Raw genomic sequence first — 71579 nt, 5'->3', positions numbered from 1 at the left:
CGGTGAGCAGAGTCCGTGGGTGACTCGGGCGGCGGTGAGCCAGGGTCCGTGGGTGACTCGGGGCGGCGGTGAGCCGGAGTCCGTGGGTCACTCGGGGGCGGGTGAGCCAGAGTCCGTGGGTCACTCGGGGCGGTGGTGAGCCGAGTCCGTGGGTGACTCGGGGCGTGGTGAGCCAGAGTCCGTGGGTGACTCGGGGGGTGGTGAGCCAGAGTCCGTGGGTGACTCGATGCGGTGGTGAGCCAGAGTCCATCGGTGACTCGGGGCGGCGGTGAGCCAGAGTCCGGGTGACTCGGGGCGGTAGTGAGCCGGTGAGAGTCCGTGGGTGACTCGGGGCGGCGGTGAGCCAGGGTCCGTGGGTGACTCGGGGCGCCGGTCGTGGGTGACTCGGGGCGGCGGTGAGCCGGAGCCCGTGGGTGACTCGGGGCGGCGGTGAACCAGAGTATGCTGACGAGGCGGAGTCGCCGGTTAGTGAGTCTGCCGGCGCAGGCAGCAGTGATGAGACGCAGCGGCTCCGATGAGCCGCGGTTCTGGCCGGGGGAGCCGGAGCCGGCGGAGGTGACCGGCTGAAGTCCTCCGGCAGGACGCTGGGGTACGCCAGGGCTGGTGGGACGGGCGACCCGCGGTGGGGCGGCTTATGCCTTGGCTTCCCGAAAACGTGCAATATGGAATCCGCTCGTTCTGTCCGACTGCGGCGAAGGTTGGTGGTTACACCACACCGGCGGATCGGTGACTGCGCGGCACCAAAGTGAGACCACAGATGCCCGAGATGTGGGCGTGTTGCAGGAAGCCTATTTCTTCCTCTTCACTTGATTTGGCGAGGTGCGCCAGCTCAGCTGATGCGGCGGGGACTGGGAGTGATCTGAACTGACGCTGACTGACACTGGCTGACACTGAGACTGATCCCAACAGTACTGGCAGGGGCCGGTGCGTGCGTGACAAATGAGAAGATGCTCAACATCTTTGCATTTAGCATGACAGACTACTTTTACGCTCGGACTATCATCAGAGGCGATCAGTCACCGGTACCGCTTCTGTGGCCTCACGCCGGCACAAAGGTCTCTCCCTGAATATTTTGTTTAACGATTTTTCATTCGCAATAGTGTACCAGTTTTTCGTGGCTGCTGCAGACCGGTGGTGGCAGAGCAGACAGACCAGACCAACCAGACCAGACCAGACCAGACCAGACTAGACTAGACTAGACTAGACTAGACTGGACCAGACGAAACTAGAATGTACTAGACTAGACCAGACCAGCCAGCCGGTCCAGACCAGACCAACCATACTGACACAGAGAAGAAAACCGGTTCTGATACCCCTGGCGGGAACAAGACCGGAACCTTAACCAGATAAAGTCGAACTCCGGAACGTAGACCAAGGCTCGAACCGACGCCAAGGCTGTGACATGGAGCCGGGACCACTGCCGAGGCCGTGAGTCGGCCTCGGCCTCGCACCGGGGACAGACCGACCCCGATAACGGGATGCTTGGGATGCGCTGGCCGCCAGCGGAGCTTACGCGCCTGCCGGTCGTCCTGGGCGGCACATAGATGGCGGTTGCTGTCGGCCACTCAGCAGGGACAGCGCCGACTGGTTTCGGTGACGTCACACGCCGTCACAAGCGCGGCCACTGGGCTGTTTGACAGGGGAGTGACATTATACCTGGTGACAGTTGTGTACATGGTCCGGGGTGCGAAGTCAGCCTTAGGGAGAGGTGGCGCTGGCGCAGCAGACACGGGCGGCGGTAAGGGCGCTGCCGGCGGGGTCGGCGCTGGTGCACAGCTTCAAAAGCGGCATTGGTGCGAGCCGGGCCGAGCTGGGTCGAGTTCGGTCGCGGCGTGTGTCGATCTTGCCCCTCGCAAGCGTAGCTTCCTGGCTATTGTCAGGGAAGAAGGAGGTCCAACTGCGTGTTTGTTGTTTTTTCACGATGGGGTGTCAAAACCCCGGGCCAGGAAGAGGAGTGTTCGTTGCTTGTTGCTTCGCCCGTTGCTTTGCGTGCCTGCGAAGGGGGGGGGGCGAGTCGGTGGACGGTGGACGGTGGACTGAGCGAGGTGCAGTCCTGCGGAGCTCTTCTGGCCGCTCCAGCAGTGGGTGGCCACTGGAGAGGCTCGGCCTCCATCCCCGCCTCCGGCGAGCGCGCCGGGCGGATAAATGACCGCGGACCACAGCAGGGAACAAAGACCGCTCAGCCTTGGCTCAGGCGTGCCTCTGGCCGCTGCAGGACGCGTGTCCGCAGTCCACCAGTGCGGTGTGTACGCCGGGCTGGCTGCTGGACGCACCTGACCTTGCCTCGTGTGAGCTGTGTCTCGAGTAGTCGTCAAGAGATCCGGTCTTGTCAGACACGGCCGGTGTTGATGTGGTGTGTGTGTGTGTGTGTATGTGTGGTTGGGGCTGAACGATGGCGGGGGCGACGGTGCCAAGTGATAGCAAGTCAAGAGATGGCTTGTCGAGATAGAGAGAGTGGCGGCGTAAATCGATAGCGTGTCCTGCGTGGCAAACTCGGCTCCAAGTGCCCAAGCGCGCGCCCGGCGGTGTGCATGCGCGCGGTATCTGTACATTCTGTATATATCATTCCGTTGCTGTGATACGATACGAGTTGTAATTTATATGTTACCAATGGGTATTTTTAACGATAATACATTTTCGATACTTGTGTTGCACCAGTTCATCGAAGCCCGGTGGTCGAACCAATGAAGGTGCGTAACATCTCGCAATCCGACAAGACCAGCCATGCGTTGGTTTCACGACGAAAGGATGGTCAAGTACAAGAGGCAGCCGCGCAAGAACCATCGATCTTACTCATCGACCTGGCTTTCTGTAAGTTGTGTTACCATCAGCTGTGTCCGGGGCGCTGACGTCACTGGTGCCGAGACTTCAGTGCGCAGCTGGGCACGATGCGCGTGGCGGAACACTGCGGGGCGGCCGCGACGTCGAACATCCTCGTGCAGGTTGAGGGCACGGTTGGACCGCCAGGACGATCGCGCATAATTTAACGACGAATAGGATGATGCGTTTTGCAGGCCTTTGCGGTCGACCATGACGCGGTGCGCGAGAAAGCTGAAGACGTTCATATGAGAACTGTTGCGGGTATGACGCTTAGGCCGCCCATAGGGTATTGTGTCCCTTTCCCTGGAAGAGCCTTGTAAAGGTCGCGAGCGTTGATTTCGTTAGTAACATACGGTTCACACCTTGAACACGCTTGGCGTAAGACTGATGCATTGCCAAGAATGCGTCGTGGGACCCCTAAATCTGCACATGGTTTTCTCGCGACGAGAAAATTTCAATTTTTAGTGGGATGGAACACGAGGTATATTTCAGTGGCTCGTCATAGTAATGGCGTGTTACTTTCAGATCATGTATAGAGTTTTAACTCTGCTGGCGACTATTTGGTTGTGGCCTGCCTCCCAGTTCGGGAGGTCCCCAAAGAAGTGGACAGTGTTGCAAGAGCCCTTTTACTCGGACCAGCTGATTCGGATTAGCCTAGACGCTAGTGCAACGCCAAAACCTCGCCCCTGGTGCAATTTGGACACCCAAAGTGTGGCGTAACGTGGACATCAGCTGATGCTGGAGGTGACATACGCGTGCCAGATCCTCGGCACGTGTGTGAACCAATAGTACCGAAACCACTTAAATAGCGAACCAAGTCGTACTGGAATATGTTAGATCGACACGCGACGAATCATAAAGTCACATTTGTGAGCTATCTGTTAACAACAACGTTAATAGTCTAATTCACAGTAGACAACAGACAGATGATATGTAAGCCAGTGCTTCCAAGAAAGAGATGCTAAGCACCACTGTTATCTGTCGTAAAAGAGCACCCAAGACGTCATTCCCTTGTTGCCCAGTTTAGTCAAGAATATATCTAAGTTAACAGATACGGTCGGCTTATATATCGTTAGGTGAAGGAATAAGGTCAAACACAACTAGAGAGGTTCACCTTCAGCGGTGCAAACCGCCAGCTTCTGCGTATTGCCGCATTGCCGAATCGAACCAGTAAACACAAGGTGACACGACTAAGCAACCGGGGCCTATCAACCCATGTGTCGGAATTAGGCGAATGTTATATTGTAGATCTTCGGTCGCAAAACTGCACCTACGCGATTTTACATAGCCCGATTAGTGAAATGGCTCGCTAACAATTCTGTTTAACGTTGTTTGCGCCCAGTGCACGCCCCCCCCCCCCCCCCTCCTCCTGCGCCTGCTCCTGGTACGCATGATCAGATATTGATGTGACGTGAATAGACCGACTTCATCGCCACTCCACGCCTCGCCACGGCAGCCATGCGAGTGCGCAGCGACCGGGTTGGGGCTCAAAATGAGAAGCACCTGGCGTTTCGCAGCACGCCACCAGAAAACCCCATTCTCCGCTCCGTGCGCGGTTGGAGACCTCCCCGAAATACGTCTTCCGGGCGGCAGCCGGGCCCGCCCCAGCGGGAGGTCGCCCCCGCAGCGCCGGCAGCCAGAAGTGGTGCACCCCGGCACTGTGCCGGTCTGGGCAGCCGTCCAGGCGCCCCCCGCCGAGAGTGGCGGTGGGCTAGACCGCTCTCCAGGGCCGTCCCAGGGCCCGCAGTCGGCGGCGAGAAGGGAGGCAGACGCGACGCGGCCGTCGGTAGGCGCTGTTCGGTGCGCTGTCCGGGTGCGTCTTCGAAGCTGGGCGGGCTGTCGCTGAACGTCTCCGACGCACCGTTGGCGGGACTCGTCCGTCGGACTGGCCGGCCAGAGCCGGACTGGGAAGTGCCAGAGCTGGAACGTGGGCTTTCAGAGCCGGCACCGCGCGGAGTCATCTGTTTGACTCGTCCGTGAAGAGCTACTATAGTCTGACGGCTGTCATTCCGCGCCTGACGGCTGTCATACCGTGCCAGGCGCCTGTCATAATACGCCAGGCTTTTGGCCATCAGTGAACCCCTGTGAACAGTCCAGACTGTGAGTGGGCTCTGTGAGCTATGTGTGGATTGCCAGAGATGCAAGTAAGGCATCAGAAGCTGTAGGAGCAGCCAGTGCGTCCAAGAGTCCTCTTCTAGGCCACAGTACGGTCGCGGTCACCCACGCAGGCAGTCACGATGCTGAAATACCTGATGGGATTCTTCTGTGTCTTCGTCTCCTGCTGCGGCTTCCTTCTGTAGCTGACGCCGCTCCTGACTTCACCCAACTGGGGCCAGGCGGCAAGTGGGAGCGGCTCCCACCTGACAAGAGCTGCGTACTTCAGTCCAACTGGCGTTCTAATCACACTTATACGTTCGCCACGGTTGATCAGGCTCGGTACACGTGACTCTTTCATCGACAAGTCTGGGTTGCGCAAAGAAAAGAGGACTGTTGACGGAGGATCGCGCCGCTGAGGAGACCGCTGGCGCCGTCTCCGTCTGACTGGTGACGTCAGCTGACTGGTGACGTCACTGACTGGTGACGTCATGCCCCGCCGAGGCGACGCTCCGCCATCGCTAGGAAAGCTGCCTCGGCTGATTCTGCTAGCCTGCATGAGGGCCCTCAAGCTGTCCCCGCCCAGCTGCGTGCTGTACGCACTCATGCTGCTAGCAGGCCGCGTCACTGGGGTCAGGATGAACCCCGCCGGTCACTGATCGGGTCACCATGGTCAGGATGAACCCTGCGGTCACCGATCGGGTCACCAGGGTCAGGATGGATCCCGCCGGTCACTGACCGGCAGGGTTCATCGCCTGTCCGTCAACAAACGCCGGTCTCCGACCGAGTCATCAGGATCAGCACGCACTCCGCCGGACACTGACCAGGTCACCAGCGTCAGGAAGACCTCTGCCAGTCACCTGTCACATCAGCTGAGTCAGACTGAACTCCGACCATCACTGACTGGAACACCGGGTGAATGATCGGGTCCCATGGGTCACCAGAGTGGATCCGGACAATCGCTTGACGTGGTGACGGCAAGGCGCACTCGGTGTGAAGCGAGACGATACTGTCCGTAACTAGATCATCAAAGTCACTGACGGTGACCTCGGCCAGCAAGACTGATGCGAACAAGCTGCAGCTGCTGCTTTCTAGGCCACACACAGCTAAATTATCTGGCGTGCTGACCTCATAACAAATTCTCCTGGCGGATGCACTGCTCGGTCGGTTGTCCGCAGGCTGTTCGGTCACACCCACGGGAACTGTGTGGATGTTTGATGGAGTGCTCTACTTCGCTGTTATGGCGTGACTTACGGAAAAAATGACAAGACGGATCTCATCAGGGATGAATGTGTCAAGTGTGCCGTGTGCGGCGGTGTAGGGTGCACCATGTGCGATGATGTGCTGACTTCGGCACAGGCAAACATGACCGATGTGTGTCTTTCAGTTAACTGTGTAATGACGTGTACTTTAAACATCAATACAGTTTGCCCTTATGCTCAGAATAGCACCGCATTGCGATTAGCTCTCCGCCAAAAGCGTCACTTTGGTGAGATCTGTCGATATTCGATGACTCCATGCAAGAATACATGCACCCGCACATTCTTAGGGTGCTTGAAGTCTATCGTTATTTAAATGGTGAGCTTCAGTTTGCGTGATGAGCATATGATTAGAGCTCTATGTGATGGGTAATATTCAACGTTCAATCACCAAATACGGGCATTTCCTCCCAAATAACAGCAGAAGAGATGAATACAGCAGAGGGTTGCAATTTTCCCCTTTCGCTGCTTTGGATCAATGGGCAAAGCCTTTCATTGCTTTAGTCCAACAGTTCTTTTCCGGAATATCACTGTCACTGCTTATAAGCATAAGCAGCATGCACTTGCACGTGAGGGAAGGTGCACGCGGAAAAAATGTCAGTTCTGCTCCGATCAGCTTTCATTTCCTTGCTCTTCCACATCGTTACCGTTGACGACGGCTGTTGCAGCAAAACTAGATAAAAGCTATTCTTTTATTGCACACTGGACATTCCCCGTCTGCTTAAAAGTCATGAACTTTTTTAAAGTTTAATGCGAACCTTTTGAATGATGGATTGCTATGATCATCCCTCACGCTAACAGTGCTTGCTGTGTGAGCTCTGACCTCTGCCATGATCGTGCAATTGCAGGTCGGTGGCGGAATTTAGAGGCAAGAAGTTAAATTCCGCGATGCCCTGCACTCTGACGCCACCTGACCTTTAGCGCAACCGCTGCCACCGGTCGCAGCCATACCTGGCAAGAGACGATAGCAATGCCTAAAGTGACTCGAAGCTACCTCGCCACGGGCGGGTGGATCGGAAGAGAGGCGCTCTAACCAAATGAGCTGTCGGGAAGAGGAAATCGTTTAGCGATCAGTTAATGCCACCATATTTATTCTCATAGGCACCAGCGTGACGACACATAGTTACGGAAGGTGTAGGCGTACTGGTGTCCGAGGCTGTCGAGAGAAGTCTCTTGAATGTGATTAGAAATCGGAAAACACATCACACCGTGTCTCACATTATCAAGCCACAAGTGCCCAAGTCTAGCGACTTCAAACGCGAATAAGGGATCGCCTATATAATATGAAATCGATGCAAAAGACTCAACCTTCTCGACACGAAACTCGGACAAATTCAGCCAATCTCCGATATATACAAAGAAACACTCGCTCATCAGCCTCATTATCTTTGCGAGCCGAGCGAAAGAACACTGTTGGCCCTTCACGAATGCGAAGGATATGTAGTCCACCTGCGTCCCGTGGGTCCGTCATTCGCTCGGAATTTCCAGATCATTATAGTACTGTCCGGGTTCCCGTTCGCCCTCGCAGATGGGCGAGAGTGCGTGCTCCTGCGGCGCCAGCTCGGTGATGAGCGGTGTGTCCACCACGTCCACCGGTGAAGGCGCAGAGTTGCGCCGGCTTGTTCTTCCACAGCCACGAGCGGCAGTCCTTCTTGAAGCTGCCGACCATTTCGGTCCGGTCGTGGAAGCGTCCCTGAAACCACTGCAGTGACATGGGGGATATACTTGACCTCGATTCGATTCGGGATCGTCTGGTCCCAGCCGTCGTAGACCAGCGCTGGTCGGTCCTGCTCGTACTCGGTGCCGTCCGGCGCCTCTGTTGGTGGATTGGGAAGCTGAGTTTCATCCGGGCCCACACAGATGTCGTGGCAGTGGGTCGTGGTGATGATCACTTCCGAGAAATTGCGCGGCGGAGTCGACACAAGGGCCCTCTGCTGCGGGGCCGGGATGGTGATCGAGTCCTCTTGGTCGACATGGTTGGGGCTCGTCGAATTCGGCAGAGAGTGCAGGAACGACGGGGAACTGAACCGATTCAGCGAGTGGCGCAGCTCCTTGCTGAGGTCCTCCCACGAATCACCAGAAGAGGCGACGGTTCTGTCACGAAAAGTCCACGTTTCGATATGGATGCAATGCTGAATAATCATTGCGTGAAACGAAATGTCCCTGTGCTGACTGCATGAGAACCGCATGTCGTTCGAGCCCGGTTTCATCCCTGCTTGTCGTAACTAGTGCCGTCTAAGCTACAACGACCTTTGGAACCACGAAGTCGAAAACATGGCGGTTTCAACATTTCCATGTGCAAGATAGGCCTTCTGCCTAGCATTTGCAGCTGGGGCTCGACACGTGACGTTTGACGCAACTTGACGGAAACTCGCACGGTACGCCAAAACATATTTTTGATCACGATCTCATAAATACTATACTATACTGCACGGAAACGGCAGAGATGTACCAAATTTCAACTTCTTCACTGTCTACGTAAGATCCGTCAATCGTCATAAGTGATGCGCTCGAGCACGCTTACACATAAACAGGATTTCGCTAAATGCCACTGATTGATCCGGCCATGTACTGTTTACATACGTCGAAAAACGGACATGGAAACAACGCATAAACGTGAAATTTGTGTGCTTATAAAAAATTGGTAAAAATACTTACACATTTTGTGTCACTTGAACTGCGCAATTTATCACTCATATTGAGACAACCCTGTGCAATTTTAAAGGCACCTTACACGTCGTAAAGGTCAATGCTTATGCTATACTTATTCTTGTTTTTATGCAAACTCTTGCATAGCTTGCAACGAGCACTTTCGATTTAGGGGTGCTAGTTGCCGAGTGAAAAGGGCATGAGCGAACATTTGGAGAAAAATCATTAAGTACTGTCGTACCCTTCTGCATGGACGTGACTTTGCAGAACGGATGTGACCCAATGAATGCTTCTAGTTCAAACTGCATGGTATCCGCCGGTCCCAGTCTTACCAAGAGTGCCAAGTGTTGACTTGTCGTATAGGGCATTATTTTGTGCTAGACCAAAAGAAGCCTCAGTCTAGTCAAAGCCACAGCCGACGCATCAGTGTCTTCAACCAATACCTACCTTTTGGCCTCATTAGAAAGACACTTATTCAGACAACTTTTTAGTAGCTACTTTTGAAACTATGGTCAGTTATGCTTTGGGTTTGTTGAAAATACGGCATTAAGCAGCCTTATGAGGCAGCAGAGCACAGCAAATGCAAAAAATTCGGATATATGCTATGGTTCAAACAGCACTATCTCCTGCCGAATCTTGTGTACAGTTGTGATTGTTCATGCTGTTGCTGGACAGCACTGTCCATCCGTTAGCCTGCCGCTGCTGTCCGACAGATTTCAGGAAAACATGGCAGACATCGGAGCTTATGTAGCCTGTTTGACCCTGTCGCTGCCCTGTGAAGCATGCGGCCACCCACCGCTTGGACTTCACATGCGTGCGATATATAGTGTCGAACGCAACACAAAACCGCCACAATTGAGCTACATAGTACACGTGTTTTCAAGCATAGCGTTACCAGAAGCCGTCAAATTTTGAACACAAAAATCAAGTATCTTGAAGGGAGTGGTCCACACTCAGTAGCGGAGGCGGGGGGGGGGGGGGGGGGGAGCACAGGGGCACATGCCTCCCTTAAATTCCGGAGAACCCTCGGACATTTGATTACCGGCCCCATCATCACTGACCCGATACCGCTCGCTCGTTTGTCGAACCGAGAACTTACGCCACAATCGAGAGGCCTCACTCGGGGTTCCGGGCGTCTTTTTTCGCGGAAAAGAAGGGATATTTTCATATCACGTGTCCACACAACTGGGGATCAGAGATATATGCACTTTTCTGCGTATTTGGGATGTAAGTGCTGCTTTTCTTCGTAGCCATGGTGCGTGCCAAATTTTAACGCCTTATGATACAGGCAGCCCTGGTGGTTTCATTGAGTGATAATTTGCCCTGATAGCCCTGAAAAGCTGCATCCGAAACTTTTGAACTGCATACATCTCTGGGGTGGGCGTCGACGCTAAGAAGCGCCTGTTGCGTGAGCCATGACCGCACCATCCGATAGCAAATTCAGGTTAACAACACATTTATGGTGAGACCTTAACGTGCCGCAATGCTCGGATCGGTCAACAATGCCCCTCTGACGTCACCCGACCGCTGGCGCGGCCGCTGCCACGGGTGGCGGGCTGTCCCGGTCAGGGTCAAATAACGAGCGCTTGAAGCGACTCGAACCCACCCCACCACCAGTGGGAGAATCGGAACGGAGACGCTCTAACGAACTGAGCTGTCGAGAGGGGCTAGATTTCAGGCTAGGTAGGCTTCGGGACGGAATTATTTAAATTCGGTTCACCGGTATATTTTCCACCTAGTGTACTACATCAAGGTTGTGAGGAGTGGAAGTAACACACTTTGTGCGGTGTACTCCGGGGTTGAAAAAACTATTGAGGCGGTGTTCATCTATTTTTGCAAATAAATCTACCGGTAAGCATAGGCTCAAATCGTCGGGTTTCCTCATCATATCCAATACCCTCTTGATAACATCGCTCCTCACTCCTAGGACCATGAAGGTCGATCATTTTCAACATGAGAACTCCAAACTCATAACGCCAAGACACGGAGAGAACATGACCTTTTATCCATATGTCAACTTTCTACATACGTCGAAGCGCTGGTCGCGCTATTCTGCACGTATATTCATTATACACGAATACACGCTATTATAGCACGTATTCTACGCGCTATTCGCTGGTAACCCGCCCGGCCACTAGCCTCTACCTACCTTGTCCTTCCAGTGATCGACCTGTCTACTGAGAATAGTGTGCAAGTTCAGTTTGTCAAAATAGGTACATCCTGACCGCTCTGAGTCATTACACCACAACGTGCAGATCGTTGCACTGTGACTCGTCTCACTATCGCTTGCTGTTTCCACCGCGGCGGGAAGCGCGCCCACAGGCAACAGCTGGACGTCTGCTCCGGCTGCTCTGCAGACACCAGAATAACTGGCGTGATGTACCGTCTTGTGATGTACCGTGTTGAGCAAGGTACGATGACGTAATCGAACCGTGACGCATCGAGCAGCTTGTTTGCTAAGCAGAAATATGTATTGTCTAGAGCAGTCTTTTCTCCTTAAAAAGCATGCCAATGGTTATAAGTGAGCTTGTTTCATCATATCTGATGCTTGCTTCAGTATCTCCAAATGTGAAACATTCCTTTTAAATGGTGCAGCCAGAATTTCGCCCTGAACGAGGCTAACATGAGCCATGGCCTATGGTGGTTGTTACGGACAAAATAGCTGTCCATCATGTATCTTAACGTCTCAGCAGGTCACTTTGCTGTACTCTTTGTCTTTTCGTCTGCCATTTAAAGACTGAGCTTTCGCCCTTCAAGGTCAAGGTCAAGGTGACCAAATGCCTAATAGATTGCTCCCATTTTGCCAATCGAATAAGAGCCAAGATTACGTATGAGAGTGGGTCTCTGGCTCGCTTCTTTTCAAGAGTTGATGAACATAAATGAAACAGTGGTGCTATTATGAGCCATGCTGTCGAGTTTAATCTTTTTTTCCTGGAACGCATCAGCTACTGATTTTCCGAAACGGATTAAGATACCAAAATTTAACTATGCATATTTGAGTTGTTCAGTGCATTTGTGAGTAGCATTATTCACATATATAAGACAGCAGTAATAAACTGATTCCTCGGGGAAAAACCAGGAGAACCAGTCTATTTCTCCACTCTCTCGGTTTTTGTGCGAGGAATAAGGCTATTACTACTGACATATATATGCATATTTGACACCGAAACGTAATTTCGTAAGCCGGCCTCTTCGCCCACTGAAATGGCTTGAACACAACAACATATGTTTTGCGTTGTGCGCGCGACAATTTGCTGCACATTCTCCTCTTTTCCAAGGAATCTCTCATTTTCCGAAGTTCTCTGTATTCCGTCCATGTTGCCTATAGCTTGAAGTTAAATGGGATAACGGTCGCATTCTCAAAGTATTGTCGATAGCAGTAGCACTCTTGAATATCTAGCATAGCGGTGCGTTAAATATGATCGCACAGCGAGGACAGCTGTCCGTCCCGCTCTAGAAAAACTTAAAGTTCACTCGTGCTTAGGAACAGGATGTCTGGGGGGGAGGGGGGGGCGTCCAATATTTGAGGCGAGTAGCTTCTTCTTTATCTGAACTCCCAAACTTTTTGGCTCGAGCAAATCAGCACAAAACAATCAAGAAGCACAAGTACGTTTGGTAGTGTTCAATTTTGTACACCCTCCTTGACATAACTTCTATGAGCATTGGAACTTTGGATTTGACATAGGCTGCTTCCCTCGGAGTTAAAGTTCTCACTTCCCAACTTAACACGAGGGCATGGAACATAAGCACTGTCGCCACGTAATCTCGCATTGGCAACTGATTCATGAAGGACGTCACGAGATGTGTGGTTAGTATATCTCCGGCTACTGGTTGGCTGTCCCTGGAATATCCACGTTGCGGGACAGCTGGGAGGTTCATGGAAGCGGCGCATGCCAATGGTGCAGTCTGCTCCAGACAGTGGGAGAGGCAGTGTCTCACGCGGCCGGACCAGCTCCAGACGCGCGCGAGAGGGAATGCGCGTTCTGCCGGCAGTCCGGTGGTGGCCGGCCTTCTCGGCGCTGGTCTGCCTCGCAGGCTGCGGTGGTGACCTCTACACGGCCGGTACCCTGCGGCAGTACCTCAAGGAGGTGGTCAACGAGGCGCTGAATGTTTACTGCGAGAGTCTGAAGCAGTCAGGGGGTGGATCCAGTGCCTTTCAGTGCAGCTGCCCTGCCGGCTTCAAGTGGTGCGCTGGACACTGCTACAAACTGCAAGAGGCGTTCATGACGCATGACCAAGCTGATGCCAGCTGTGTACAGATCAACTCACACCTGGCGGTGCCACGCAGTCGTGAAGAGAACCTGTGCGTCGCCGTTATAGCCAGTGAAGAGGACACGTGGCTGGGCATCAACGATCGGTATAGCTGAAGGCTTATTTGTCGATTGGGAAGGTCGTCCACTGACGGGAGAGCACTTCAAGGCATGGGCCCGTGGCCAGCCCGACGACGCATCCGATGAAGAAGATTGTGTGGAGATGTGGGGATCGAAATCCACTGAACATATTATATACGCCGAGTGGAACGACAGACGATGCACCGTCAACAATCCTTCAGTGTGCCAACTGGCGTAGGCAAGACATCCAATGCGACCGACAGAAGTCTGAAAAGGTTTTTGGTTTGATGTACTTACTCCCGTATTCGCTTCTCTAACCGATCGAGTCGACCTATTTACGTGCTGCCACTGAAATAAAAGCAGATACAACATGCGACCACCTGATGCTTTTGTTGTACAACCGAGATCGTTGGAGCAAAACCCAAAGATTGTTCAAAACCGAACATTCTCCACGCAAAATCTGCGCAGAACTCAAAGGGGTCTCTGGCACGATGTGTCAAAAAAACGGAGAATTTTCTTGTCAGTTGCACAGAATGATTGAGTCGAGGTGCTCCTAGGCTCACTCTCCGTTTCACGCACTCGGAGGACCCCGAGTCTGTACTCTCAGCATGGGTCTGCAGTTCACGATGTCGACCGTGCACCTCTGACCGCGTTACGTACCACTCCATTGAGGCAAGACTGCAGGTGAGAGAGCTTTTCTGCTTCGCTCAGACCCCGATGCTCGTGCACCAGTGTATTTAACAGTGAGCTCCAACGAGGTCACTGCAGTGGCGAGCCGTCAAAGCTTTCGAACTTGAGCTACGGCCGCCGAGCCGAGTTATGCGCCGAGTCATGTGCCGAGCCATGCGCCGAGCCATGTACCGAGCCATGTGCTGAGCCATGTGCCGAGCCATGTGCCGAGTCATGCGCCGAGCCATGTGTTGGGCCATGTGCCGAGACTATGTGTCGAGCCATGTGCTGTGCGGACGGTTCGATCGTTTCGGTAGGTTCTGAGAACTGAGTTGTCTGTAAGCAAGAATTTCGGACATAGGGTCAACACATTTTTAACTGCAAGGGGGAATCAGGTTTTGGCAGCATCCAAAAGTAAAGTTTCAAAGCTGTCGGTGCTGTAGGCTTGAAATCTAAGTGGTCTGCTATTGCATGTAATTTTCTCTTCGCGTTTTTGAGGTGTTTGGCCTCAGGTCAAGTCTCGCCAGTGCAATCTCATGATTCACCACATTGCATGCAATCGATTGGTGAAGGTTTCAAAGCAATCGGACGAGCCATTTCGGAAAACGAGCGTGTCAACTCCATGTGCCGGTTTCTTTAGACCCTGTCACGACTGGGAGCCCCTTGGACAATTGGCCGGTACCAAGCGTGTGATCGCACGGGTCATGTGTTACACGTCCACATGCTGGCAAGATGTTTCGATGGTTTCCATGTTTTGTGTCAGATGTCGGCACCTAGGACACGGAGCGATCTGGAAGTAGCGTGCTTCGATGAGAAATCGAACGGACATTCACTAGTACAAATTGTGGTATCGCACCTGCCCGTGTCACAAGAACACAAGCTACCAAGGCGAATGGTTGCAATTTTGACGGTTTTTCACGTTATGCGCCATACCCCGGCGCCCAGGATAGCTAGAGTGGCGAATCCAACTGCAAAGCCTACACCAAACCATTATCCATGCTTGAGGATAAGCGTAGCGAAGCAAGCGTGCAAAACGCTTGTACGAACCAAATGAAGTGAAATCTCACGAAGACACGGTTAGGACGGGTGGTCGACCGTTTCCCAACGGCTTCCTCCGACCACTGCGCGGCACGTTCTTGGACGGGGACAGACCGCCACCAGGAGACGCAGGATGTCAGCCCGGCGTCGTTCGCGCCGGGACGGCGTCCGAGAAGGAGACGCAGCGTCGACAGAGCCGTGTCAGCGTCAGCGACGGGACGGCGTCCGAGAAGGAAACGCAGCGCCGACAGAGCCGTGTCCAGCGTCAGCGACGGGACGGCGTCCGAGAAGGAGACGCAGCGTCGACAGAGCCGCGTCAGCGTCAGCGACGGGACGGCGTCCGAGAAGGAGACGCAGCGTCGACAGAGCCGCGTCAGCGTCAGCGACGGGGACGGCGTCCGCGAAGGAGACGCAGCGTCGACAGAGCCGTGTCAGCGTCAGCGACGAGACGGCGTCCGAGAAGGAGACGCAGCGTCGACAGAGCCGTGTCAGCGTCAGCGACGAGACGGCGTCCGAGAAGAGACGCAGCGTCGACAGAGCCGTGTCAGCGTCAGCGACGGGACGGCGTCCGAGAAGGAGACGCAGCGTCGACAGAGCCGTTGTCCAGCGTCAGCGACGGGACGGCGTCCGAGAAGGAAACGCAGCGTCGACAGAGTCTTGTCAGCGTCAGCGACGGGACGGCGTCCGCGAAGGAGACGCAGCGCCGACAGGTGTCGTGCCAGCGTCAGCGACAGGACGGCGTCCGCGAAGGAGACGCAGCGCCGACAGAGTCATGTCCAGCGTCAGCGACGGGACGGCCGTCCGAGAAGGAGACGCAGCGTCGACAGAGCCGTGTCAGCGTCAGCGACGGGACGCAGCGGACAGAGCAAGAGCTACGACGATGCCTGGCTCTGGCGGTTCGTGACAGAAACCAGTACCGAAAGAGAAGTTTAACGCGCCCTCGGGTGGGGGTCAAATTGACTCTCTGAAGGTTTTCAGAATGCTTTCCGAACGGTGCGGGGTAGTCGTGCCAACTTTTCTTGATTTGATTTGGGGTTTTAGGGACGCATCGACTGCTGTAGGTCATGCAGCGCCCATGCGCCAACTTTTCATAGCTGTAGGTAATTATATAGTGGTGATGTAAAAAGCTAGATGTACCTTGCAATGTCACTGGCCTTTGACAGGTCAACATCAGCTTATGGATGTCAGCAAAGGGCATTTATGAGCAATCATCCAACGTGATGCGAAACCGGGGTGTTAGGCAAAGCAATACACATCTGAAATAATTTATGAGACAGTAAACCAAGTGAATTCATCATTGCCAACCCATTCCATTGATCAGTGGTAAGATGTGAAGGTCAGACCGAGGTCAAAACTAATATGTTTTTTATTCGAGAGCTTGGTGTATGGGGCAGTTTCTGGTGCTCATTTCGAATTTATTGATGACAGGGATCGCAACAGACATGTACCATTGACTTTTGAAAGGTCAGAGTCGATCGCTGACCTAAAATGACCCAGGCCAACATTTTGTTTTCACGAACATACTGCAGTATGTCCCCGTCCAAGAACGTGCCGCGCAGTGGTCGGAAGAAGCCGTTGGGAAACGGTCGACCACCCGTCCTAACCGTATCTTCGTGAGATTTCACTTCATTTGGTTCGTACGAGCGTTTGCACGCTTGCTTCGCTACGCTTATCCTCAAGCATGGATAATGGTTTGGTGTAGGCTTTTGCAGTTGGATTCGCCACTCTAGCTATCCTGGGCGCCGGGATATGGCGCATAACGTGAAAAAGCATCACAATTGCAACAGTTCGCCTTGGTAGCTTGCGGTCTTGTGACACGGGCACGTGCGATACCACAATTTGTACCAGTGATTGTCCGTTCGATTTCTCAGCGAAGCACGCTGCTTCCAGATCGCTCCGTGTCCTAGGTGCCGACATCTGACACAAAAACATGGAAACCATCGAAACATCTTGCCGAGCATGTGGACGTGTAACACATGACCCGTGCGATCACACGCTTGGTAGCGGCCAATTGTCCAAGGGGCTCCCAGTCGTGACAGGGTCTAAAGAAACCGGCACATGGAGTTGACACGCTCGTTTTCCGAAATGGCTCGTCCGATTGCTTTTAAACCTTCACCAATCGATTTCATGCAATGAGGAGAATCATGAGATCGCAATGGCGAGACTTGACCTGAGGTCAAACACCTCAAAAGCCCGAAGAGAAAATTCCATGCAATAGCAGACCGCTTAGATTTCAAAGCCTACAGCGCCGACAGCTGTGAAACCTTCACTTTTGAATGCGCCAAACCTGATTCCCTCTTGCAGTTGAAAATGTGTGGACCCTAAGTCCGAAATTCTTGCTTACAGACAACTCAGTTCTCAGAACCTACCGAAACGATCGAATCGTCCGCATAGCCCATGGCTCGGGCGCATAACTCGGCACATGGCTCGGCACATGGCTCGGCACATGGCTCGGCACATGTCCCGGCACATGGCTCGGCACATGTCCCGGCACATGGCTCGGTACATGGCTCGGCAAATGGCTCGGCGCATGGCTCGGCACATGGCTCGGCATATGGCCCGGCACATGTCCCGGCACATGGCTCGGCATATGACCCGGCACATGTCCCGGCACATGGCTCGGCACATTTCCCGGCACATGGCTCGGCACATGGCTCGGCGCATGGCTCGGCTCGGCGGCCGAAGCTCAAGCTCGAAAACTTTGACGGCTCGCCACTGCGGTGACCTCGTTGGCGCTCGCTGTTAAATGCAGTGGTGCACGAGCATCGGGGTCTGAGCGAAGCAGAAAAGCTCTCTCACCTGCCGTCTTGCCTCTCACTGGAGTGGCACGTGACGCGGTCAGAGGTGTACGGTCAACACCGTGAATTGCAGACCCATGCTGAGATTTCGTACTCGGGGTCCTCCGAGTGCGTGAAACGGAGAGTGAGCCTAGGAGCACCTCGACTCAATCATTCTGTGCAACTGACAAGAAAAATCCGTTTTTTGACACATCATGCCAGAAGACCCCTTCGAGTTCTGAACGGATTTTGCATGGAGAATGTTCGGTTTTGAACAATCTTTGGGTTCTGCTCCAACAATCTCGGTTGTACAACAAAAACATCAGTTGGTCGTATTTTATATCTGCTTTTATTACAGTGGCAGCGCGTAAATAGGTCGACTGGATCGGCTAAAGGAGCAAAGACGGAAGTAAGTACATGAAACCACAAACCTTTCCAGACTTCAATCGGCCGCATTGAATGCTTTGCCTACGCCAGTTGGCACACTGAAGGATTGTTGTCGGTGCATTTTCTGTCGTTCCACTTGCCGTATATGAGGTGTTCACTCGACTTCGATCCCAAAATCTCCACACAATCTTCTTCATCGGATGCGTCATCGGGCTGGCCACGGGCCCATGCCTTGAAGTGCTCTCCCGTCAGTGGACGACCTTCCCAATCGACAAATAAGCCTTCGCTATACCGATCGTTGATGCCCAGCCACTTGTTCTCTTCACTGGCCATGACGGCGACGCACAGGTTCTCTTCACGACTGCGTGGCACCGCCAGGTGTGAGTTGATCTGTACACAGCTGGCCTCAGCTTGGTCGTGCGTCATGAACGCCTCTTGCAGTTTGTAGCAGTGTCCAGCGCACCACTTGAAACCCTCAGGGCAGCCGCACTGAGAGACACTGGGTTTACTCTCCGGCTGCTTCAGACTCCCGCAGTGAAACTCCAGCGCCTCGTTGACCACCTCCTTGAGGTACTGCCGCAGGGTGCCGGCCGTGTAGCGGTCGCCACCGCAGCCTGCGAGGCAGACCAGCGCCGAGAAAGCCGGCCACCACCGGATGCCGGCAGAACGCGGCATTCCTCTCGCGCGCGTCTAGAGCTGGCTCAGCCGCGTGAGACACTGCCTCTCCCAGTGTCTGGAGCAGACTGCACCACTGGCACGCGCCGTTCCATGGGCTTCTCAGCTGTTATGCAACGTCGAGTTTCCAAGTACAGCCAACCAGTAGCCGGGGGGTCCCATAGTCGTTAAGCACACGTCACGTCTAATCCTGGCTGTATCAGTTGCCAGTGACAGGTCACGTGACGACAGACCTTACGTGCCATGTTCATAAGGAAACTAAAAAATTACCGCCGTGAGATGCTGCGCTTGTAAGGTTCGCCGTAACCCCGCTGTTTCAGTGTGCCGAGGACTCGTACACATTCAAACACCCCCGTGTGTAGAAGGTCCTGCTGTAACATTAATGTCCACCACCACAGGCACACGGGGCTCCATGAACCTCCCAGCTGTCCCGCAACGTGGATATTCCAGGGACAGCCAACCAGTAGCCGGAGATATACTAACCACACATCCCGTGACATCCTTCATGAATCAGTTGCCAGTGCCAGATTACGTGGCGACGGTGCTTATGTTCCATGCCCTTGTGTGAAGTTGAGAGGTGAGAACTTAAACTCCGAGAGAAGCAGCCTATCTCAAAACCAAAGTTCCAATGCTCATAGAAGTTGTGTCAAGGAGGGTGTACAAGTTTAAACACTACAAAACGTACAATTTGGCTTGGGGTTCCTGTTTTTTAAAGATATGACGCGTCACTCTCATAACGTTTACAAACCTTTGCAAATCTGCTGCAAATGTATTCATAACATGGCTGATGGTCCTTAGATCATAATACTATGGCAGGATTGTGGGGTGCCGGGGCAATTCAACTTCGTGAAAAGACAGATTTCAGGACGCATCGGTACGGAAAATCCATGAGAGACGCCCCTACCGATTTTGCGCGCGATGCCTCAGCCCGCAAATTGTCTCCAACAGCCAAACAGCGAGGAGGACTGCGGTGTCTGAACGTCACGCCAGTCTGTCAAAGCCGTGTCTGCTTGTCCGCATATCACACAAGCCCAATAGATTGTCTTCCCTCAACCCCGGCACTGGACGTCCTTTTGGTCAACATGGGCTGGGCTGGGGCTGGTCGAATTGGGGGCTTTGGGGCTGGTCGAATTCGGCAGAGAGTGCAGGCAAGACTAGGAACTGAGCCCGTTCAGCGAGGGGCGCAATCACTTGCTGAGATCCACCCATAAATCGCCAGAGAGGCGACGGTTCTGACACGAAAAGATGATAAAATAGTGATATCTGACAGATATCATTATCATTATATTACGCTTCGATATGAATCCTGCTGAATCGTTGCGTTGAACGAAATGTTCCTGTGCTGATTACTGTGGCCGCCGAAGCTACATTAGAAGCGCAAACGTGGTTCAGGCGTGGCTTCATCCCCGCCTTATCATAACTGGTACCGCCTCAACTACGAAGACACTTACACCCACCAAATCGAGAAGATGGTGGCTCAACATTTCCACGTGCGATGTGGGTATTTTGCGTGGCATTTGCGGCTGGGGCAACCTGACGGAGTCGCGCGCGATACGCCAGCGCAGGTCATCGATCGCGGTATTGTATACACGGCACAATACGGCACGGAAATGACGGAGATATACTAAAGGTCAAGCTTATCCGCTGTCTACAGAGGACCTATCAATCCTCACTAGTGTCACACTCCAGCGTGCATACACATAAGCCGGATGTCGGTTAATGCCACTGACTGATCTGGTCACGCGCTGTTCACATACGTCCTTGCACGGACGTAAAAACAACGCATAGATGTCTGTAGCGAATGATGTGCAGTGATGTGTAGTGATGTGTAGTGATGTGTAGTGAGCGATGTAGTAAGCGATGTAATGAAATGATGTCTGCGCGTTAACAAAACATTGGAAAAAATACTCCCACATGTCGTGTTCCTTGAATTGTGAATCTATCGCTCATATAGAGACAGCCCTATGCAATTGCAAACGCACCTTACACGTTTTAAAAGCTAATGGTCATGTTGAACTGGTTCCTGTTTTTAATATAAAAGCTTTTACATGAGTTGTAAGGAGCATCTTCAATTCAAGGGCTCCAGTTACCGAACAAAGACATGAGCAAACGTTTGGAAGGGACTCAGTGAATGCTGTCGGACTCTTCCGCACCAGTGCGACTGCGGAAAACAGATGCGACCCAATATATGCTCCTAATTCGAACTGCATGATATTAGAAAAGGTCAGTCTCAGTCTTCTCAAGAGTGGTAAGTTCACAGCCCACACGTCAGTATTTGCCACCGGTGTCTACCTTGTAGCTTCTTGCAAAGGCGCAAAAGTCGGGCAAGTGTTTGGAAGCTGCGTTTCAAGCCACTGTCAGTTACACTTTGTCTTTGTTGAAAACATGTCATTACGCAGCCTTATGTGGCAGCGTAACACAACAACAATGCAATTATTTGAATGAGTGCTGTTGTTCAAGCGGGCGCTATCATCTTCTGCAATCTTGCTCGCAACGTTGGTTGTTCATGCTGTTGTAAGACAGCACTTCCCATCCGTTAGCCTGCCGCTGCTGTCCGCCAGATTTCAGGAGAAAACACGGCATACGTCGGAGCTAATGTCACTTGTTTCACTCTGCCGTTTCTCTGTGAAGCATCCAACCGCCCACCATTTGTACATCCGCGCACACACGTTAAAAGCACGGCCTTTAAGAGGAAAAAACACTACAATTTCGCTCCAGTGCACATTTTTGTTCCAGCATAACGTTGTCCGAATCGGCAAAGTACGAACACGAAATCAAGCATCTTAAAGCTACCGCTGGATCGTGATTACACACAAGCAGGTACATACGCTCCATTTCAACCTTTGGTTATGGTGGGGAATATATTTATGAGGACTTCCTCTCGAACAGTAGCATACAGTTTTCAAGAGAGTACCATGTAGACGCGCATAATTGACATGCCGAAAGTTTGGCAATGTTATATTCATTCAAATACATCCCCCTGCTCTGTGCTCGCGGGCAGTTCATGCAGCGGTTAGAAGCGTTGTTTATTTCGAATAAACGGGGGATCTAGGACGTCAGTGCTCAGTTCCATTCATCTCACCTCTTGAGTTAAAGACATTTGGTTGGTATCATGTTGATATGGTGCTATCTAAACGCCACAGTACTTGCAACCAAAACCGGGCCATGTGAACGCTGGGTTGGCTCTTTTGTTTATTTACACAACACACTGTTGACGCGTTAGCCGCAAAAAGATACGAAACAGGGCGCGACCGCTCTCACCTGCGCTCCAACATTCACTGCCGCCGCTCCGGAAGCGCTTGCTAACGTGTAAAGACCAGTAAATATCACATTGTTCACGGCAATTACACAAAGCACACATAACGGCTGCGTTCAACACGATAATATTCAAATACCCAGCCAGCAGTGGACAGCCCGGTGCAGCGATGTGCCCGGCACCTCACTCTCCCAGTAACAGGGCGAACCATGCACCCGTGGCGGCGGCGACCCTCATCTCTCAACTCACCACTCGGCCTCAAAGCTCTATCGCATGACAGTCAGCCATGCGGTCAGGATATGCATTCGGAAGATAAGTAGCTTGTTGTAATGAATCGCCCACTCGTGAAATCACACCTACACCCAGCGGTAGCCACGGACCTCGGATGTAGCATGCACCCGACAGCATTGTCTGGGTCATAACTTCCACCAACGGTGGGGGAGGGGGCAATCTACGCAGCTACGCAGCTACGCACTCAGCAGCTCTGCGTTGAACTGTTCTCTGCTGGGCAGCGAAAAAGCCAGCGGAATCGGACGCCCACAGCCACCTGAAACGGATAAAATGTTCTTAACACAGTTCGCAAATTCAGCTCACTGGTAATCTGAGCGATATGTGAGATTTACACCCACTTTATAGTTTTCGTGTGGAATAGTTGGTGACAGTACAAGTCCGCTGGCATACTTTGCACGCACAGCTGTATATTGTTTTCTTATAAGTCAACCATAACCATTCATTCTCGCACGTATCTTTCAGGATTTGTTTCCAACCTTTTGAATGAATGGATTTCTGGGATGAGAGCTCACGCTAGACACTGCTTGCTGTGTGAACCTTGACAACTGCAATCTGATCGTGCAGTTCCAGGTCAGGGGCAGAATTTAGCGGCAAAATTTCAACATGCCACAATATCCGGCACGATGCGTCGTGTCCTCTGACGTCATCTGAGCTTTAGCGCGGCCGCTGCCATCGGCCACAAGCCACATCCGTCGAGGTCATAAAGCGAGAACCCAAAGCGACTCGATCCCACTCCACCACGGATGGGTGGATCGAAAGGTAGGTGCTCTAACCAACTGCACTATCGGGGCAGAAATACTTACCTCTTGTAGTCGACTTATATTTATGTATATCAACACATCCTATCCAGTCCAACCCAACTGCATCTGGGGCAAGCTATACGACCCAGATCTGAACTGGCACAGTGCACCCGAAGCTGCCTTATCGTTGACCAACCGACAGCAAATCGATTTCAGGGTAAGGGAGCATCTTGCAGGGTACCCAAGCTAGAGAAGAGATACCCTGCTCTATTATCTTTGCATCGGGACCTTGCGCTTTTTGCTCTTTGTCCTGCCCCACTCTCCGTTGAACTCCATTTTTTACTTCAGTGTCGCACGCGCCTGAATACATGATGGAAGCGTTGTACGCGTCTAAATACATGATGGGAGCGTCGTGCGCGTATGAATACATGATGGAAGCGACGTACGCATATCAGTACGTGATGGAAGCAGTTACATGTGATCCCAGCACTACAGTTCGTCTACCAATATCCCTCGCAAACCCGGCTGCTTGTTTGGCCCCGTGCCAGCCGGCGGCCAGCGCCAGCTCGGCGCCCCTGCCGCTGGCGTCGGTGCTGGGCTGACCTTCGGGCGCTGGGGAGTCGCTGGCGAGCTGAGAGGCCGTCACCGAGCGCGTCTGCAGCGTGCTGCTTCGGGCCAGGTTGGTGCCCTGCAGGCAGACACCGGACCGTCAACTCGGGACGCTCGGACGGCCTTGCGTTGGCCCACACATACTCACATCACTTTCACATCACATCACATCACGTTCTTCACAGCTGCGCGGATTGCCGTCTGCAATCGTCCTGGCGCCGTGCAAATGCATTGTGATGACGTGCGTGCGTGACGAGATGCGCTGAGGCTTGACGGCGCGGAGGACTTTTTCCGTGTTTGTAAGAAGTCAACTCACAAAACCGTGCGTCCCCAAAACGACATAATCCGGTCTCCACCTCATCAACAATTGGCTGGTCTTTTCTGCTTTAGCGTGAGTGCGTAATAGTCCTTTTCACGCAAACCTTTTGGGACTAAAACCTTCTTTGGTACCAAATTTGCAATCTCGAAAATATGACAAGCGGGAATGATATCCATGGTTCATCGTCAAACTTGCCAAAATAGACATAACGGTTTGCTCCAGAGGCGCTTTTGTTTCATCATCAAGCACTTATTTGTTAAGTCATAGTTGCAGTACTTAATGATTTGGTCCCATGCAACCAAATGCACAAACGTAAAATGGCGAGTAGGTACATGACGATGAAACAAAAACGCTTCCAGAGTCAGGTTTACCGGCTATTTTGATTTACCTGACGACAAACAAAAAGTTTTAATCGTGACTATCCCACTTTCCGTGTATTTCGGAACTAGGTGCATTTGGAATACTGCGGGGCAAATTAGGGTAGCAGTGATGCGTGAAAGGTAAAAAGGCCTAATGTCTGAGTGATGCACATGTGGATACCACGTGCAAAATGTGACCTAATACCCAAACCAAACATGTCTGTACAAATTGTTCTATCAGACGAGGAAGGTGCCAGAAGACGCACGCATTCACTGGTACAAAGGCACCAAGATAACACAGAGGCGAAGTTGGCTCCTGTTACTTAGAAACAACTCAGAGAGACTATGCCAGCCGTCACTGGCCCAGGGTACCGTCGAACCGGGCACATCACCGACCATTCCTGTCCAACGTCCCGCGCCAGCACCAGCCCGTTCCGGCCGCCCCCTCCCTTACTCTGTCAGCCCCAGCCCGTCCCGACTGCTCCCATCCCATACCCTCTCAGCCCCAGCCCGTCCCCACCGCTCCATTCGCCGTGTCCCGTCAGCCCCAGCCCGTCCTGACCGCTCCTCTCCCTTACCCCCTTAGCCCCAGCCCGTCCCGACCGCTCCCCTCCGCCGTACCCCGTCAGCCCCACCCCTTCCTGATCGCTCCCATACACCATAACACGTCAGCCCCAGCCCATCCCGACCGCCCCCTCCGCCGTACCCCCGTCAGCACCAGCCCGTCCCGACCGCTCCCATACACCATAACACGTCAGCCCCAGCCCGTCCCAGTCGCTCCTCTCCCTTACCCCCCTCAGCCCCAGTCCATCCCGACCGCCCCCTCCGCCGTACCCCCGTCAGCCCTAGCCTGTCCCGGCCACCCCGTCCCTTACCCCGTTCAGCAGGCGCCGTAGCTTGCTCAGCCGTTGCCCCAGCTGCCGGTTGTGCTCGTCCAGCTCCTGCATCCTGGTCTGCAGGGGGGCCTCGCCCTCGGGTCGGCCGCCGTCGGGCTCCTCCGCCGCCGGAGGAGGTGCGTTCTCCCCGGAGGAGGCCACCGGAGGCGGGGCCTCCTCCTCTTCCTCCTCCTTCGACGACTCTCGACCCAGCTCCGGCGGGGGTGAGGCGGGCAGAGCCGGGGGCGGGTCGGCGTCGTCGCCGGCGCGCGGCGCCTCCGGCTCGGCGTTGGTAGGCGGACCGGCGGCGGCTGCCGGCAGGCCGGCCGGGGCGGCGGGGCCGGCGCGTGCCAGCCGCTGGTACTCGGCCTGGAGGGCGCGGTTCTCCTGCTCCAGCTGGCGGATGACGGCGCGCAGCTGCTCGTCGCGCGTCTCGTCCGACACGCCCTCGGACGAGAGGCTCATGCAGTACTGCGTGATCAGCTGCAGCTCGTCCTCACTGCACAGACATGGGACGCCGGATGGGTTACTGTACGCTCGGCAGTGCTTCGCTTCCGTGGAGCAAGTAACGGCCACGCTGCGGAACGAAATCTGTGACAAAGGCCTATGGCGTGTAACTGCCCAGAGTTGCAATATGTCCACGGTTCTAAGTGGCTGAAAGCAAACAGTTTCTTCTGAAAATCGCTCTGTAGGTCAAACAAGCAGGAAAATGACGAAAAAATAGTAATTCGCTGCAGAGCTGAATATGCTTCCGTTTCATTTTCAATTTTTGTCGTTCGGAGCATTTCGAAATATAAATTTTTCATAAACAAAATGTCATTTAACACTAAAACATTCCACAAATGCCGAAGGCCTTTGAGAAAAGAGCGCATGAAAGCGAGCGTGCACAAATACATAAAATCCCCATACTGCAAAGTCAGCCAAATTGACCTTTCAATTACATGAAGATGGGCTCCGAGAACGAACGACACGAGTACAGCTGATGTGGCAAGGATGACACTACTGACACTCATACACAGTGACACCCTGTAAAAAAACAATCAGGCGGCATCTTTTTTCAGAAGTGCCATGATACACTAGTCTATCAAACGTGTTAAATCCCCATGCAGTTGAGTCCTCAAACAGCACAACCCCAATCATGTTTCAGACTGCCCGGACCGCCGCATCGCCCGACCCAGCACGAAACGTACCTCTCCGGACTGGAGAAGCTGTGAGCGTCCACTTCGGAGGTTGCGTGTCCGTTCGTGCGCGCGCCCTGGTCCAGTGAGCAGGTGCGCAGATGATCGGCGGAGGCGGCCAAAGTGACGCCCTGAGACGACACAACCGTGTGACGTCACGGCATTCGGCAAACAACGGCGCTCATAACTACCAGGCCATGATGTGTTTGGAAATGAACGACCGCAAAAACATGACATGAAGACGCGTTGTTTAAAATAACTTACTTAAAATGACTTGACCGCTTAGGACGGAATTCAACGGACGACAGCGCTCGTAACTACGAGGTCGTAATGTGTTTGGAAGCGAACGGCCGGGCAAAACAGGACATGCATACGTATTGTTCGACATGATGCTTCGAAAAGTCGGGTATATCAATCGATTCTGGCAGAAACGAACTGAGTTTCGTTGAAAGGGAAAGGGTGACAGGGGAACGTCATGATGTGTTTTGGAAATGAACAACCAGCAAAACATGGCACGAAGGCGTGTTGTTGAACATGACGCTTAGAGAAGTCGTTGGCCATATCGAACTATTCTAGCAGAGACGAACTGATTATAGTTGAAAGGGAAACTGTATAAGGGAAATATTAAAACAGCAGACCGAACCCCAGCAGCCCTGAATGATGTGGCGCAGGTCCATGAGGCCGAAACCAAGGTATAGCTCCTGTGCTTCGTAACGGCAGCACTGATGCCGGCACCGCTAAAACATCGATGTTTAGGGACAACGAACCGGACGATTTATTGGCCAATACCTCAGCCATGGGCTGGACAGGGAGGTAGCCCAGCTTGGTATGCTTGCGGAAGTAGTGCTTCGACTTGAAACCGGTTTCGTATCGACCTGGTGAAGTCCTTGATGTCATCGCTTGACGAACTCTGGAACACAGCCATAACGGTAACAAGGCCCAACGCGAATCCCGAAAAGACAGCAATAGCAAAAACAAAGTTTTGTTTGCGAAACAGCGTGGTGCAAGACCAATCACGCAGCATCAATGGCACATGACATTCCCGAATAGAAAATGACTTATGAGCCAACCACCACTCAGCTTGATGATCAGCTTGAGAAATGCTTGTGCAACAATCATGTGCTCAGCGTCGCCCTTTACAACTCATCCCGCATTGCCGTTCAGCTTTGACGAACATGGTTCACAGAGGGGTGGGGAAGTAAAACAGTTGTATAAAATGAGCTTATTCAAATTGGCGGCACGCAACTCGGAGCGTGTGCTGAGGCTCTTTCGCCGAGGGAGGTAGTGATCTGGTCCAATGCATGCATCGCAGGCTATTTAAGACTATATTTCTTCCCTCCAGAGCATCTCAGCTGATGTTCGCTTACCTCTGTGCAATATTCGTGCATGGGATGACTGAGTTTGTGACTTTTGGCGACACGTCCGGTGAAGAAGCATTGCTGACACATATCGAAGTTGAAGCATTTCAGACACCGGTATCTGTAACGCAGGTACAACTGGATCAACTCAAGAGGATTGGAAACTGCGTGATGCGCGTGACTGGTTTCATAAAACCATAATTACGAGCAAGACAGTCCTAGTTACAAGGAAGCAATGCAGCCCTCACACGGCGTTTAACAACTTTTAAGCTGTAAAGCTGACATATGCCACTTAATAATACGCTCCCTAACATCCTCAACACCGCATCACATTTTGATACCTAGCACATTAAAACCCGATATAATGCGAACACATATTCGATGCAAGATATGGAATTGAAAAACACGTAAAAGCACCAAAAGAAATGAGCAGATTGGTCACCAAACTTTTGGTTTCGGTTCGATACCCAACCAAGCTCACGGAAATTTTATAGAATGCTTACTTTCAGAACGCGGACCATTTCCACTACAAAGAAGCATGTGACAACGCAATTTACCTTACTTTTTTACGTGTATTTCTGTAACGCCCTTTGCAAGTCGGGCACTGGGAAAAAATCACCAACACTCAAGTAATGTAAACCTCCGTGTCGCACTACGCATGCTTTCAGACATGCACGCTGCCTCTGCCGGCTCGAACCTGAAACCGACGATGGGGTACTCCTTGCAGCCATTGCAGCGGGCATGATGTCGGGACTTCTCGGCGCCCGCCACCCGGTGCAGCACCGGCAGCCACACCAGGCTCTGCGGCTCGGCGCGCAGCCAGTCCAGGACCTCAGCTTCGCACAAGGTCGTTTCTTCCTGCTCCCCCTCCTTTTCGTCCTCTTCGTCACCGTCGGCCGCGGCGGCTGCGGCGGCGGCGCGGAAGCAGCTGGTGACAGACGGTTGCACGGCCGCGGGGCCGAAGGCGACCTCCTCGCCCATCTGACCAGGTAGCTGTAGCAGTTGGCTCAGTAGCCGACCCAGCTGCTTCTCGTTCAGCCGCTGTCGGTTGTCGGCGCCCAACTGGAACATGTCTGGGAGGAGGGAGCACCAGGTGAAAGTCTGTCGCTGGCGGAGCCGGACCAGCGATGGCTTTGTGCACAGGGCCCCTTCTAACGAGTGATAGTGGTGAAACTGGACAGGCATGAAAACGCGTTTGTTCTATCGTATTGCAGTATACTGTTTTGATCTTTTGGTACACAGTCACACACCGAGACATCATCCGCATCGCTTGATCCGATCCTTTCCCTCTTGTGCGCAGCCAGGCGTATCCCCGGGACACCTCCCGCACAGTCTTCCGTGGGCTTTCCGGTTCATTCCTCTGATCGTTTACTGACCCGAGAAGTCCTCGACCCCTTGCAGCTGCTATTGATCAACTTTTCAAGGTCATTCACTGCAGTTCACAGTCATGCCCTTTGTAAGACTGTGCATCCTGTCGCCTGTAAGCTAGGTGCACGCAAACATGTGCAGATTATTTCACGCCGCCTAATTCGAAGTTGCCCAAAGATGCATGCCGTCATCAAAGCACCACAAAAACTTCCTTCTCCAAGGCCATATTGTTGTTCAAGGTCCAGAAAGATATGGCCATTAACTTATTCGTGTCTGAAGTACGCCAGCACGCATCGTCTCGTCAGCGGACAGCAATTAGCTGTCAACTAGCTTCACGTCTTGAACGCGAGTCTCTGTCACGAATGGCATGTTTTTAATACATAATACAGGCATCAGAGTAGTAACTACCAGTTATGACTAACTTGATGTTGGGAATCAAATCAGCATGAAAAGCGCCGCCACCGAGAATGCAAATGCGCCTAAAAAAACATGCCATCACGGAAAAATATGAAAGAGCACCACGACAAAGCGCCAAAACACGTGCACATAAAGATCGACATCTTGACACACACCTAAATTAACAAGCCACCTTGCGGCGAATACAGTCCTATAAGTGGGTCGGCCCGTCCGCTGCACTGGCAATGCTGCACTTACAGTGTCAGTTTGGCATCGATTCTGACATTAATTATACGTGAGCCCTTTCCATCTCATCTGATACCTGCCTAAATATCTTCAAATGTGGGACATTCCTTTAAGCCCTACACCGATATCCACATGTAGACAGCAGAATACGCACGGGGTGTACCGCTGAGCCTGCTCGATGGATGGTGTTCATTCCCTCTGGTGACCCAACCTGATCTCCCTGGGACCAGACATTCCGCTCGGAAGCGGTACGCCTAGCTGGTCCGTCGACTGCAAATACTACTTACGGCCTACGCCGACATCTGACCCGGCTCAACGGTGCACATCGACCATGAATAATGAGCACTTAGCTCTGTATGTGTGGTGCACGATGCGAGCGGCCGCAGCGTTTGACCTCACTTCCATTTCGCGTCGGAACTCCGTACTCACAGCGATATTTCTCCTCCAGATGTGCCTTGCAGAGGGTGATGATGGCCAGTTTAAAGGAGCTGACAGGAATGCGACCAGTCCGACGGCTGCAACGAAGGTGTGATGTCATACTGGATGCCAGAAAACCACGCATGACATCACAGCGGGGCTGAAATACAGCGGACTAAGGAGTTAACGTGCCAAGTGCCTTGATAGTGCACAATATTCCGTGGTTCTTTTTGACATTTGCACGCCAGATGCAAAGTCAATTGCATGCCCACGATTCCAGCTCGCATGATACAACTCACTCCGAACAGCACACTACATTAGGCATCATCATTTGAGCGAAGGGGCAGCAAACCAAGCGATGCCTCGCTCACCCCACTGCGTATCCTCGCACGTCGTAGTCACCGCGCGGCAGTCGAGGCAGTTCCGATTCTCACTTGTAAACGCTAAGCAGCCAGCTGAGGAGGAGGTCTATTCTCAGCGCCAGGTCCGCCGTCACTCATTTGTAACGCTGAGCAGCCAGCTGAGAGGAGGTCTATCCTCAGCGCCAGGTCCGTCGTCACTCACTTGTCGTAAACGCTGAGCAGCCAGTTGAGACAGAGGTCCATCCTCAGCGCCAGGTCCGCCGTCACTCACTTGTCGTAAACGCTGAGCAGCCAGTTGAGACAGAGGTCCATCCTCAGCGCCAGGGCCGCCGTTACTCACTTGTAAATGCTGAGCAGCCAGTTGGGACAGAGGTCCATCCTCAGCGCCAGGTTCGCCGTCACTCACTTGTAAACGCTGAGCAGCCAGCTGAGAGGATGTCTATCCTCAGCGCCAGGTCCGCCGTCACTCATTTGTAAACGCTGAGCAGCCAGCTGAGAAGAGGTCTATCCTCAGCGCCAGGGCCGCCGTTACTCACTTGTCGTAAACGCTGAGCAGCCAGTTGAGACAGAGGTCCATCCTCAGCGCCAGGTCCGTCGTCACTCACTTGTCGTAAACACTGAGCAGCCAGTTGAGACAGAGGTCCATCCTCAGCGCCAGGGCCGCCGTTACTCTCACTTGTCGTAGACGCTGAGCAGCCAGTTGAGACAGAGGTCCCTTCCTCAGCGCCAGGGCCGCCGTTACTCACTTGTCGTAAACGCTGAGCAGCCAGTTGAGACAGAGGTCCATCCTCAGCGCCAGGTCCGTCGTCACCGGAGGGTCCATCCCCCCGTACAGCGCCACCAGCACGGCCACCACGTCGGGCACGGCCACGAGACCGGTCGCTGGAAGGCGCCACGCCTGCGCCTCAAACGCCTGCGCAGCCTCGGCCAGCGGCAGGCGGTGCAGCAGCAGGGCGCGTTGCAGGCGCCGCAGCTTCAGCGCGGTCCTGGCGGCACGGGGTGAGATGAGATGCATGACGTGCTGAGGAAGACGGAGGTGAGGCGAAAGTCTGACGTGCTAATGGAGACGGGGTAAGGTGAGACGATTAATGTGCCGACAAAGATGGGGGAAATGCGAGAGCCTCGCGTGCTGAGTGAGACGGGGGTAAGGGTGAGAGTTTGGCGTGCTGAGGGAGATAGAGGCAAGCTGAGATAACTGACGTGAAGGAGACGGGGTAAGGTGAGAGTCTGACGTGCTAATGGAGACGGGAGTTAGGTGAGACGATTAACGTGCTGGCGAAGCCGGGGGCAATGCGAGAGTCTCGCGTGCCGAGGGAGACGTGGGTAAGGTGAGAGCCTGACGTGGCGAAGGAGACGGAGTAAGGTGAGAACCTGACGTGCAGAGGGGGACGGGGGTAAGGTAAGATGTTTGACGTGCCGAGGGGGACGAGGATAAGATGAGAGTTTTGGTGTACTGAGGGAGACGGGAGTGAGCTGAGATAACTGGCGCGAGAGAGAGGAGGATAAGGTGAGAGTCGGACGTCCTACGGGGAAGGGATGGGGTGAGGCCGATGATGCCCTGCCGCCGCGAGGGGAACGAAGCTGGATTAGACAGCCGCGGCTCTACCATGATGAGGAGGACAGAGGCGGGTGAGACAGCTGAAGCCCTATCATTCTGACGAATAGGGACGTAATTTCGCAGGTAATTTGAGGTACTGCCGTCCCCCAACTCACGATGGGGTCGGGGGTCAGTCCCCAAGTCACGACTTGGTCAGCATCGATTGAGGGGGTTGAACGGTGAAAAATAACGTAACCCACTCTCAAAATACGCCGAATATCGGATTGCTGATCGAATTTCGCTGGAGACCACGTTGGTACGTGGCCGGAGCCCCCACCCCCCTAACTGAGAAGAAAAACGTGACTCCTGCTGACGGAAAGAGGTTGAGGCCCTGGCCAGTGTAAGGTCCAGAGGGCACAGCGGAGGGTCTCCTTGTCACAGCCAGTCGTTCAGCAATCCATATATCCGAACAAAGGGGAAGAAGAAGCTACAAGGAAGAAGCGGACGGCTTACCGACCATGACTGGCAGCCCACCGTTCACAGCAGCCCTGCCGGCTCACCTGTACGGCCGAGAACCGGACGGCGTCGAGCTGCGGCAGGCCGCGCATGAGCTGGTCGAGCCGCGGGTGGGTCCCACTGGGTGCGTCGCTCGCCGTGGTGCAGGTAGTACGGCACGCCGTGCTCGGTCTGGGAACGCTCCCAGGGCGGCTCCACCGAGCGGCCCAGGTCGGGCGGCGCCGGCGGCCCGCCGTAGGCCGCCGAGACGGTCGACGCCACCGAGTGCAGCCGGCCGTTGAGGGCGGCCAGCCGAGCGGCGTGCTCCGGGGAGAGTGGCACGCTGCACCGCACAGGCACCGGGTCAGACCGGGTCAGACCGGGTCAAACGGGGTCAGAGGCCCACCGACCGTTGGGTGGCGGCCAGCCGAGCGGCGTGCTCCGGGGGAGAGTAGCACACTGCGCCGGGTAAGACGGGGTCATACGGGGTCATACGGGTCGGCTAGACAGGATCAGACGGGGGTCAGGGGTCAGGGTCGGTTAGACAGGAATCAGACGGGGTCAGAGGACCGCCTGTTGCAAGCCCAACAACGGCGGGAACAACTGAGACAGATGTCAGACGTCACAGCGCAGCGCTGGGAGTCGCTGGGTTGAACAGTGCGCGATTAAGCCAAGGAGCAATTCAAAGCCAGACGTTGATGCATAGTCTCTATGTTGACTTCGCAACTAAAATAGGCATCGATGTAAAGCCAGACGTGGTTCAGCTAACGCGAGTTGAATGACTTCGACCGGGCTGTAGTCAACTTGACGTGAATCATTTCTAGTGCTTATCGGATTCTTCACCAAAGAGCGAATCTTTTCTCGTCGATCATCGACATCAATTACGCCCTAACAGCCCGTCGAACCTGCGCGCATCATATGCAATCACGCCATCATATACCGAGGCAGATCGCATTTACCACAGCCGATAAGCCACAAGCGTACAATCCGAGTCCGGCGAGCAGATCAGCAGCGCCGACTGCCGCACTCACTTGTTCTCTGCCAGCCGGCTGGCCTGGGCATTGACGTCATCCAGGCTTCGTTGCACCTCCAGCAGGCGGTCCTCTGCGACGTCACCGTTGGTGACCACGTCAGGCTGGGTCTGTTCGATGTCGTTCAGCCGCTGCTCGACCTCGTTCATGCACCGCTCCAGCACGTGCCTCTTCTGTGAAACAGGCGTGCGGGGAGTAGAGTTTGAATAGCGATTGAAACGCCCAAGCCTTCTCGACGTAACCACACGAACGGTTGCAAGTTAATGGCAGTTTTCTTGCCCAAACGAATAGCAGCAGAATCAACTTTTTTCTGTTGGGAGGACGAACGTTGTGATGCCCTTCCAAGGAAATAGAGAGATGTGTGCTGATGCTCACAGGATAACCGATGCACTGAGAAGGAAAGGCGAGAAATGCTCATGTGACAGAGTTAAGTAGGCAATGATACACTTCAGGGGCAAAATGCCAAAAGCAGACTATTAAACGTAGGAGTTAGCGTGACCACTGCCATAGTTCCCACTCAATTATACTCCTTCAAGTCAAAAGGTGCTCGTGGCGTTTTTTCTATATCGAGCAGGGTTGACAAAATACCCCCATTTTATTTTCTGTAACAATAAGGCATCTGTAGCTATCAATCAACCGTTTCGCTCAAAGACCATACAAACTCTGGACGTGGCTTACGGAGTGAATCTAGTTTTATAACTATTGTGTGATTTTAGGAAAAAATGTGCAGCGTCGGTAGCTGGGCACGCAATTTACGACATGCGATGGGAAATTTGACAAATCTTTAACACGCTTAACACACACTTAATCGTCATTCTCCTTATCATGGCGCCAACCATCCAGCGATAATCGAGCACGAGCACGCACACAATATTTCGCCAGGAGACGACATCGTTTTGACCAGGACAGAACGGTGCCTGAAGTCTCCGTAAAATGTGTGTCCGCCGGTCTCCCTCTACATAGCCGCTGGCTATAAACACGTTGGCTGTTGGCCCTGCCTCGTTTGCCAGCAAAGCCAAGTCACAAATCTCACAGCGGACAGCGGAAGACGATTGGCCTGATCGGCGGCGTCGTCACCGGAACCGCAAACACCACCCACATCGCTCTCCAAACATTTGTGCACGCTGCGCTGCTATCTACGCCCAGGGTTCTGAGCTTTGGCAGATATATAGTGACGTAAACAAGGTGGCTGTGGTGTTTGCGGGTGTTGAACGGCCTGGTCTCTGGAGCATCGTTTTCTAGCACACGGAACCATGAGTCACTATGAAAATGATGCGGCCGTCGGCCACACCCGTCCCACTGACATGCAGTCGTTGAAAACTTGAACATTCAGTTAGGCACGAATGCCGGGGGCCAGTCGAGATCAAATTTCGGCGCACAAACAGCACCAAAAGCCGAACAGCAAGCTTGCGTGCATGACTTAACATCCCATTTTCCCGCACGCCTCCACGAGCGTGCTGTGGCATGCCACAGCGTGCCACACGCCACATGCCACACGCCTTCACGGCGAGTGGCAAGCTCGCCAGCTGCTGAGTTTGTAATTCAAATCGACATGCATTAGTGGACCACGACAGCGAGCAAAACATGGCGGCGAGGTTCTCTCGATGAGGGACCGCCATTGGTGGATAACCCGGTATGCCGGGTGCCGCAGTGACGACACCACCTTCGGTGGAAACTGCGCAGTTTCACATGCCAGGGAAAAGGCTGGAGGAAAAGGCTTCCATGGAAAGGTCGCTGTGCTGGAAATGCCTTTACGGCATTCTCCATCCCTGGTGATCACGTTTCCATAAGCTTCCTTGCGCGGAGGACCAACTTACTTCACGCAAAATTTTATCACGTGAGCCATTTCCTGCATGCAAACATGCGTCAAAACCACACAAAGCCAGGATTGGGCCTGGACTCACTGTTGGACCAGGACTCATATACATGACTCATTCCACAGGTGGACGGTGCTCAAATGCAGACTCATCAGTTCAAGACCAATGATCTTGAAATCACATTCCGCCGCAAAATCATAGTTCTCCATCCATAAAGAGCATAGGGCAGAGAGCGCTGGATGCAATGCGATGCACATGAATAGAAAGCAGCGTGCCGAGTAGATGAGAAAGCAGGGTGCCGAATACGTAAGAAAGCGGCGTGCCGAGTAAATAAGAAAGCAGCGTGCCGAATAAATAAGAAAGTAGGCACGATGCGAAGACAAAGCACCAAGGAGTGCCAATGAAAACCACGCGCTGACAAACTTCCCGTCGTCGCTCTGCCTTTGATACAATCTGCGCCTTACCCCCGGGGCCGCACTCAAGCCACCAGGAAGACAAAAGAAACCTCTCATTAAAAATCCGATCCTCTGCGAAGAATGGGAGACCACCATCCCGCGCGAGCCGCGCGCCTCCAACGCCAGTGTTTAGGAACCGCCGGGTTTCCGTCCGTGGTCGTCCATTCACGGCGTGTTTTTTCAACCGAGTCATCAAGTCAACGGCATGTTTTTGGAGGCGGCCGGCGACATCTGTTTGCTTTTGGTCGGCGAGGCGGCGCCATATATCAGGGGCCGTCTCATCACCGCGGCTCCGGTGCACCACATGGCGCCGGAGAGCGCCGCGCACCGTCGCTTCACGGCGCCGGCGTCTCTCGTGGAATGGGGCCGCACGCGCCACCGTCACCACCGTCCGCGCCGATAGCAACGCAGGCCACCCGCGCACACCGGCAGCAATCAGAGGTGGCGGAGCCCATCAGACCTCTGACGGCGACAAGACTGGAGCGATCCTTGCACGCGTCGAGGGTGAGGGTCAGGGTGGGTGTGGGGGTGGGATCGAGGGAGGGGAAAGAGGGGCGCGGCCTTGTTGCCCCGATAGTGGGGTGTCAATATGTCCGGTTCGACCAGCGGTCCAGCTCGGCATAAACCAAACAAATTGGGCGGGTCAGACCGCCGGCTCCGAGGCCGGCACCGAGTGATGGACAGCAGCCAGATCCGTCTGCAGATGGTCTGCGACGGCGAGGGGAAGCCGGCCAGACAGCTCGGACAGCGCGGGGGACCCGGGCAGAGGCGGCCGGACAGCGCGGGGGACCCGGCCAGAGGCGGCCCGGACGGCGCGAGGCGCGCGTGGGACCCGGTCAGAGGTGGGCCGGACAGCGCGGGGGACCCGGCCAGAGGCGGCGGACGCTGGTGCTTTGTATGGATGTTGGACACAATTTTTGGTTGGACAAAACGGCATGCTCATCGCATTTACATGAAGCAAAAATGCGCTTTCGCTGCGCTGTCAACAGGTACGGCGAGGTTCTTTCCCTCGCGGACACCAGAACTGACGTCTCATAACAATGACCGATACGTAACCTTTCTTCATATATATGTGCTCCCACAACCGGTGGCCTGTGGAGGGGTCCCGCAGCCTGAGTCGTGTCACCGAATTTAACATCACCCCCCGTGCGTGTGTGGATGTCAAACATTAAACGCGCGATGAACAGACTGATTGGGCGGACAGACGGCTGCCTCCTCTGGATCTCGCACGCAGGAGCAACGGGCATATTGCAGCACACATCATTCATCACTGAGTCGGTGACAGGTCTCACCGTCCGGCGGGCCGGCCGTCCGAGCGGCTCGCCCCACGCACCTCCGTCAGCCAGATGGCGTCAACGTCCCTACGGGGGGCGGGGGACACGGCACCGGCAGCCGCACGCCAGGGCGGCGGCGGCGGTCGGCCGGGGGGTCCCGAGAGCCGACGTCGCGGCAGCAGCAGCGGCGAGCGCGCCGCCCGCCGCTCGCAGCACAGCTCGGCGTAGCCGGAGACGGCGTCCGGCGGCGGCGGCGGCGGCGGGGTCAGCCGCGGCGGCTCAGAGACCGGGCGCAGCGCCGCCGGCGGCGTCCAGGTGATCGGGCGGACCGGCCGCGCTGCCATGGCAACGCCGGCTCTGTCACGTGACCACGCTCACACCCGCACCACGCCACAAACGTCGCGAGGCCACGAGCTCCCGCGGCGACGCGTGGCACCGTCGCCGGCGGCGTACTCGGAGTCGCAACCGCGCGCGCGCGGGTCAAAGGTGACGCTCGCCGCCTGCCCGGAGGCGGTGCGCGCGCCGGCCGCGCGTCGTTCGGCGACTGAGGCGCCGCCGGCGCGAGGCGTCGGCCCGGTGGAGGACCGCATAGCCAGCTGTGCTGCCGCTGCAGTACGGCCGCGCTTTTTCAAGGCCCCGCAGATGCGAACAGATAACAGCAGTGCGATTTTCCAGGCCAGATGACAGCAACAGCAATGGCGGTCGCAGGCCGTACTGCTCAGATGCGGCAAGTTGTTAGCCCAGCTTCCTGCTTTGTTATTACATGTCAGTACAAATTCTCAGACATGGCGACTCCAAGACGTCGTCCCACATGCGTAAGTGCAACATGGGGGCCAACGCAAACAAGCCGTGGCCATCTCCCAGCCCCGTCCGCAGGGCCATCACCGCCACTGAAATCAAACGCCAAGTTTCTGGCCACCGAATCCTGCACCAAACATTGGCGCACACATGGCTCACCGCCCCCGCCCTCGTTTCCGGAACATGACCGCTGGCTGGTGGTGATACCCCTACGGCCCAGTGCAGGTCTCCTTGCGTGAGTGCTTGGTTGCCAGCTGAGCACCGCCTGCGCTGCGTTCGCCAGATCCTGAGCACCGTCTTCAGCTCCGTTCTCCGCCCCAGGGGACACTCCCATCGCCAGGAGTTCGCTGCGTTCACCAGATCCTGAGCACCGTCTTCAGCTCCGTTCTCCGCCCCAGTGGACACTCCCATCGTCAGGATTTCGCGTTCCCCGGATCCTGAGCACCGTCTTCAGCTCCGTTCTCCGCCCCAGTGGACACTCCCATCGTCAGGAATTCGCGTTCACCAGATCCTGAGCACCGTCTTCAGCTCCGACACTCCCATCGTCAGGAGTTCGCGTTCACCAGATCCTGAGCACCGTCTTCAGCTCCGTTCTCCGCCCCAGGGGACACTCCCATCGTCAGGAGTTCGCGTTCACCAGATCCTGAGCACCGTCTTCAGCTCCGTTCTCCGCCCCAGGGGACACTCCCATCGTCAGGAGTGTATTTCCTGTTCAGTTGTGGCAGGGGTGTGTTTTCACAAACAAGATTAGGGATAAGCGGGAGAAATAGCAACACCCTGCCCTCAAAATGCAAAAAAGACGTTACAGGACTGGACTTCAGCATTCACATTTTGGAAATAAAGTGAGCCATGTCTGTGGATAAATACGGTTTTGACTACTCTGGGGTAGACTAAGGCATTTTGTCTTGCTCAGTAGCTCCAACTAAATTTGCAAAACTACGCCTTTGGCCGTAGCGGTTCGTGGGTTGTTGAGCCAGACCAGGACATAGCAGCGGCGCAAGAAATATCATTAGAAAATAAACCGATGATGAGTCTGCAATGCCACTTGTGGCGCAATTTTCTCGTTTCTTTTGCAGCAGTGTTACCCATGTGTGATTCGAAGTCGCCTCGACCTACTTGCTCCATGTTCAGTAGGATACATTCAACAACACACACACACACACACACACACACACATATATATATATATATATATATATATATATATATATATATATTTAAGCTAACACGCACCAGTTTTCGGAAACATGCTTACTGGCACAGTGCAGCTTCTTTGCGGACCATATGCCGCTGGGCAAGCGGCAGACAGTGGCAAACGAACGCCTCGAACAAATACCAACAAGGGACAAATCGTGATAAGAAGGGGCAAACAAACGCCTAGAACAAACCCCAAAAACGGGTGCCAACGCATGCGCGCGCGGCTGACGACGAGCGCTTCTGAGGGCAGATGATTTCGGAGGAGCGGTGGAGTAGCCTACAAAACATTAGCAACCTCGTCAACGCCGGCACAGTCCACAATCTGCCGGGCCGTGAAGCTACTCGGGTACTCGCATGTGTGCTGTGAATGGGTGCTGCACTGCTTCCGACAAGAGCAGAAGAATGCACGCGCAGAGGCTGCGCAGGAGTGCTTGATCAGTACGAAGCTGGCTACAAACAGGTTCCGGACTTAACAGTCACTTCTGATGAGACGCGGGCGCATTTCTGCGGCCCGCTGGCCGAAAACAAGAGCAAGGAGTAAAATAAATCCGACGAGAGGACCTCACCCCAGCCCAAGCTCAGACACATGGGCGGGGGTTGTAGCGATTGGGGGGTTGGTCGCGCCCACCGCTACAATCATATTGCGCTGGCGCGCGGGGTGGGATGGCCATGTGTACGGTGTTCTGCGACACAGACAGCACAATCAGCATCGACGTCCTTCCCGGGATAAGACGATTAACTCCACATAGTACTCCTCGCACTGAAGAAGATTATTGGAGCCATGCCAAAAAAACACTATCCAAGCGAGGCCACAGATTTCAGCCCCATCACGACAACGTACGACCTCACGTCGCCGTCGTGTGAGACGGCGACGCTTTTGAGAGGATGTGAAATCCCCACTACCCAACACCCGCTCTCTTCGCCTGACCTGGCCCCGGCGACTTTTCCATTCTCCCAAAACTCAAGCGAGCAAAAAGTGAAAAATAGTCTATCAGTGCCGAGGAGCTGGAACGGTATTGTGGCGCGTTTCGGAGGCACCAGAAAAGGAGAGGCTGGTGCGGCCCTCAGGATAGGAGTGAAACGGCTTCGTAAGTGTGCACGGCTTGGGTGCTAAGATATACTTATCTGTTGCATGTTGGCCTGGACTTTGAAAACAACATCCACAAATTCTGAAGCGGCCCCTACAACTCGAGTACCGTCAGTGGCAAAACCCAAAAATCGCATATGTTTCCAATCAGCGTTATTACAGGAGCGCTTCTTTTGAAAAATCGGCTGCGGGGAAATGAACCGATAATGTTAATCCAACCTATCCCAGAACCTGATTTGTTCCCGGATTTCGGCCACTTTGGTTTACGTCTCCGATAATGGAATAGAATAACTCTTAAATGATATTTCATGGATGATGACTTTAATATGGTTGCGCAGGTGTGACTTCACATTTCAGAGCGATGTGAAATTACATTTTTTGAATGGTTTAAATGGTGCATGAATTACAGAACAAAAACATCTGAGAAACTCGAGCCATTGTGATCAACGAACATACGTGTCGTCCATCGTTGATCGAAGGTGGCTCCAGGCGCAAAAGACAGTACGGTGGGAAATGGCGTGGTCCGGCACGTACGGACGAGAGCATATAGAAATTTTGAGTGCACTGCCACGATGTAACTAAATATCATGTGTATCAAAGCACTATATGTTTGAGCATTACATATCTAAACATAAACTTATTTTACACGACCTTCTCAAGAAACATGTTAATAATTATGAAGACCATTTGGGTTGATGCTGGCGACCGGATGCGTCTCCGCAGCGGCCGTCTTAAAAAATGTCGCGACCAACGCTTTGACATATGCCGGAAGTTGATATAAGCAAGAAGGGTTGTGAATCTTTATGCTTCGGGGATGATGAGTTGGGAGTTTGCATGCTGAAATTAATAAATCTTGCGCATACCAGAGGGTTGTGATAACGCAATGTCATCAAAGAGGCATTGGTCATACGGAGGAAACTGTAGGTTTCGAAGCTGTGCACATGGCCAGATATATTCGCAAAAGGTGATCAACACCATCCCAACATTTCTTTTGCTCTGGAACAGAACCGCACAAAATGTTTACATTCCAATCCTTGACACTCTTTTTGTGGTACAAACTGGCGGAAGATACAGCACCGAACTGTACTTTAAATCGTCCCTGCCCAGCAGAGCAGTTCAATCCGTTCCGATAGATCGGCTGGTTAGAACGCCTGCATTCTGATTCACAGACCTGCGGCGGGGTGGGTTCGAGTCGCTTTAGTCGTGCGCTTTTCCCCTTTACTGGCACAGCCTACGGCCGGTGGCAGCGTCCGCGCCAGGAAAGCAAACAGACTGTGTCTGTGTGAAGCTACCGTTTTCACAAAGTGCCCCAAGTAAAAGTTAACTCACGTTTTACTCAGCGGTGACGAAAGTATTTCTCGCACAACCAAGACAGCGGTAGTATTCAATAACCACTCAATGGTAACGCGTGATAAAAAGCAATGGTAGTCAGACGTGATCTGCATTCGTCAAATCATGACTCCACAGAAAATGTCCCTTGAGGACGAGATCGAGGATCCTGTCAACACCACTCCAGAGAGCAACATCGCTACCGCTCTGATACCCTCCTAGGCGGCCCTGGGGCCACTTCACAGGCTTTAGTGTGACGAGGAGTAGCTTCAGCAACATTTTGCACGGCATGGACTTTCCTGTATTAGTTCATCACTTCGTTTCGTTCACTGAATCGTTTCGCTGAAATGCACATCTAAAAACTGCCGTGCTGTGGCTTCTCACCCTGTAAAACCTTTCATGATCAGCAACTCAAACGTTCAACTTATTTTGCCTGGGCACACATCGGACAGAACTCAGCGTGGATCACTGGGCTCATCCCTCATAGTACGGACTTGGATCATGCAGAGCCGCGCGCTCGGGCCGTGCGTGTGGTATGCCCTGACGCTGCCCTGCGTGCGACATGACCCTAACTCAGCAACCCCGGACTGGCAACGTCATTACCGGAGAGCCCTGCACCTGCTGCTCAGTGCAGTGAGTAAGCAGCCACGGCGGCGGCGGATGCCATTGCTGCAGCGTCCAATTGTGTCCAGATTGTGTGTCAATACGCCCAGTTACGAAAGACCATCTGAGCCTGCGCGGTAATGACCTTGCCCTATACAGCTCCGCTTCGCTCGGGAACTACACACCGGGTAAAATGCGCATTAGTTCGTAATCGCAGCTCAATAAATAGCTATACCGGATATGCGCGAGGAAGACCTCCAGATCCTATTTGTTTCGACTCGTAAGTTTTCATAGTAAAAGTGGCCGACATTCCATAGTAAGTGAATGCCAGGTTATCAAGCAGCGATAGGTATGGAGAAAAATGGACGTTTCATGGTGACGCTGATGGTTACAAGCGCTACCATCAGACGTCACGTTTTCTCACAATGTATACAATGTATGATCTGATAAGTTGTTTAACCAATATCTTCTGGTACGTATACTGAACGCCGACCTTTGCAAAGAATTACTATTACGCCAACGGCTGGTAAAAGGACAGTCACTCATTTCAGCCCTTTCGCTCTTTTCGACAGCTGACCACCAGAGATAATCTGCTAGATGGTCCAGCGGCACATGTGACGGTTAGGATCACTAACACTGCAACCTCTCACGTCCAATCCCACGACAGAACCGGTGAAATGTTCGAGCAGTGCGCGGGATTCGAACCAACGTCCCAGTTCTGGACCCGGTATCGCACCATTCACGCCCGCTCCTCGTCTCCCCGTCAGCGCTGGCGAATGGTTTAGTTCCGCAGCTCACCGCCAGGGCCGAGTCAGCGCGTCGTCGGAAGAGTTCGGCGCGTCGGCCGAGCTCTCGCCACTTGTCCTGTAGCTTGGCCGCCTCCCGACCGATAGCCCTCGCCTGCTCCAGACTCTGGTCCAGCTCGGAGCGACGCTCCCGGCCGTAGCCATCGCGCTCGCCTCGACCTGTGGACACGGGTCAGCTCAGCGCGCGCCAATCGCCCACCACAGCCTGTGGACACGGGGCGGCTCGGGGCAAGCCAATCGCTCATCGCGGCCTGTGGACACGGGTCGGCTCAGGACACGCCAATCGCCCACCACGGCCTGTGGACACGGGTCAGCTCAGGGTACGCCAATCGCCCATCACGGCTTGTGGACACGGGTCAGCTCAGGGCACGCCAATCGCCCATCACGGCTTGTGGACACGGGTCAGCTCAGCGCGCGCCAATCGCCCATCACGGCCTGTGGACACGGGTTAGCTCAGCGCGCGCCAATCGCCCATCACGGCCTGTGGTCACAGGTCAGCTCAGCGCGCGCCAATCGCCCGACGCGCCAGACCGGCGCAGCAGCGGCGAGAGAGGGACACGATAGGCTAGTCGCCTGTCGGAAGAACACGCCCACTTGGGAGCGCGTGACACGTGACACGTGACGTGACGAGACGCGGGATGTGACGCGACATGTGATGTGACACGTGACACGTGACGCAGCACGTGTGTGATACGTGACACGTGACGTGTCGCACGTGACACGTGACACCCGCCACGTCCATGGATAAGGCATAGACGTGGTAGTTACGGGCACGCTGGCTTCGTTACGTGGTGACTGCTAAAATAAGTCAGAGAGTAAGGTATCCTCGGCGTCGCTGGCCGGAGGCACCTTATGCTGGGACGTTGCTGTCTTGCAACTAGATCAGGAGGGATCTTCACTGCCCCCACTGTAGCTACGAACTACTACGGACTACGAACTTCCACGGACTGCCCCCACTACGGACTACGAGCGTAGTCAAAAAGTAGGGCGTGACCTACTGGAATCCTGTGCACTTCCAGGCGGCAGCCGGGATCATACAACCGTTCATACGATTTGGGCCCCAGATAATCGTGTTGTACCCCGGGGCTTAAGCTAGTCTTCAGAATCAATCGCCTGGCCATTCATCTGTCCCAGGGCGGCAAATCATGGTGGACACGCCCTGGCAGGTGCCTCAGCTGTCACCAGGGACGGACACACCTCTCCCTGCCTAGAGTGACCCATACCTTCGCTGTCGCTAGACTCGCAGTGGATGGTGGGTTCAGCGCTATCCCTGCCCACTGTGAGCCATACCATCGGTGTTGCTGGCCTTGCAGTGAAGGGCGGGGGGGGGGGGGGGGGGAGGGTTCGGAGCTCTCCGTGCCCAATGTGAGCCACACCTTCGGTGTCGCTAGTCTCGCAGTGGAGGGCGGGCTGAGAGCTCTCCCTGCCTACAATGGGGCATACCTTCACTGTCGTTGGCCTCGCAGTGGAGGGCGGGCTCAAAGCTCTCCCTATCACATGTGAGCCGTACCTTCAGTATCGCTGGCCTCGCAGTGTAAGGCAGGCTCGGAGCTGACCGCTCTGGCGGCGCTCAGCTTGCTACTGATGAGCGCCTGGCGGTCCGACAGCTGGCTCAGCAGAGAGCGGGCATCCTCCTGCGCAAGAGCGAACGCTGTGATTCGCAGCCATTATAGCAGAAACACGCAGCAGAGAGCGGGTATCCTCCTGCGCGAGAGCGAACGCTGTGATCCGCAGCCATTACAGCAGAAACACGCAGCATCCCAGCTTGGAGAGAAAAGTGGGCCAGCTCCAGAGATATGCATCTTTTTTGCTACTGCCACAAGTTGGGTTAGATTTTGCAGTTTTCCTCCGCTCGGTCCTCCCAAAACAGTCTATTTTGCGAAATTACACCCGAATCCCAAACAATTTCTATCGGCATTCAGAAAGTGGATAGCTTGGATGATAATTTGCGTCGATTGTATGTGTCGTGGTACTGATATTTCTGCTATATCCAAATGGCATCGCATGACCCCACAATCTGAATTAATTGATTTATGTTCGCTGATTCACAGTTGCAGCATGCTAGCAGGCAAAAGTGTAACCGAAAGAACAACATTCTTAAGATGCACCTTGACTCAACCATTTCGACGTCCCGTTTGAAACCACAAACAAACTCCAGTCCCTTGTTCGTTTACAAAAGCAGCTCAATCGAACCCAACGACCCGAACAAACACGAACTCGCCACAAACGGCTAAACACTGCGTAAAATCAGCTGGCGCAGCGGCGAGACATTCCGCACACAATCAGCTGACAGAGCGGCCGAATATTCCGAGCCGCGTCGTCTGTCGTGGCGCGACGGCGCTGGCCGCTGCCCGGCTGCAGCAGGGCAGCTGTCAGTGTCCCACCGCAGCCGCGGAGGCCCCGGCTGGTGCCACTGGCCGCTGCCCCGGCTGCAGCAGGGCAGCAGTCAGTGTCCCACCGCAGCCGCGGAGGCCCCGGCTGGTGCCACTGGCCGCTGCCCCGGCTGCAGCGGGGCAACTGTCGGTGTCCCGCCGCAGCAGTGGTCAGGCCCCGGCTGGGGCCACTGGCCGCTGCCCCGGCTACCGACCTGCTGCTGCTGGAGCGCCGCTGCGTCCGCGCGGAGCGGCTCCAGCTGATTGAGCTCCGTCTCCTTCCTGATGACCCACTCCAGCAGCTCCTGCAGGGAGAGCAGCAGCCCGCCGCGCCCCTCGCGGCCCAGCTCCGCCTGCGACCTGCGGACGGCACCGGCGCCGGGTCAGCCGAGGTGGACCTCAGCGGCCACTGCGGCGGACACAGGTGGTTACATATCTGAAGGATTGGGGATCCTCCTGAATGGGTAGATCGTCTGGACTACACACACGAGAGGGGAATCCTATGAACGTGGATGTGGCAAAGGTGCGGAAATGCACGTCTCGCAAGTTGGAATCGCGATCTTAGGCCAATGTTCATCAACGTTAGTGTGACCGTCGCCACGCCTGAGGCCGTACCTGCGATCTCCACTCTCCACTCATGTCCGCACTGGACAAAGTAAGAGGAAACACGTCTAAACGTGACGGAGGACACAAATCGCATGATATTTCCGCCGTGCCAGTCATATCTTGTCTGTTATCATAGTTATCTGTTATCGTAGTTATCTCTGGTAGATCACCAGAGCCTACTGGTCTCCGTGGTAACCGCGTGGCTCTCCAGTTCAAGCATTATGACCTAGCCGTGTGACCGTACGGCTGTGATGTCACTGTAGCCTGGCCGCGTGAATGTCAAGCTGACCTGGTTTTAAAAATCATCCTCAGTAATCGATCAACGATGGCACACACCCAACATGTGCGCAAACACGTGCCATAACTCACAACTCGAATCCTGTGTACTCCCGGCCCACTAGCGCGGCGTCTCGTTAGTTGCGGGCACGTCCGTGCGATGTCGCTGCTGATGAGAACAAGTGTGCAGATGGCGCTAATGCTTCCCCGCCCCGGCACGGATCCTAGCGCAATCAAGCATGCAGGCGCTCATGGATAACATGTTTCTGTCCTAGCCATGGTCATAATAACGTACTGTGCCGTAACACATTCTCTTCATGGAAGTAGACACAGAGCTTCCGTATTGAACTCAGATGACGGAATTGTCAACATGACGTGGCGGGAACGACACGATAACATTTAAACGTCAAGTGTTGTAAGACAATACATGACCGTAGTTGGCCGCTGCAGTTCAATTTTTGGCAAATAACGAAGCACCTTGGAAAATGTTCATGAAGCGCAAAGCGTCTAAGATCCAGGACTGAAGCTTTTCAGCGCGCACAAACAAGGCAGGGATGAAACCAGACGCAAACGTATCGCCAACGGTGCTGCATAGGAGACGCCTTCTCAGATGACAATTCAATTTGCCCAGAATGTTGTTGTATAATCTTAAAAGCCTTGTGTCTGCACCAGAATTAATGGGACAACGGATCAGAAACATGAATTCCTATTTCGAAGTGAAATGTTGGGTTAGCCAGGAAAATGAAGAACGATGTGCGCCAGAGGTCGCGCTGCGTTACTCTCGTTCCTCTTACCGCGATTCTCTCGAGAGCGTTACTCTCGAATCCAAGTGCATCTCACTCCTCACTTCAAGTGCCTTTGGATCTCTCCTCGCTTTCCGTTTGCAGCATCCACGCTCGCAGCGCATTCTAACCGCCATTAATTATTGTCTTTGCTTGGCGTCAGCTGTGACCCTCGGAAACGAAAACGATGACGCAACCGTGAGTACCAAACTGGGGCGTGTTTGTCCATCGTTAACTCAGGGCATTGGGGGGACACCGCCAGTTGACTTTGCGAGGCTGGCTGCCGGGGCGGCGGAACCCACAGAGTTCACTGTATTTTTTTCCGGGACCCTGACGCGGTGGACGAGTGGTTCGAGGTGTTGCCCCCAGTTGAGTCGAGCGGCATCCCACGGGAGGCCGGCGGCGGGAACACCAACAGGAGCGGGAGAAATCGATGACAAGAGTCACCTGGGAGCGCCGCAGTGAGCCGTCTTAAAAGGAAGGCGGCGGATGAATACGAATGACGCGTCCCATCAGGTCCCGTTTGTGTCCGCTATTGGTACGGGCTTTCAGGCTATTCGTCTGTCTAGACGTGAGGGCTGACAAAAATAGTTTGATTTGATTTGATTTGTGGTATCTGTTGAGTTCTGATCACTCTATTTCTGCTGAGATTAATTAAATGTTTTCTGCGGGATCCATATTGCTCGACTGGTAACAATGGTCTTTGCGCATGACCTCGATGGCTGCATGCGCCAAACAATACATGTTTTTTACATGCACCTTGAACCTATCACCCGATAGATGCTACCCTAGTTTTTTGGTCACTGCTTACAGCTCTTTGTGAAAGCGAGAAAAACGTGTTTTTTTTTCCGGCCGTCGCCTACCAAAACAGGCGACCTTTTCAGTGAATAACATCAGTCGTCTTTCGGGCCCTGTCCTCCGCCATGTCACGGCCCAGTGACTAGACGCCACGCTCTGTACGAGGGACGTGACCCAAGCTAGGCGTGTCGCAGACACGGGCGACGCTGGCATCAAAGCTGATGACGGCTAGGTGACACAATGGCCATTGAAACGCAAATCAGACGTGTGCTGGTCCAGGAAACAAATGCTAGTTTTTGCCGGACGACGTGGTAATAGCATGGTGGCAGGGGCACACCCAAGTGCGGAATAGCTGGGCGTACCTTCCTTCCCGTTCGTGTAGTGTTGTTTTTACCTGTTCAGTGCGTCGTTTGTGCGAATAAGTATACTGCTGATGGCGGAGAAGTGGGAGTTATCCCTGGCGAGAAAACCACAGCGACGATGAAAAGGAAAAGACCAAAACCAAAATGGAAATAAACTGCATCCGTGGTGTGGTATATCGAGAACGAGAACCGGCCCACCTTGTAAGTTACACGACCTCTGATGCCTGGTGTCTGGACAGCCCAGATTTTCACCCAGACATCGAGACGTTTTCATGCCGCAGACAGCGGCTGATTGCGAAAGGTATTTGTTTGAAGTTCGTGCAAACATGTCTGTGACCACGCGTAAAGAAACCAGCATCAGATCTTAGAAAATGCCCAAGGTCAGTTGTGTAATGGCCAAGTTAAAAGGTCGTCATCAACTGCATTTAAATCAATAAAAAGGAGTACAGACCAGATTTTTTCCTCGTTTGGAATAAACCATGATCTCGATGGCCCATGGGCTGGCTCTTGATCGCGCACCCACGTTGGTGCGTGAAGGTCTTGATGGACGGCACTGTGAGAATGGCGCGCATTGACTGACATTGCGCCATGGCGTGCTTCGCTCTGGTGCGAGCTGACGTTCTACAGAGCATGACATATCAACAAATAGCACAACATATGCTCTGTTGTGCTGTCTTGCGATCATTCACATGCACGCCTGGCTCGGCTGATCGCAGCTGCTGGTCGTTGGTCCCCATTATGCCGTGGCACGCGCTTCATCAATTCGTCGCCTATTCGTTCTGTCGCGTTATGCGTGACACTTGCGGAACTCCATGGAGTTCGTGAAAGGCTGTCGTATGCAACAAGCAACTATAACCCTGAATTGGTAAAAATAAGCCCCCACTCGGTGCTGGATCACAACGCAGCTATGCACGTTCTCTTCCCGCCCCCTCCCCCCGAAGCCAATTTTAAGCTGTCGATCAACGTCTGTTTGTGATCGCTCCATCAATCCAGCAAGTGCATTATTGGCTTTGAGCCAGCAAGGTGCCCTGTTCGCATCGCGGACATGACGCCAAGTAGACCATGGCCCATCTCCTCACGTAAAAGTGTTGCATCAACCCAGCGGTCATGCCTGGTAAAGGATGACCTCCATGAGGAGTTTGACCCACCCACATTTTAGGACGTGCTTACTTCGCTGGAAGAGTCCCTGCCCGCGTGCTCTGTCGCCAGTGCGTGACTGTCGCCGCAGACACCGCTCCCGACAACGAAGCAGAATTGACCGCCACGCCCCGGTCACGTCACCGGCCGGCACGCCGCGGCGTCGCGATCCACGTGACTGACCGAGCTCATCGCTGATCCCCGCCATTGGTCGCCGGCATCTGCGCGGGCCCGGGCGACCCCCCCCCCCTCTCGGTGACCCCTCCCCGCCGGAGGGGTGCTGTTGACGTCAACTGTCGCGGGTGGCGAGGTAAATACGGCTGCCGGTGCCATGTGGCGGGTGAAAGGTCACAGGGGGGATGGGGTGAGGCGACAAGTCCGTGTAACCAGTCCATCGATTCGGAAGAGATGAGAAGGGGGCTGACCTGGAGGCAGTGTCACTGTAGCCGGTTATGCACGTGCATTTATCAGATGTTATTGGAACGGTCACTCATATGATGGTATTTGGGGACATTTATTCGGACTGTCCGCCCGACTTCGAAATACTGGGCAGCTTTAAAAAATCATGGAAATTCACACCGTACGTTGAGCGGTGGGGCAGGGGACTGAGCAGCAAACGGTAATGAAACTTGCCCCCAAAACTCACCAAAAATCCAAATTCGTTTCAGCTATAGTACACTTTCTTCTCAAAGTTGGGGGAAGCTGAAACCCAGGATGGCGGGCGGATCTGGGACCCCCAAAGTGGGTAGGACATGACAACCACACGTACAAGCCTCTTACGTCTCTGAATTTTAGCTTCGGGGGAAACAAGCGGCGTTAAGAAAAGATGGCTTGGAACTCCAAAGCTCCTACCAAATATTTTGAAGGGTTGGTTTTCGAAAGCTCGTATAAAATAGGGGAAAGATGCGGGCATCTAATTTTGGGATTACTTTTGTAAAAAACAAAACTAGCGGGCAGTGAAACCATGGTCGGACAGACAACACGACTCGGTAAACGATGCTCGCGATCAGTTATCGGACGTCCGAGGCACTGCATGCCGGTTTTTTTTTTCCACATGCAAATGCACAATATATATATATATATACAAATATATATATATATATATATATATATATATATATATATGTATATATATATATATGTACAAATATGCATATATATGTATATATATATATATATATATATATATATATATATATATATATATATATATGCATGCTGTTGAATGTAGGAACTATAGTTCTGTAGCCTCAATCATCAAAAAGCCAGGCGAAGAGCCCAAGCACTTCGAAATCACGTCTGATGACTTACAAGCATACGTGTAAAGGACATCTCACTTCCGCTGACAAACTACGCTTAACTGCCGAAAAATAAGGATCTGGAGCAATAGCGATATATTTCTTGACTCCCTTTAGCATAGCACAGCGAGATTATAAAATGAATAACTTTGTAATTTTCCTGGTAAAACCTAAACCCAAGCCAGAAGTAGCTAGCGGCGCGAACAAACCCTTACAGTGCAATCAGGCTCTACCATAGCCAAGCTCAACCACGAGACAGCCAGAGGGCGCTGCGGAAACAGCGGCTCTGTTTATGTCGTTAAATCATAAAAAGGAATGCATGAAAAACATCGGCGTTTAAAACTCGTCAGCACACTTGCCAGACACATGACGGCGTCTTATACACGGCGAAGGTTGCAGGATAAACAATTCTGACCTCGCAGACGTCCCAAGCTTGGTCATAAATATTGGCCGCAAACGAAGAGCGCAGGGATCTATGAAACATACATTTCCAGGATGTGTTGGGGTGCATCCTGGTCTACCATGAGCTGAGTGTTATTACACGTGATATCTCCCACGTTCAGAAGGGCATGGCTCATTGAACACGTCTGGCTAGAGGGTGTAAACTTTAATTTCTCCACCGCGCCAACCCGCGGGGCAGGGCTAAGTGGCTCATGAAAACAGCAGTTACATGAGACGGGCTTTCCCTTAAAAACAAGGGACTCATAACGAGCGTCGGTACTGCACTCATAGCCTTGTCAGCTGCATTAACCTATGTAAACACACTCCAGGCGCTTGCGGTGTTCAGAACATGACACGGTGAGCAACGAGATCTGTTGTGGGGGACGGCATAGCTTGTCTGGAAGACCTGCCGCGGGGGACACATGACTTGTCTGCAAGACCTGCTGCGGGGGACACATGACTTGTCTGCAAGACCTGCTGCGGGGGACAGCATGACTTGTCTGGAAGACCTGCCGCGGGGGACAGCATGACCTGTCTGGGATGACTATGAGTCAGCTCCAGCCGTAGCTGAAACGGTTGGGAGCCCATGCATACATCATACATCTGTCCGCAACCGTTGTCATTTCCTGTGCGCTCTAAATAGTACCGTCGTTTTTCGCTCCTCATTTGGCTTCATTTGTCATTCCAGCTGAGCTATAATTACTGTCATTTTCATTCCATTTCTTACCATTGGTCAAATCCTGCGATCGCCCGTCACCCAACGTTTCTCTGTGCTCGTCTCTAAGTTTCCCTGCGTTCATCTCCGAGTTTCGCTGCGCTCGTCTGTGAGTCTCTGCGCTCGTCTCTGAATTTATCTGCGCTCGTCTCTGGGTTTCTCTGCGCTCGTCTCCGAATTTCTCTGCACTCGTCTCCGGATTTCTCTGCGCTCGTGTCCGAGTTTCTCTGCGCTCGTCTCTGAGTTTCGCTGCTCTCCTCTCTTAGTTTCTCTGCGCTCGTCGCCGAGTTTTTCTGCGCTCGTCTCTGTCTCGGAGTTTCTCTGCGCTTGACTCCGGGTTTCTCTGCGCTCATCTCTGATTCTTGCTGTGCCCCCCGCGATCTCATCCAACTACGAGCCAGCTCCATCGATGCAAGCAAACGGCAGCATGTGTGTCCACGGCAATAATCGGCAGCGAACAGAAGCCAATGACATCCACACAATGGTTGGACGCATTTGTTTCTATCTGGTCGCTCCTGACAGCAGCCGTTTTTCTGAACACATAAAATATACGTAGGCTAAAGCTGTAGCAGCACTGCCGGAGCGGGAATCTTATAATGCCAATTGTTTTAACCTTGCCAATTTCGCCCGACCTTGGAGTTGCTACTGCTAGATTTATGAAAACACATTCTGCGCCGCCCGTGATTATCTCCCACACCCAACGCTCATCTCGGAACACCACCGTCTTCCAATGCGCGCACATCCCCGGCCCATGTCGTTATCCAGTGCTATTCTTCCACCGATTCCGTTTTCAGGTGTCATTTCTGACCACAACAGCCTCCCGTTGCCATTTCTGACCGTTGCTGTCCTCCTATATTCACCTCTGACTAGCATGGAAAAGTTCAGCCATTTGAAAGCCAAGGAGACCGATCTTTTTCATGCTTTTGCACACACGCGATGGGGCCACTGGCTGTTGCTTCTCCGTTCGCTGGGCAACGACCAGCCTGCATCGGGTCAGATGGCGGTCAACCCGGCATCTGTGCGATTCGGGCAAGGCGAATTGAACGGGCAAGTCAGGATGTGAAATTCGGGGCCAGAGGGCAACGTATTAACAGTAAGGGAGGCACGGCACGATGGAGGCGCATGCCGCTGAGGAGACAGAGGTCTGACACCATGAATTAATATTGGTCTCAGTGGCGCCCAACTGGACAAATTTGACCACGCTGTCTCTGACTCCCGTCATGGCCCAGGCCTTATCACGACCTACGGCCACTCCACAACGCTTAATCTCCGACCAGTGCCGCATCACAGAGCTCATCCCCGTCCGACGCTCTCCGCCGAGCTGCTCTCTGACCGCCGGCGCGCCAGGACTACCGTTCCTAGGCTAACGACTTCGTTACATCTGACTGCCGCCGGTGCCCGGCGCCCATCTCGGGCCGCCGCCGACTCGCGGCCCTCGTCGGCTAACTGGGGCCGCTCCCGGCGCGTTGCACGCGGCCCGGGGCGTCGGCCGCAGCGGCCTTGATGGTTATTACGCGCGGCGGTCGGCCGGCCGGCCGGCAGAACGCCGCGGGCGCCGCCGCCGGCCGCCGCCCGCCACTCATGGTGCGTCGTTATCCCAACCCGTACACGGCCGGCCCGGTCAACGGAGCCGGCGGCGACGGCGGCGTGCACGGCCGGCCGACAGCGGGGTGGGGCCGGCCGCTGGCCGAGCACTGCGAGAACTGGCAGTGGTCGAGCTGCGTGGAGTGTTGATAGGAGCGAGAGCGTGATGTGGGGCTGGGGTGGGTCACGGGCTGCCCAGCTTGAGAGACAGCGTGTAAGAGAGGTCAACGGGTTCGTAATGCACGGAAAATAAGGGTGTTCCCTTTCTGCAGTAAACGTTACCACTTCTCTGCCCGGCGGTCGCGTCGACTGGGATATCAAAAGACACCCGGATCCCATTTCAAACACCAGAATGTCTGTCAAACATTTGACTGATTGCTAGGTCTAATTTCAGTAAATTCAGATCACCTTATTCCCATGGATGACACGTACAAGCGATAAATGACACAGATCAGCAGCCGGTCCAGGCAAAAACCTGGCCAGCCCTAATTGGGCGCTGGTTTAACACACCTCATGACTGGGGTCGCCAGACCACACGACGACCGCCGATGACAGCTGATATGTGTCGGTCACGGACCGGCGCTCGGCAGGTGCCTAGGGCGATGATGGTCGGGTTCGGGGCGGGTAGGTTCGGTGTTCCGTTTTGCTGATTGACAACGCTCGTTTCGGTGATCATTGTGTTACGCTCCACTCTACATATGCTTAGGTGCGCTTTTAGTCGGGTGTGTTTCTGCAGCCGGTTTTTGGTCGTTTTTTGTGTTCCTCGCCGTAGCGGAATGCGGCCAAAGACTCATTCAGAACTAATGTTGCACCGGTAATTGATTTAGTGCCCCACTGAAAACGGATTTGTGTGCTATTGGCGGTAGCCTTCGTGCCCCAGTGGTCGTCACTTGTGTTCCACCGCCAATGCAATTATCCACAGCGTTGTATCCCTCTGATGCTCAGCTCACGCCCCACCGCTGCATCACCCCGGTAGCTGGGTCTGAACCCCGCTGCCCGTTCCACAGGCTGGCCGGACGCCGGGGCTGGCGGCGCTAGTCAAAGCAGGGGCAGCGTCGGTACCAGTAGCCGGCGCCGTGACCTTCACGGTCGAGCGACACCAGTGTGGAGGTGCGCGCCGGGATCGCGAGACAGCCGGGGGACACTGTCAGCGAGGCGGCGGCCCGAGGGGGGATGGAGGTGGCTCTGATCTCAGGCCGGCACCGACGGGTCGTTTTCAGATGACCTGAGATGGTGGATCTGCGGTGAAGTTGGGTTGATGGCTATGGTTTGGAGGTGCTTCGGGTGGCGGGTTATTTTTGCCCCCTCCCTTCTCACTTTCGCCCCATCGTGCCTTTGGTCACCGGCATGAGGTGATGAGATCATGTCAGGTGGGTCATGACGCCTGCGAACAAGTGTCACCGCCCGTCCAATGTGACCTCAATGTGTTATCTTGAAATCGGAAATATTCTTGCGGTCTCAGCACGTTGTCTCAGTTGACAACCCTAATCTACATCAAAAGTACAAACCTACGTGTTATTTGAACATCCGTCTTTGACGAGGGAAACGCTACATGCTCTGTCAGGGTCAGATCACTTCGTATTAACTAACGTTGATGTTGTGAATGAATCAAGGCCGTTCTGGTGTGTACCGGTTACATCAGTTCTGGCTCATTTGAGATTGTATGCTCACGCGCTCTGTGTAGCTTTCGACGCAGCATAATAACACAAGCAATCCGTTTCGGTCTCTACCTATATAATCAAAGAGGCCTCTTGACGTTTTTGTGCAGTTTCTTACACCGGCAATGGCCGTGCATCGATGGCAATATTCGTGTGGTAAAGACCGGCCGTCGGTCCCCAAGCAGCGTCCCATGCTGATGCTATATGCCCGGCACAGTGAGCGAACCTCTAACAAATGCCGAACAAAATGCCAGACTCCGTTCTATTTTTGTTACGTGACTATTTCGCATTATGGATTATCGGTCCTGCTCTACCCTCAGGCACATGAGGGTTCATTTTTCTGTCCACCATTGAGTGCAACCGGCTCCACGATTAACTTTCAGCGATCACAGTCAGAATGACTGGAGGAAACATCGCTGGTTTGCTTAAGCTGTCATTTGGCAATATCTTTCGGAGGCACAAGGAGGCATCTTTCTTCTGCAGTGTCTTTCGGCGTCGCCATGGCGTATCTTTCTTTCAACGGCATATTTTCAGCGGCACGACGGTGCATCTTTCTTTCAGCGGTGTCCTTCACCGGCAGTACAGCAGAGGCGAAGCATACCACAGACCGGCGTTTCGATGAGTAGTTGGCGTGATGCGGTGATAGTTGGCGTGATGCGGTGATAGTTGGCGTGATGCGGTGATAGTTGGCGTGATGCGGTGATAGTTGGCGTGATGCGGTGATAGTTGGCGTGATGCGGTGATAGTTGGCGTGATGCGGTGATAGTTGGCGTGATGCGGTGATAGTTGGCGTGATGCGGTGATAGTTGGCGTGATGCGGTGATAGTTGGCGTGATGCGGTGATAGTTCATGTTTACGGTCCAGGGCGTCACTGACCACCAAATCATGTCATTTGCCAAACCACGTGTTTTGGTACCCTATGAAGGCCACACTGACGGCATGACCCCGAATGCCGTCTGGGTACGCCCGTACCCACACGGCACCAGCAGTCCCGGCCGACACGGCATCATACCCGCCGCCGGCCGGTGAGCCACTGACCTGAAGCTGCTGGTCCGCTCCTGAGGCTGGTCCCAATGGTGCTGACCCTGCTCCAGCTGGCTCGACAGCTGGACGACCTCCTTCGGCGGATGGGCATCCTCCGAGCCGGGGGGAATGTCCGCCGTTCTGCAGCCCTCGACATCGGTCTGCAGGTCCTGCAGCGGGATGAGGACCGTGAGGGCCGATGAAGAAGCACTGTTCAGATGCTGTTCGGGACGAGCATGTAAGGTGCGCGGGCCTGCAATACGCTGGCCGCATACGGCACATAAGGGATGCGCGCGTCGATAGTGATAAATTGGTACTGAAACGCGGGGATGAAACCGGACAGAAGAAAAAGACAGTAACTCACGAAAACGCCCTCTGCCGGCAGCCATGTCCTGCCAACCTGGCTTACCACCGATCTAAGAAAAAAATATTACCCTCGGTGCTTTTCAGGTGGCAGTCACCGAACGAAGAGTCAAAGTGAATCTTCCACGCAGCGCCCTGGCACACTGCGTGCACCGCACAGCGTCTGCCAGTTTGGTAGCGATGCCCCGTTCGGGGCCTCAGCACAACCGTCGCAAGTGCCTGCCACCGGGTCCTGACACCGACAATCTGTGTACCCGACCCCGCGATGTCCGCCACGGTTCCGACCGAGCCGTAAACATTAGGTCACTGTCGCATTCCTGTGTAGGCGGACGGCCACGAGGCCAGCTCATCTAGGCACCTATAAACAGGCATGTTGGGCGCAGCACTCGTCGCCATAGATGATGATGTTATTTTATTTCATTTATTGATACAAAGTCCGCAGCTTTGAGGGGTTAAAAATAATCTTGATATTTATACTCCAAAGTTCGAAATAACTATGGATAACCGAAACTGCCCTATAATTGAGGTGACCTCTCCTCAAACAGAAGCAATCAAGCCACACGTTAACTTCCACCATATGTGACCTAACTGCGTCAGGGTGAGTCATCGTAGGATGCAATAAGCTACGACAGGATATGATGTAAAAACCATGCCGGGGGTGGAGGACATGTACGGAAACGGAAATGTGATGCATGCTATTGACTATCATTCTTGCTTTAGCACCAGCCAGCAAGCGACCTCGCACCAAACCCGTTTGTTTACTGCGATCGCGTTACTCTTAGAGCAGCATCGCAGCCGCTGTTGTGGGTATCCAAGAACACGTCACTTGGACGGCCAGGGTCTGTTTTGTCGTAATGTCGTCAACTGGTTCCGCGTTGGCGTAAGCGCAACCACGGTCTCGGAAGCGCAAATCGTCCAGGATGCCTTGGAAAAAAGCGCATAGCCAGTCATTCCAGAGCGTTTATTCTAGGCTGTCCTTGACAACCGAAATGATGGGTAGCCAACGGTGACAGACGAAATGGCCAGAGTGCTGGCTGAAGCTCTCGTGGCCCGGCTCCCACTCACGCGGAGTATATACAGCCGGGATAAGACAAGACCGAATTTATCATGGTGAGAACGTGTCGCGTCGATAACGTCAGCAAACACCCATCGGTTGATGCGGCGGTGAGAGTATTCAGAGCAAATGGCGTCTGCGCGTGCAGCGATGGGTCACGCACGCTAGTTAGGCTTGGCTGGGAGACTCGCAATCGATGCACGTCACCCAGTAACGTGTTCAAGCGGGGAGATGCGAACGGGGCACGGGCCCCCACTTCTTATCAAACTTGCACATGCATTATACGCGTCTGAACTGGCGTCGACAGCTACAAATCAAGGTACCAGTCTACCAGTCTACCAGTACCAGTACCAGTCAGTACCAGTCTACCAGTGCCAGTCAGTCTACCCACCAGCAGACTGGAAACATCAGATGTCGTTAAACATCACGCTTCAGCCGCTTGCGGGGCGCTAAAATCAGTTTTGGTGAGGGGATAGGCGTTGCACCCCGCCCGATGCAAAAACCTGCATACGTCCCTGACGTCACCGCTAAGGTCAACAGCGTCACAGCGCGTTACTCCAGTTGGCACGTGTGGAGCTCGTGCGTGCATTCGGTCGTGCTCGCACCGGCCCCAACGTGACGTCATCCATCCGTCAGCTGCACTCAGACGAGCGCTGCATCGCATCCAACGAGTCTCGTGCAAAAGCCGACCAGGCGCCGGCGGCTTCAAAGAAACGGACTGGGGAAACACGAATGCTGACAGACGCGGTGCCACGCCGCCGCCGGCAGCCGCCTCTCGCGGGCGCCCGCGCCGGGTGCGGCGGCTGCCGAGGTGCACGAATTCCGCGGTCACGTACAGGGCGCTAATTTTGTACGGCCCGGGCGCGCATCGACGCCCGCTGCCAGCCCGCGCCGGGTCCGCGGTGGCGGCGACGGCGGCGGCGGCGGCGGGACCGAGGCGGCGGGACCTCCCGGGTCCCGACCGCCAGATGTGAGGTGACACACGGCCGCAGCCGCGGCGAGATCGCCGCACAACGCCGCACGCCACGCCACAATTGGATCGGCGCGGGGGGCTGGTTTTCTGCAGGTTGTCAATTTGAGCCAGTTGTCATAACGCTGGCGAGCTGTTTGCAATGCATCGCGCGACGCCTTGCGCGGGTTTAAATTCGAGCGTGCAAATTTATATCGGATGTCATCTGCATATTCGCTGGAATGCCGGCCACAAAGAGCGAGCAAAGGTCACGACACTGAGGTCATTGTTCTTTCGGGCGACACGGGCTTGTGGAAGCGGAAACAAGTCATACTGGCGGCGCGTGACGAATGTGCATATTTAGCACTGATCTACAGACGTTCTCATATGCGCCCTGCCCCTAATACGAGGGCTGACAGCAAATATGACCTTAACATCGAAAGCACGTACGGTCTAAGCTCGATCAGAAACAGGCTGGTGCTGTGACAAAAAAAAAAACGCAAGCCCGCCCGTGTAGCATATGGTGCAGTACCCCCAACGACCGGCTAATTACTTGATGCCCATTTAACTTTGAGCTTGGATGTTAACAACCTTTCCACTCACTTCTTAAGCGCGAACTACGCAGGGTGCATTTAAGTGCACCCGTTTGCTGAGAGCGCACTTCTGCTTCTGACTCTGGATCTAATCCTGTCCGGAAACGACCGGGGTAAAGTCACGGTTTCCGTTATTCGCCTTTCCGCTATTCACAGTACCGGTTATGTTGTTGCGTTCCATGAAGGCCACGTGAGCTCGGGCATGCCGCCTGCGCCGCCCAGCCGCGCTATTATTTACACTGTACGCTCAGATAACCACGAAGCCGCACTGTATCACGCTTCCCCGTGTGCGCCCATCCTTACGTGCATCTGAAAACCGATCTAGACAACCTCCGCATACGCTCCGCTCCTTGAATGTCATTACCCGATTCAAGCGCTCTTACGGATCACGAGCGAGCGACTCACGGAAACACGAGCGGCGGTGTTGGCAGCCGCCGCCGGTGACCACCGACCGGGGCAGGTCACCGCCGGTGACCGCTGGCCGAGACAGGTCACCGCCGGTGACCGCTGATCGAGACAGGTCACCGCCGGTGACCGCTGATCGAGACAGGTCACCACCGGTGACCGCTGATCGAGGCAGGTCACCACCGGTGACCGCTGATCGAGACAGGTCACCACCGGTGACCGCTGATCGAGACAGGTCACCACCGGTGACCACCGACCTGGACAGGTCACCGCCGGTGACCGATGGTCGGAATACGTCACCGGTGACTCAGCCAGGCCAACAAGGTCCAGGACCGCGGCGGCAGCGGAGGCGGCGGCGCGGCCCCAGCGCCCGCTGAGATGTTGCAGACGGTCCGGCCGCCGGGGCCGGGGCCGGGGGCCGACGTCCCCGGCCGAAGCAGACGGCGTCCCCGGCCAATGCAATGCGGTGACGGAACCGCCCGACTGGCGCCGGCCGGCGTGGCGGCCGGGGGGGGGGGGAGGGCGTCGGTACGGTGGGGGAGCGCCCCGCGACGGGCGTGGGGCGATGGCGGAGGGGTGTTCACCGCTAGCGGTTACAGGTCAAGGGTAACCACTGACGATTACAGGTCACTGGTACCGCTGACCGAAACAGGTCACCGCCGACCAAGAGGGGTCACAAGAGACCAGGGAAGGCCATCGCTGAGTAAGCGGCTGATCAGACCACTGATCAAGGCAGGTCGCCGCCGGTCGTCACATGCCACTGGAGATCCGTGGCGCGTCGTTTGAATGGAGATATGCATAGCGCGCCAAACGCCAACGGTCCAGAATCGGTCAGACGAGCAAGAAGCTGGCCAAGACGAATCCAAATATGATCCCGCGCGGATTATCAACGACCCGCGTGATCCAGATGACTAGAGCACTTCATAAGCAGAAACGAACCATACGCCCGGTGATATTTCCATCATCTATCAACAAGTAAAACTCTGAATCCCGCGGCGTCAGGTGAAGCCAGTGAGGAAGAGCACGACAAACTCATCTTAGCCAACAGACGGCTGCTTGTCATGGCTGAGCGTAGCTTGAGAACCTATCACCCATCGCCACAAGTCTACCATCTTTCATCCCAACAATATATCAGTCTCTCAGTGAGCCTGCTAATTAATCACCAGTTGTTAAAGCGTCGCAAATGAGAGGAGGCGTTATGCCGACGCCTCCATCGCACTCCTTCTCGCCACGGACCACGCGCTGGCCCACTTCTGGTCTGGCGCCTGCTGCCGCTGCTCTGGCTCACACCCTGTCGCCATTGCTTGATTATCGTCGCGGCAGTGTCACTTTGGGGAGCGGCCAGCCGCCTCCCCCTCCCCCACCCTACTGACGGCCGGGCCGTGTATAAACAAACAGTGCACTGCCGCCGCCGCCGCCGCCGCCGCCGCCACCTCGCCGGAGCATTGTCCCAACCTTCGCGAGGGCCCGCAGACGAGGTCGCCCTAGCAGTCACAGACTGGGAAGGCGGCTGCCAGACGGACCAAATCTCACTGACGGCAACGGAAACCAGCCCAACGCACCGAAGAACCGCCACCGCAGCGTGTGAGGTCGCGAAAGCCACCTCACGTCCCCGGCACGCTCGCGCACCTCGGCACCGGCCGGCACCCTCGCCTTTCCGCTCGCCTCGCCGCGCCCTGGGAGCACGCAGCCGGGCGCAGCGGGCCGGGCGGCGGGGTTCCCCGTGGCAGGTGCGGAGCGGCGCCGCGCGGCGCACCTGATACAACCCCGGCGCAGACGACTGCGGGCGCTTCCGGTGACCGGGGCGAACCGGATGAGGGCCGGGACTCGGTGCACCGACCGGCCTGCGGTTCGTGTCGCGGTTGCCAGAGTCACAGTCATGAGTCGTTGCGGCTGTGACTCCGCAAAAGAGGTGTGCGGAGCAACCGCGGGAATGATACAGCTGACGAGTTGTGCATGCTTGCTCGCGTTGAACTTGAGCAAACCGGTGAACCAGTGAACCAGAGAGCCGGTGAACCGGTGAGCCGATGAACCCATGAGCCAGTGCACCAGTGAACCGGTGAGCCGGTGAACCGGTGAGCCGATGAACACGTGAGCCGATGAACCGGTGAACCGGCGGACGCATGAACAGCGAGCCGATGATGACGGCTGGCGGTGTTCACCATACCGAAGATCAAAACCGACAAGTTATGTTCGCCTACAATCCATGGACGGTCAGCATTTCACCCGTGAATTCCCAGGGTCAGCAACACCACCGTTGGTCGGTGAGATCCGCGGCTTGCGATGACTACCCACACGGCCCGCGAACACGCCATCCGTTTCATCATCCGTCTGAGCACGCCGCCGTGACACCGTGATCCGCTTCCCCTCCCCCTTCCCGAGGTCCTGATGTGGATACAGGAGGTGACGTGCCGCGGCTGCAACGGGGAGGTGTCGGGGGGGGGGGGGGACGGCACCCAGAGCGGCGCCACATATTAGGAGCGGCGCTCAATGGCAGGCCGACGTACAAAACGGCCTGTAACGACGTGTGACAGGCCACGAGCGCGCGTGGTCGGCCGTATAGGGTCTTAAGTCCTAGATATGGCGCGCCTCTTTCTCCTCTCTACATCCCCTCTCTCTCCCTCCCCCCCTCTCTCTCTACCCCTCTCTCTCTCTCTACCCCTCTCTTTCCCTCCCACCCTCTCTCTCCCCTCTCTCTCTCTCTCTCCCCTTTCTCTTCCTCTCTCTCTCTCTCCCTCCCTCTCTCTCTTTCTCTCTCGTTCCTTTTTCCTTATACCCTGCCGGCTGCCAAACTTTTAGCGGAATGATCACGCAGTCGACGCCCCCCCCCCTCATTTCTTTCCATCTCTCCAGGGCTGGATCGTCGATTCTTACATATTTAGTCCCTTCGTTCAAATCACCGCGTGATCTCAAAAGACAAAGGACTGTTAGTTGCATGGCTTGTGGTAAATTAGTTCGAGTGATGATATTTTTACATTTACCTACGCTATAAAATACATATGTCACCGCTACACACAGCGAGTGATCATGATCCACATTGACGATACAAAGGAAACTATTAAATTCCACAAAATGTGCTTATGTTCAGCATCACCAAACCGATAGCAGCTTGCATTTTTTCCTAAGACAGTTTTGTTAGACGTCTCCTTTTGGTGACCTATTATATACGAACGCCTAAGGCCCAAGGGAAAACTAACAATAACGCCTAAGGAAAAACTAACAATTTCCACGCGGCTCCACGCATAAACGATTCCATTATTTCACGTATCAACTTGCTTTGAGGTGAAACATTCGGATGATTACGACTTCTCACCTCGTGTGCGACATTGAAGCGCTGCAGGCGAACAGGGCCGCCTATTTTTGCAGCACGCTGAATGGGCTGTGTCGAGCCGCCAGTCGTGTACGACATGCCTTTCCCTTCCTCAGCATGCTGGTATTCGCCGCTTCGTGGCCTCAATCCACGGTCCCGCCACGCAAGGACGCTGTACGGACAGCCTGACCCTAAATCTGAACACGGGTCGCCCCAGCCGACCGGTGGTCCTCATCTATCTACGAGCCGATGGCAATGACGTCATCTGTCAGCGGGACCAGTGGTCCAGTCAGCGGTCCAGCGCGCCGCTCGACTGGCGCTATCAGCGTGCGTGTTGTCAATACCACGGCCATATTGACATGGGCTAACAAGCATGTGATCCCTGGCGCTGAAGCAACGAGGTCCGCGCAGACTAGCGGTCCCGTGGCTTGAAACTTATCGCGATAACGAGGCGCGGTTGCGCAGACCTGCTGGAGTGACGCTGCGTTGCGCACCCCTGCGCCGGCGCCGCCGCCCAGCCCCGTCTGGCATACTGACCGGAGCGACAATGAGCAACAAACACGCCTCCACCTGCGGACACCTTTGCAGCCGCCTTTGTGGGCCGGCAGGTCACGTTCCTCGAGTATCAGGGTGCCGAGAACCGGTTTGGGCCGGGCGACGCTGGAAAGTCGAGCTGATCTGACCTTCCGCCCGGCTGGCTGCCCACAATTGTCCCGCTTCCGTGCGCTCGGGCGCCCCCCGCTTCCGTGGCGGGGCGGGGCGGCGCGGCCGGGGACCGGGCGGGGATGAGGCCGTGGGGGAGCGCTGAGGGAACAGGTGGATGTCTGCTTGTGAGGAACTGGACACGAACCACCCCACGCGCACACAAATTATAGGATGCCGGATTACCCAGCGACACAGAGCCTAGAGCGTCAAAACCATCGCCATGAGATCCACATTACATCGCTCGCCGATTATGTCGTTCGTAATCGTCTACCGGGACAGACAGCCTTGGCTTGGGCAGGCGTCAGAGGTCCAATTGAGGATCACTGGATCAGAGACCGAGCAGAGGAAGCCAAATACGACGCGCGCGGAGTTGTTTGCGTTGGGACGGGTGGGGATGTAACGCGACAGCCAGGCATCTGAATCAGAGCGCACAAAGAATCGGAACAGGCAGCGGGAGGTATTTGTGAAGGATGGACGTGCGCACAAAACCACGTCGTGTTACGAGGCATCCGGCAACATGAAATAGAACAGATGTGGAGGGTTTGAGGTCAGCACTAACACCCGGAATCGAAATGAATGAACACATACCTGAAAGGCACAATCAGATAGGAGAATTAAACGGGTACGAACCGTTCAGAACGGGAAGCCAAGTCTGCCAAATGCCAAAAATGACTGAGGATGTGCAAAAACCAGCAGGTCACTGATGCAGTTAGCGAGAGCACGGTGCCAGAGTTCGATCATTCGGAGGCCCAGCTGGCGCCCTGCGTGCGCTCAGAAACACAGGACCATTAGCCCGTCAGCGGAGTGCAGCTGCCGTCGCTGTTCCGGCCCACGGGAGGGTGAGAATGGTGCTGCGCGACGAAGCAGGACGCTGCAGGCGACAGGCGGTCCGTGAATCAGGTGGCGCATCGGGCCCGGTCCGGCGCAAGCGGCGTTCTCAAGGCGCAGTTCTGTGAACAGGTGCACCAAAGACCTGTGCACTAAAGGAGATATGACCTGTGCACCAAAGATCGCATTACAGACCAAATATCTCATAGAAGACCAAATATCTCATAAAAGACCAAAGATCTAATTAAACACTAAATTTCTGATTAAAGCCCAAACATCAGATCAAAGACCAAATATCTGATTAAAGACCAAATCTCTGATTAAAAACCAAATATCTGATCAAAGACCAAAGATCCATGTAGCAAAGATCTTATTAAAGATCACATATGTATGCACCAAAGATCTGAGGCTCAACTGAGGAGTAGTGCACTTCTGGGATTGAAGATCACTCGATGATGACCAGGGACCACCATCATGGCCGTGATTTGTAGTTTTCAGGGGACTTCACCGCGTTTCCTTTTAATGTTGCGTGCTCCACTCCGCAGGCCTAACTACCTGGCGCGCTAGAACAGCGCGCGTTCCACAGCGACAGCACACTACAGGCGCTAACGACACGCGACGTCGGGGACCCGTTTGACGACGCCCGTTATCGGATGAACTCACAGCAGCGCGAAAGCCGGCCACAACCCGGCCACTAGGTCGGCCTGTGCACGGCCGGCACGTGTGACCCCGCCAACGCGGGTCAGCGGGGGCACCGCCCCGCCTCGGCGGGACGGGGGGTGGGGGAGGGGGGGGGGAGCTCGCCTCGACACGGCCGCCGAGTCCCGCGCCTGCCGTGCCCCGAACCCGAGCAGTTTAGTCTGGCTCAGCTCGGACCGCGTGTAATCCATCGGACCAGCGCGGCGGCGGCACCGGCTGGCGGCGGCGGTGGCGCGGTTTGCAGCGGGCGAATCCGGTGCGGTGACTCATAATGTGGTGCGGCGCCACAGGAGAAGGGCGACGCGCCGCTGCACACCGGCCACCGCGGCGTTACGAATCTGCCGGGTTGGGCTACGCCGGTGCCTTCAGGCCCACGGCATGGCCAAGTTGGGTCAAGGCCAGTGCCCAACGAAAACAGGCAAGACTCGCGTCCAAAGACTATGCAAACAGATGAATTTAGCGACTGACAGATCATCAACAAAGATCTGTTCAGGCCGGTGCAGCATCAGCAGATCTTCAAAGCAAATCAGGTCATGACAGCGCTCGTAGATTATCAGCGGAGACTTGGTCCGGTCGGGTCCTGTAAAACATTCACACAAGAACACTCTCATACCGGCGTGCTCAGCCCGGGTCACGACCTGATGTCATTAGCACGGGTTTGCCACGGAGGCGGGCCCGACGGTGAGATTCGGCCGGAACGGACCTAGGACCGGCCATTCACTCGTCCATTACCAGCTGTGGTTGGTGTGGAGGGTTCCCAGTACCAGGTGGCCGAATCGAACCTGCCATCAACTTGGGCTGGCCTTACTACCACCAGCAATCGTTTTAACCACTGGTTTTACTTCGATTACCGGGTCCGTCTGTATGGATTGTTCCTCCTTCTCCAGAACAAAACACGGGATTAATAGATGAACATTAATGACATAGGTTACGGCACTAACACAGGTAATGAAATAACTATGATTACCAAATGATCGGAAATGATGAAGGCTACGGCACTAACACGGGTAATTAAATCACTAATTGGCGGTCATAGGGATACACAGCAATACATCTTCATAGACAGCGGGACCTCTCAGTCTGTCCGGGCTTTTATGTACACCTAATCCCTGCCACTGACCAAATCGGTTAATTCACAACGGCTGACAGCGAGGTCTCACACGTGGCGGTCAGGTTCAAGATTCTTGCTCCCTGGGTGCTGGCGACCGGTGCCGAGTCAGTACCGGAGGGGTACTCGAGCAGTACGCGGTACGATGACGGCACTTGGCTGGTACCGCGAACTGCTGGCATTCACCGGGCACGTTGCGCGCCGCCACCAGTGCCGATGACAGCCGAGAGCCGCCAGGCTCGCATGCCAGCACCCCTGCATCGGGGTTGGCGCCAGTTTTTAAACAATGCTTTACATCGCCCGTCGACAGATAGGGCGTGTGAGCTTCCTGTAAGCTACGTGTGCCGCTCAGTCTCAGGTCTCCAGGTTCGGCGCCGGCTCGCCGGCTTCGACGGAAGAGGGAGGGGAGGCGTCTGCTTCACACGTGGGCCGCCGCTCCCCGCCGCTCAGCCTCCCGTGACGAGCCGGCGTGCAGGGCGGCGAGGGTGGGAGGCTGAGGGGGAGGGGGCGGAGGGGAGGGAGAGTCACCGACAAGGTTGACCAGGCCGGCCCGCAGCGGCGGCCTGATGGGCAGACGATCGGGATTCAGCCCGTGTGAGCAGCGGAGCGCGCCTACATGTCTGCCAGATCGACTGCGACAGGGCAGTCGTCAGCGCTGCCAGACGTGACCAGCCGGTCAACAGTGCTACCAGATGCAACCGGCCTGTCAGCAGTGCTGCCAGTCTTCACCGGCCGGTCAGCAGTGCTGCCAGACGTGACCGGCCGGTTAGCAGCGCTGCCAGACGCGACCAGCCAGTCAGCAGTGCTGCCAGACGTGACCAGCCGATCAGCGGTGTTGCCAGACGTGACCAGCCAGTCAGCAGTGTTGCCAGACGTGACCAGCCGGTCAGTAGCGCTGCCAGACGTGACCGACCGGTCAACAGTGCTGCCAGCCGTGACTGGCCGGCCAGCAGTGCTACCAGACGTGATCAGCCAATCAGCAGTGTTGCCAGACGTGACCGACCGGTCAGCAGTGTTGCCAGACTTGACTGGCCAGTCAGCAGTGCTGCAGATAAGACCAGTGCTGACAGCGTTACCCGGCCGGTCCTGCTGTGACGGTCGGGGCGGTTGTCCTGTCCTGTCGGACAGTTGTCCTGTCCTGTCCAGTTGTCCTGATGGTCCCGCTTTGTGTGGGTTCCAACGGCTGCGCCTCTTCCGACAGCCTTGACGGCTCGTCAAGTCCAGACAGTCTGGTCTGCTGTCAAACGGATCTCGCCTTAGCGTGAGTGAGGTTGTGTCATGCTTTCATTACGCCCCGCTCTGAGCTGTCCAGTCCTGTCCTGTGCTTCATGTCCTGCGCTCCATGTCCCGCGCTCCATGTCCTGTGCTCTCTGCTCTATGCTTCTCCCGTCTGCTTCCTGTCTATTGCTCTCTAACCTGAGCTTCTTCATCTCTGCTTCTTCCCCTCTGCTCCTCCCTGCACTCGTCCCGCTCTGTGCTCCCTCCACTGGCCTCCTCCCGTGCTCTTGTGCTCTCCCTGTGCTCTCCCTGTGCTCCCGCTCCGCTGTGTTGCCTGTCAGTCGGCGTGGGCTCGCCATCGGCCGCCGTTAGCCCGTGGCCAGCCGCTGAACAATGCCCAGCCTCATTAGCATAGCTGGAGTGGCGCGCTGCAGCGACGCCGGGAGGAATGCGTGTCGGCCTGCCGGCGGCACGTGCTTCCTCGCAGGCACGGAACGGCGGCCAACACCTCCTCCGCTCGGCAAGTCAGTGCTGTGCTTACAGAGTCAGGGCTGGTGGGTATAGCTCACTTAGTAACTCACATGCAGTTAAGCTCCTGAAAAGCCAGGGATGTGCTCACAACGTCGAGGTGGCGTTCGTAAGTCAGGCATAAGTTCACGGAGATAGAGTGGTGATGACAATGTCCGAGCTGTGGTCAGGGGTGAGAGCTGTGCTCGCCAAGTCAGGGCTGTGCTCACCGACCAAAAATATGCTCACCAACCCAGAGCCGTGGTAACCAAGTCATCGCGGTGGTCACCAGGCCCTGGATGTGCCCGCCAAGTCACGTCAGCACCCATCAAGCAGGGCAGAGCTTGGTCATAACCATGCCTGCCAAGTCAGAGCCACGCCCACTGGGTCAGGGCTGAGTTCGCTAAGCTGGGACTGTTCTCGCTAAGTAAAGTCGCGGCTCAGCACGTCAGAGGTGACTATGATACGGAGCTGTACCAGCCTAGCTACAGCGCCGATCAGCGTGTTAACACAGGACTATCAGCCATCACCAAATCTAGTCTGTGTCCATGAAGCACGGGACTGTGCTAAACGAGTTTAAAGTTAAGACTCATGAGATTAACATGACGCCCGTCGACCAAGAGATCCCCCACTCGTTCTAAGACAGGCTACAGAGCGTGCCGACCAATTAACGGTCTCGTGCCCCGCCGCAGCTGCGTCACTCATCGGACCGATCCCCTTCATAATACCATTCAAAAGCGATGTAATCTCCATCGGTTCCAAGAGTGTTGAACAGCACAACGCTGATATGAACGAGACGTATTTTTTGATTGAGTGGCTAGTTTGGACGCTTTGCTTAAAAGGCCAGCCTAATGTGAAGTCTCAACAGGCGCTGCAGATTAAAAATGTCTGATACTCAGTCTAATGTCGGCGTCGAATGTTCAGTCGGGAGCATGATGTCGTTGTGAGACATATGCTTGCGTGTTGCCTTAGTGCCGACTCACTCATGGGATTAATTGTGTAGGACACCCCGTGTCGACTCCGGCACGGCCAACAGCAGCGCGGATACGTCAGATCGGGGCAACAGCAGCTCGGATCTGTCATGCGTCAGATCGGACCAACAGCAGCTCGGGTCTGTCATGCGTCACATCGGACCAACAGCAGATCGGGTCTGTCATATGTCAGATCGGGGCTACAGCAGCTCGGGTCCGTCAAGCGTCAGACCGGGCCAGTAGCAGCTCGAGTCTGTCATATGTCAAATCAGGCCAACAGCAGCTCGAGTCTGTCATATGTCAGATCGGGGCAACAGCAGTTCGAGTCTGTCATATGTCAAATCGGGCCAACAGCGGCTCGAGTCTGCCGTATGTCAGATCGGGGCTACGGCAGCTCGGGTCCGTCAAGCGTCAGACCGGGCCAACAGCAGCTCGAGTCTGTCATATGTCGGATCGGGGCTACAGCAGCTCGGGTCCGTCAAGCGTCAGATCGAGCCGCCGGCAGCTCCCACAGCTTACGGCGACAACCCCGAACCGGCTGCCGGCTCTCGCCGCCCCATCTGCCTGACCACGTCAGTGCCATCCTGGACGCCGAGGCCCGACGCCAGGCCAGCCACCACGGACTCAAAGAGCCGGAAACGTGTTCACAGGAGCGGGACAGGCTCATTGTAGAGACACTGCAGTTGGAATGTGGATTGGCCGGCTCGTCTGAACACACAAAGACCTCGGACTCGGGCCCGATTGGGGCGCGTGACGCGGATCGGCCAGTTCACTTCGCATCGCTGGTGTGCCGAATACCGCCAGCCTCTTGTTAGCGATGCCGATCAAGACCCGCTCGCTAGGCTGGCTCGTTTGTGCTGGATTGGGGCGCACCGTGCCTTAGAACTTGGCGCGAATGTGCTCCTGGTTTGAGGTTCGTGAGACGCTTCATATCTTATCACTTATTTAAACACGGCGGAAGAAACGGAATACGGTGTTCGCAAGGGGATGTGTTGTTCATAGCTGCGATTCAGGGAATTAAGTTGCAACAAATCTACAGACAGTAAATCAAACGGACTCTACCGGAAGGTGCCCCATATCCAGACACCTGATCTAGCCATTCTACGGTACTGAGCACGTGCCTCACAGGTCGTAACTCGGCCGAACTTTCACCCATGTACAGCCCTCCGACCTTTACAAAATGCACGGCGGGCCACAATTAGAGCCGACATGGGGTGCAAATCGCCGGTGGCGTCCGGTGACCGGCCGGGGCGACACCCGACACCGGGCACCGCTGACAGACCGGGCACCGCGCCCCCGCACAGGGGCGGACCCGGCCCGTTCACCGCACCGGCACCGGGCGACACCCACCGCGTCGGCGCCGGCTCCGCACACAAAAACCCGCCTGCTTAACCGGCCAGCCAGTTCTTACGGTCGCGCGCCGCCGTGGCGCCCCCGTGTCGCCGGCAAAAAGCGGAGGCGACCGCGGCCGGCTGGCGACGGTCCGCAGCGCACTCACCTGCTGGATGCGCTCGCGCGTCTGCAGGATCTCCATGAAGAGGTCGAGCTTGTCGCCGAACACGCTGAAGCCGGCCTGTTCCGGGCTCGGACTGGGCGGCGTGGCATGGCCGTCCGGCAGCGCGCGCCGGCCGGTGTCGCTCGCGCACGCGCTCGACGCCGAGCTCACGCCGCTCGAGTCGTCCTCGCCGCGCTCCGGCAGAATCATGGCCGTGCTGAAGCCGTAGCCGCGTCCCCGTCCACCGCCGCAGGAATCCCACCCGCCACCGCGCCGCCCGCAGCCCGCACTGAGCTCGCCGCCGGTTGCCGTCGACGGTGGCGCCGCCATCGGCCGACGGCGGAGTTGCAGCGCGACGGTCGTTACGCCGCGGGGCATCGTAGCCCCGATGGGTCGGACGGTGCGCCCCCACAACTCGCGCTCCGACCCCGCGCAGGGCAGGCTCAGGTCCTCCCGCGAACGCCGGGGACGGAGGGAGTCAGGGTAGCGAGGGTCACGGCGGAGTGGGTCAGTCTGGAGTGTGTCCGAGAGGAAAGGGTCAGGGCAGAGCGGGTCAGGGAAGAATGGATCCGGACGCAGTGGGTCGGGAGCCGCGCATCGTTCACGATGTGAGTGTGAGCCAAGCCGTTGGTGTGGGTCAAGACGCCAATTTAGGCAGGGCTGTAGGTTCAGGCGTAGCTGTGGCATGTGCGGATGCTGGTGGGCGCCAGGGCGTGGACCAGCGCCAAAGCGCGGGTGCAGATGTGGACCACGCCGGTCAGGGTGGGGCTCCGAACGTGGGCCAGTGTGCCGGCGCAGGCCTGGGCGCGAGCGGGCTTCAGCCGGCACGTGCGGGCCCGGCGGGGCAGGTCTGTCTCTGGCGTCGTCCAGGCGGGCCTTCAGCCGCCTACAGTCGCAGCGACCGCCGGCCGCGGGACAGCGCAGGCTCATCCGACAGGGCTTTTCCGGGCAGGCGAGGTACGAACACGGCTATCTTTACCGTGCTGGATGGCCTCCGGCTCCTCTCAAGCGGTCCGGGGTAGCGGCAACATCACGATATCCAAGCCGACACCTATGTCTTATGATGCGTCATCACGGAAGTATTGGCGGCATTACATCCCGCCATGCAGCTTTCAGCATGGTCTGCAACATTAATGTCTCCTTAAATGCTTTATGGTGGATTCATCCTCTGCTAAGTTTTCTGCATGCATGCATGCCTTCAATCTCTCCCAGCTCACGAAATGTCACAGCATCTTCATGTCAAACGATCAGCATTGCAGCGTTCGTCGGCCGCAGCCTCATCGCCTCCCACTATACCTACGTAGTGAAACCACATCAGAAACCCTTTTCTGATCGCCGCTGCTGTACTCTTCCCTCTTGTTGGCACCCCGGCCCCGACAGGCCATGATTGCCTCCGTGACGAACTCGGTGCACGCTACGG

General features: G+C 55.0%; 2 protein-coding genes and 1 pseudogene across 2 annotated transcripts in view; 1 reads left to right on the top strand and 2 right to left on the bottom strand.

The window, feature by feature from the left end:
- Positions 1 to 13189, top strand: part of LOC119096175 (exportin-6-like) — a gene marked incomplete at its 5' end in the record, with an annotated part of 14373 nt that extends 1184 nt beyond the window's left edge. The window contains one exon of the mRNA XM_037218975.1: positions 12858 to 13189. Coding sequence (XP_037074870.1) covers positions 12858 to 13189 — 332 coding nt within the window. The remainder of the gene's footprint in view (positions 1 to 12857) is intronic.
- An 8777-nt stretch (positions 13190 to 21966) lies between these two features.
- LOC119096173 (dystrophin-like) lies at positions 21967 to 28755 on the bottom strand (annotated as a pseudogene).
- Positions 28756 to 31215: 2460 nt separating this feature from the next.
- On the bottom strand, positions 31216 to 70395 carry LOC119096172 (dystrophin). The gene is made up of 8 exons (XM_037218974.1): positions 70163 to 70395; positions 55970 to 56124; positions 45490 to 45634; positions 44413 to 44536; positions 42895 to 43061; positions 33537 to 33709; positions 32648 to 32848; positions 31216 to 31459 (listed from the first exon to the last, which is right to left on the bottom strand). The coding sequence occupies exons 1-8, from the start codon at positions 70367 to 70369 to the stop codon at positions 31216 to 31218; spliced, it is 1416 nt and encodes a 471-aa protein (XP_037074869.1). The 5' UTR covers positions 70370 to 70395.
- Positions 70396 to 71579: the final 1184 nt, after the last annotated feature.

This window comes from Pollicipes pollicipes, unplaced genomic scaffold (genome assembly GCF_011947565.3).
Source record: "Pollicipes pollicipes isolate AB1234 unplaced genomic scaffold, Ppol_2.1 Scaffold_4255;HRSCAF=5007_pilon_pilon_pilon, whole genome shotgun sequence".
In the NCBI taxonomy this organism is placed as follows: domain Eukaryota; kingdom Metazoa; phylum Arthropoda; class Thecostraca; order Pollicipedomorpha; family Pollicipedidae; genus Pollicipes; species Pollicipes pollicipes.
The sequence above is the reverse complement of the archived record's forward strand: the minus strand, read 5'-3'. Positions and strand labels throughout refer to the sequence as shown.

What these genes read in the sequence shown, in the direction of transcription:
- LOC119096172 (XM_037218974.1), bottom strand. Translation starts at nt 70,369, where the DNA reads ATGATTCTGCCGGAGCGCGGCGAGGACGACTCGAGCGGCGTGAGCTCG. An exon ending in GAGCGGACCAGCAGCTTCAG is followed by an intron (nt 45,635 to 55,969) that starts GTCAGTGGCTCA and finishes TGCCGTCCGCAG; the next exon opens with GTCGCAGGCGGAGCTGGGCC. An exon ending in CACGGCGAGCGACGCACCCA is followed by an intron (nt 31,460 to 32,647) that starts GTGGGACCCACC and finishes CCGTGCCGCCAG; the next exon opens with GACCGCGCTGAAGCTGCGGC.